Source organism: Pezoporus occidentalis, unplaced genomic scaffold, assembly GCF_034315485.1.
Source record: "Pezoporus occidentalis ecotype Australia unplaced genomic scaffold, CSIRO_AGI_Poc_V1 ctg34, whole genome shotgun sequence".
Classification (NCBI taxonomy): domain Eukaryota; kingdom Metazoa; phylum Chordata; class Aves; order Psittaciformes; family Psittacidae; genus Pezoporus; species Pezoporus occidentalis.
The window spans coordinates 3,001,129-3,073,217 of NW_026915376.1; the positions used below are offsets into that span (position 1 = coordinate 3,001,129).

At 39.9% G+C, this 72,089-nt stretch overlaps 1 protein-coding gene across 6 annotated transcripts; it reads left to right on the plus strand.

Annotated features, from left to right (window-relative positions):
- The first annotated feature begins 6,386 nt into the window (after positions 1-6,386).
- CDC42EP3 (CDC42 effector protein 3) lies at positions 6,387-34,656 on the plus strand. 6 transcript variants are annotated; one of them, XM_062629547.1, is made up of 3 exons: positions 6,788-6,990; positions 15,129-15,232; positions 32,530-34,656. In XM_062629547.1, the coding sequence occupies exon 3, from the start codon at positions 32,826-32,828 to the stop codon at positions 33,591-33,593; it is 768 nt and encodes a 255-aa protein (XP_062485531.1). In that variant the 5' UTR covers positions 6,788-6,990; positions 15,129-15,232; positions 32,530-32,825; the 3' UTR covers positions 33,594-34,656. The 6 variants fall into 6 exon arrangements, with proteins under 6 accessions (XP_062485533.1, XP_062485531.1, XP_062485532.1 ...); XM_062629549.1 differs by lacking the exons at positions 6,788-6,990; positions 15,129-15,232 and adding an exon at positions 6,387-6,511; XM_062629548.1 differs by lacking the exon at positions 15,129-15,232 and having other exon boundaries at positions 6,788-7,061.
- The last annotated feature ends 37,433 nt before the right edge of the window (positions 34,657-72,089 follow it).

Consider the following 72,089-nt stretch of genomic DNA (forward strand, 5'->3'; position numbering starts at 1 on the left):
GTGTAAAAAATAAGAATGTGACCAAATTTGGCTTGTCCTGCTGGATTCGCAAAGTGTTTACAAAAGCATTTCATGGAAGTGAAACTAAGGGAGCAATTCTTTAGCTTGGCAGCAAGGGGATGCGGAATGTGAGATGCGCATGTGATGTCAGGATTTGGGATTGAAATCTACACTGCTACCTTTGCCTTATCCTCTGTGAACTCCCATTTTCAGTAAGTGAAAGTCGGGTAAAACGACTCTCTACCAGGCCACATCCACACCCAGCCGATTTCAGCATTTCCTAATTAGGTTATATTCAATCTTTATAATGTACTTGTAATAGATGTGGTACTGTAGCGTAATCTCAACTGATATTATTCACTTCCCAGGAATGTACAGCTGAAGCTGCTCTGCAGGCTCCAACTGAAAACAATGGGTGTGCAGCTGACAAATAAAAGCAGCTATTTTACATGCCCTGGTCTATTTGGATGCCATTGTTTAAGATATGTCTGCTGAACAGGTATTCACATTAGAAAAACAAGCACAATTACAATTTTCTGATGTGGCAGCTATTTTTGAAACTCATTAAAGCTTGCTAGTGCTTTTCCCATGCAATGAAAAACTGGAATTGCCTGTTGTAATATTGGCTAGCAGTTACGAATGGTTTCAGTTCATATTTTATAATGAAAAAATGAGCTCATGCTATATAATTGCGGGCTATCCCCAAGAATATTTTTATTCAGCATTATTGTCAGCCCAAATTAAAACCGCCAAAGAGCCTGATTTCTCAAGATGCCAGGTGCTCTCACCTGCCACAGTAGTTAGTAGAAGGCAAGAGTACTCAGCGGTTTCAGAATTAGTCCCTAACTGCTGATAGGGATGCATGAATTTTCATATTAAGCAAGCCAAAATTTTGCAGAGCTCTCATTGTTCTTTCACTCGTCTTTGTCTTTGTAAAGTGAGCAATTATTGATAAAAGTAGTATTTATTCTATGCCAATATACATTTATTACATTTATATGAGCTACTGCAATATCTTTTCAAGTAACTTTTGGTTTGCTATTCCCCTTCTCAGATTAAAACAGCCAATAATGTCCTGTTACTGAAAACTAATTAGTGATGTATTTGAAGCTGTGGGTGCTCATAGATAATGGTATTCATCTGACACTAGAGACTTCTCTGCATCCCCTCCCACCAGACACTGTGGGACTTTTGTCCTCTTCTCCCTGGGGAGCTCTGCAGAGAAAAGTGCTCTGAGCTTAGCACATGCAGAGAGAGCAAATGACAAAAGAAAGAAGAAGCAGCTCTTTGGGGCAATGTGTGAACTACCATCTTCTTTCACCAGCTGAATCACCACTTCACCCATGCGCTTCCCCATGCACTACTGGGCAGTATGGGGAGGAAGGGGAAGGGAAGGTTGGTGCCCCCCCTGCACACATGCGTGCTCCCACTTGGCATTTCATAAAGAGGTGAGGAAAGGCAGGCTAGGAAAGCCAAATCTTTTTCAGTGTTTGAATACCAAAAAGTTGCAAGTCAAACATCCATCATTAATATGTACAAGGTCAAGTAAAAGACACGTTTGAACTGTAGGTCAATTAGTCCTTTTCTCCCCTGGGTCCAAAGTGTTATCACCATGGAGGATAATGAGCTAAAGCCAAGTAAGGTCTTCTGGAGCTCAGAGGTCATGGAACAAGAGTCGAAAAAGTGGATTCCAAATATTATAAGTCTTTCAACACTGTGTTCCAGGTATTCCGTTAAATATCCCAGTGGGAGGCTTCTTTTCGTCAAACCTAACCACATTTCTTTGGACTTTCTTCTCTGAGTGCTTTCAAATATAGAAAGAATTTAGATGAAAAACAGATCTTATTTTTTCATTGTTTAAAAAATGGTAGTAAAAATGCTCACTTCTCAGAAGAGTGATAGTGATTTTATTTATAGAAATTCCCAAAGTAACAGTTATAGAAATAATCTGTGACAAACAAGATGCAGAAGACTTTTTCCCTCGGTCAGATCATACTCTTTCTTTCCTATGCTGCATAGTAATTTCAATTAAAAGAAGCTTTATTAAGTACCCATGATCATTGTTTTGAGTTGGTAAGAGCAAACAGCTAGGCAAAATTGTAAGGTTGGGGAAAGTAAGAGACTCCAAATAAGATTGTTGTGAAAAAGATGGTGTCACTGTTCCTTGGGCTCAGTGAGAGAAGAAAGCAGACTAATTTGCAGCAAAGAAAGATGTAAGTTAAGTTGTGTGTCTGTTGGAAAAACAGAAAAAATATGGATAGTGAAAAGATGAGACTATGGAGCTACCTCAGGAGGTTGTGGAATTTTCATCAATGGATGATTTTAAGAACAGAGAATAAATGAACACATGTAGGAATGGCCTGGGTGTGTGGTAGCCCAACTTGCCCACACAGCCACAGGGATCTGGTATGGACTGTGAAAGGTGGCTGAGGAGATGAGTTTGTATGCATTACATAGCAGCACTGTTCAGGGAACAATAAGGGGCTGCTCTTCCCCTAGACAAGAACATGGCAAGGTCTAGAGACTCTGGAAGGCTTTAAAAGTGAAATGCTTGATCCTGCATCAGGGCACAACATGGAGGAGATGGCCCCAAAGTCCCTTCTAACCCTACACTGTTGTCACTCTATAAAGTAACATATCAGAAACACTGGATGTTTGGATATGTGTGCATTGGTAATCCATGGGAATTATTAAAAAGAAGATGAATATTTAGACTATTACTATGTAGTATTGCTAAACATTATTTAGCGATAATATTTCAGAATGCAGTCTTCAGGAACACTGGAAAACAGTATTAGACAGTTTGCGAAATAGGCTTTAGTAACATTTTCTTGGTTATGGTGGTAATATGAAGAGTGTTTACATTAAATAGTTTAACTTTTTAGCTTCCAGAGCTTATGCTAATCACATGTGCTTAAAGGATCATAAAACCTTTGTAAAAGTACAGCTTTTAAAGAGACACTTTCAAAGCATAACAAACTGCTTAACAATCCTCACTAAACTCATGATCTAGCTCCAGCTGAAAGAAATGCAAAAGCACCGCAGGCTTGAGTTGTGCATACATAAATAAAGCCACTATTATGACGCATAGAAGTTGCCCTGATTCAGCAAAGCACTTAAACAGATACTTACATTCTCTAGATATCACAGGGACATAAGTATTAAAGTATTTAAGTATTCAAGCATGCCTGCCATTTAGGAATCTTAAGACCACGGTTTAAAGTCCAGGTTTAGGTCCTAATGAAAGAGGCTTGAAGTGACCAGAGAGACCAGCATAAATCTGTGGTGGAAAGAGACCTAACAGCAGAGGATCCCATCAGTCCTTCCTGATGATCAGTTCAAAACCTGCCTGTTATTAATAATGCTAATACTTTAGCTTCTAAGAAGCTGAAGAAATTCAGAATTGAGGTTCTCCTAGGAAACTCAGCTCTGCCTCTGGCCCTTACACTTCTGTCTTCTGGGGTTTCCCATAGCATGATAAGCTGGGGGAGGGATCAGCATTTTTCTGCAGAGAAACTGAAAACTCACTCTAAACTGTTACTGCCTGAAAACACTAACTGTATTTATGTGTACAAACAACACTTTCCTAGTAATATGTCCTTTGACTCTTTGTAAGAGAACAAACCAGTATCATTACGGCCTATGATGGTACAGTTGAGTGCAGTGCAGCCTAAAGAACGTGCTCCTTGCACTGGGGAATGTGGCCTGCTTTTGATAACCTTGGGGTGACTAACATGGGACTGGAGAAGGTAAGAGCAATGAGAAAAGGACAGCAGAAACAGTGTGGCTGTGAGCCAGATAGGTTTTAGGGCTAAAGAGACACATGTCATTTCGCCACAGTGAAAACAAGCATGAAACTCAGAAGGGTCAAAGACAAGGGAAAACTGAAGAGGAAAAGCTGGAACAGGTGCTGCAGGTCAGAGGCACAGGAGGTCACAATGTGAAAGAGTACAAGAGAGAAACAACACAAGAGAGTTAACCCCACTGTGGCCCAGTATGGTGGCACACAGAGGCTTGAACCCCAGCTCTGAAAAAGAACTAGGGAAAGTACTCAGAAGAGGCAGAGATGTGACATGACTGGGGCAAGCTTTTGAGTGTGCTGCTGTAAAATGCTGCCAGTCTGTTCCTATGGCAAATGAATCTGTGTGCCTGTCTGGTTTGTCCTCAGAAACAGTTTTGTGGACTTCCTTCAGCTTCAGCACATGGAGTCACACATGCATGCCCACACACATGTCTTTTCTGAACTAAAAAGAAGTATGAGCAAGGTCATCCCTCGAGTGTCCCTTTTAAAAGGTTTTAAGCCACTTAAATTAGGTCCCTAAATGAGAAAGTAGTCTCCAAAGTAGACTTGGTAGATTAAAGGTAGCATGGAGTGCTTTCACGCCAGATAAATAATTGAATAATTGCAAAGCTGGAAATGTATCCAAAGAAGCCAGGATTTATTACAGAATTCTTTTTTTCTTTTGCTTACACAAACTTTATAATAGCTCTTTGCTCTGTTCTTTTGCATAAACTGGGCTGCTCTCAAATTTACTTTGGCTTCTGCAATAGCAATTAAGAATTACTGGAACTGTGCAGTCTGTGGCCATCATGTGTTCAGTGCTGTCAGAAGCCAGAGTAGAGCCACCCCACTCCCCTGGGCAGCACCCTCCAACCATCTGCTCAGGCAGTGCTTGCACGGAGCCAGGCGCCACGCACCGGGCACAGGGATGTACCGGTTGCATGGAGCTCTTCACCCTCAGCCGTTCAACTGATCTATGGAGGGCTTGGTTTGCTGTTGAGTTTGTTTTGTTTTGGGGTTTTTTAATCACGTTATGTAAATCAAATGGCTAAAAGGATTTTCATACAATTGAAATTACTTCAGCAGTGGGAAATTTTGCGTGAAAGGGCAGTATTTTCTGCATAAGTTTGATTTCAGACTACCTGAAAGGAAGATAGAGCAAGGAGGCAGCTGGTCTCTTCTCCCAAGTAACAGGTGATAGGACAAGATACAAGAACCTCAAGCTGCACCAGGGGAGGTTTAGACTGGATATTAGGAAAAATTTCTTCACCAAAAGGGTGATTGCATATTGGAACAGGCTGCCCAGGGAAGTGGTGGAATCACCATCCCCTGAAAGTGTTCAAAAACTATGTAGAGGCAGCCCTTAGAGGCATGGTTTAGTACTGGATTTGGCAGCCATAGAATCATAGAATAGTTAGGGTTAGAAGGGACCTTAAAGACCACCTAGTTCCAGCACCCCTGCTATGGGCATGGACACCTTCCACTAAACCAGGTTGTTTCAAGCCACTTCCAACCTTACCTTGAACACTGTCAGGGATCGAACAGCCACTGCTTTTCTGGGCAACCTGTTCCAGTGCCTCACCACTCTCACAATAAAGAATTTCTTCCTAGTGTCTAATCTAAGTCTCCCTTCTTTCAGTTGAAATCCATTACCCCTTGTCCTATAACTGTTCTTGGGGAACAGTTGGAGTTGATGAACTCAAAGGTCTTTTCCAACCTATGATGAGAATTCGATGATTCCATAAACTGCTGTGGATGGTCAGATGTTTCCTGCCCAGAGGAATTTTTATGTGGAAGAGCAAAGCAGTCTGCGGGCATGTTGAATATTACAGCCTCAATACCTCGAGATGAAAATGCTCTCTGAACTTGGGAACTGCATTTACAGAAAAGAAAATATAATTACCCTGGGGTAAAGTGCTTTGGCTTTAGAGTGCTCCAATGCTAACAATGCAAAGAAAGCAAAAGGGAAAATTCTCTCACCCAGATGTGGGTATGCAAACATACTTTAAGTCTACATCTACACTGCATCCACTGTTTACGCCGGTTTAAAAATACCATACGTAATGAAAATTATGCAAATATTTATAAAAATACTGTAGCCTGGGTAAAGTATGTACCACACTTACTATTTCAGTGCATATGCAGTGCCCGTATGGCAGTGCCAAATGTAACATTTTGAAAAATGACCCTTTCGTAAAACTGTCAGACAAGGAGTGTTGAGTTCAGATACCTGCCAACACAAACCTCTGGGAGGATGTCACTGGGAGAAGTGAAACAATATCGGTGTCTCCGTGGGGATTAACCAGGGAACTTGTAAAAAATTTAACATCAGCTCCGTATTTATGGGCTTCCTAATCAGTAACGTGATGGACTGCCCACAGCTAGTCTAACCCTTTCCGGTTCTGGGCAAGGCAGTTTCATTTGTGTAAAACAGATGGGCAGGTGCCCTTAAATCCGTCTTTAAAAGGCTCTTGGCCCCGGCAGGCGGTGCGGATGCTCCGCGCAGCTCCTCCAGCCCCGCCACGGGGCGGGAGGAGACGCCCCTGCGCCCCGTCGTCTCTCAGCGTTTGCCGATTACCTGCAGAGCGCAGAGTCGCGAAAGCCCGAGCGCTCCTTAAAATCGCGCCAAGACGAGAGGAAAGGCCGAGCGAGCGAGCGAGCGAGGGTGCCGGCGGTGCTGCGGCCAACGGGCTGAAAGCCGCACCCTTAGCCGACCGGGGTGTCGAAGAGGTGAGGGGCGAGAGAACTTGTGTGAAGAACCGTCAGCTTTTAAGCACCTTTCCGAGATGGCCGTGGTAGGGAGAAGGGGGGGGGGGACACGACTGCCCACCCGAGGGCTTTCAAGGCACCCTGCCGGGGTGGGTAAGCAATTGGCTCCTAAAAAAAAAAAGGGAAAGGAGAGGAAAGCCCCTTATTGTTACTGCGGCTGCTCCTCGCCTCCCGGGCGGCGCTCCGCGGAGCCAGGATTTCCCTGCAGCCGCCTCCCCGCCCGCAGCCCCGCCGCCGGCAGCACCGCCTCCCCGCGGCTCCCGCTCGCAGCCCCCGGCACACGGGGCGCTGCAGCGCACTGACAGGCTCTCGCAGGTGCCGCGCTCTACCCGGGACGCGGAGGGGCGGCCCCGCTGCCCTCCCGGCTCTGCACTGGCGGAGGGAGGCAGCGAGGGAAGGAGGTTGGGAAGGAGGAGCGCTGGGGAGCAGTCAGCAGCGCCGTAAGTCAGGGAGCGGCGTGTACGCGGAGCGGGGCAGGCTGGCTGCGCGGCCGCGGCCCGGCGAGAAGCCGGTACAGCCGGTCTTCCCCTGCGGAGGGGCAGCGGGGTCGCACCGTGTCCGCGCAGGGGACAAGGAGGCGGCCGGCAGGGAGAGAGGCGTTTCAGGGTGTCCAAGGAGAGTATCCCTTAATTCTCGTGTTTGGCTCCTTGGGGGGTGTTATGCCGGAGCCGCATTGCTAAGACTGTGTCAGGGTGTTTCTACATCGCTGAAATTCCGAGCTGAAATTCGCCTCTATAATCGGTTTAAATTTTCTTCCCAGTATTATTCTGACATAACCTCGTCTTGGAGGCGTGCCTGCAACGCCCCGAAACAGCACAGGCACGGTTTTTTTTTTTTTTTTGTGCGGGATGTCCCTTTTAGCCGACCCTTTCTGCGTGGGGTTGGATATAACCGTGCGGCGGGGCTGGGGCAAGCCCGCGGCGGGGAGAGTCAGGGACCCGGTGTGATGCTGGTGGTGGAACAAAGAGTTCAAGTCGGGAAGTGAAGCAAGAATTGGTATGGATGGGGTTGCTGATGAAGAAACGCGGGCGGTACTGTAATAAGGGACTTGATTCAGTTGAAATTGCAAAGAGACCGAAATAGAGGAAGTAATTAATTTAGGACTTGCGTCATTGGAGATTGTTGTTATGTTTTAAAAATAGGAAGAGGGCTTATTATGAAGTGTTTAATGTAACAAATATGATCCTGATCTCTTACTATTCCTTAAAAAAAAATGGGGGGGGGGGGAGGGAAGGAGAGCTCCTGGGAGTGAAATTACTCAGGCATCGATCATGATTTCTAGCTTCATATACGTTATAAGTGTATAACATTGTCCAGCAAAGTGTAGGGATTAAAACTCGGAGGGTTGAAGGTATAAAAATCTAAAGCTGAACAATTCTGAAGATGTACAGTACCAGAAATCTTGCAATCCATGTGCCGTGGCTCGGATGTTTAGAGGAATGACAGAGATACCAAAAAAGGCATCATGATACTCTGCGTATTTCCAGGAGCAGAATTTTCTCCTTCCCGACAGAAAAGGAAAGTGCATTTCTGGAAGCAAGAAGTGACAGATGTGGCATCTCAGCAGCTGGCTAAACATAAAAGCATGTATCAGCAGGTGATTAGTGGTGCAAGGATTTATTTTTAAAATGCCTTGTACTGAAAAGGGTCCAGCCATTTTTAGCGTTAGCATTAAGATTTACTTTAGCTCTATGGCATGTTAAGAATAGCCTTTCAGCAGAGGCTTTCAGAAAAGTAAGTGAAAGCTCCTATGGTCAAGGCACTCCTTGCTTTGAACGTTTGTTTTTTATTACAGCATGCAGAGGAGAGGAGCCGAGCAGGTTTTTTTGGTAGGATAGTACTGAAAGGAATTATTTTTCCTGGCCTCAGCATTAGCCAATGGGATCTGGGAAGGAAACAATGGAGCCTATCTCCTCCTTAGAGTGAAGATAATCACAGTGACTCTTCTCTCAGAAGCACCTTGTGCATCCATAGAAGTGAAATCAGGCTGCAGAAACTACTTCGGTGGTTCTGCCTCTCTTCTGTGTTCTGGAGAGCCAGCCAGGATCATCAGGAGGTGGCCTGGGTGCATTTTGGAAAGGAAAGAGATGGATATCGCCTAAGAGGCAGCCCAGAGGCACACTTTCCCTGCGGCAGCGTGGCTCTGCACCGTCCCGTTTGCTGTGGCTACATGTTACATTGACTTCAAAGAGACATCTAAATCTCTTTCAAAGCACTTATATCAGCTTTCCTGTAACCAAAGAAAGCCATGGTTCATGGCAAAACATGTTTTGCTCTCAGCTTTTTGTAATTAGGTATGCTGCTTTGGTTTATAGTCTTATAAGTACCATGACTTCTTATAGAAGAAATTCTGGTTCTTTGCCCAGGTCTTGAGAAATAGTTCAGGGTAGGAGGGAATTGGCATTTAAAAACAAATTTCCCTCTCCATGCAGAATTTGCATCAAATTCATCACCTCTTGCCAGTGAGGCTGTGGCCAAGGGGGCTCAGTGACGCTCTCTGACCAGCTCTTCCTCTTCTTGCTCACCCTCGTTGACAGAATGTGGATCATGTCACCTGGTGCCCATTTTGGCCTTTCATAATGATGTAAAACACTATAGGCTTTCACTTTCCTGCATGATTAAGGCAAAGTAAATATATTTCTCACAATCTGAACCATACTGGGGAGAACAGGCTGCCTCTCCCTCCCACAGCAGTAAAACTGAGCTAGTTGGGTGGTCAGTGCCTAACAGGCACCATGCCGTAAAGATACGGTATCCCTATGGGTACAACACTTACAGGGGCAGCAGTCAGTGAAGGCGTATCTCTGGGTGGGTGGTTTGTTTGGTTTTTGTGTGACAGCAAAGTGAATTTCCTAAATAAACTCAAGTCTAAACTTAAATGGGGATGTGGGGAGAATTGTATTCAGGTGTTGCATGGAGGGCTCTTTCTAAAAGATTTCCTCTCATTGCAAAGCAGACTAGTTGGTAGCCAATGGAAGCAGCTTAACTGGTGCTAATGGCTGTGTCTGGATAGAGCAGTGACAGCAGATTTGAAGCACCATTTATATAGGGGAGGGTTTTGTCTGAAGCAGGATGGCAGAATGAGTACAAGCTACAGAGTACAAGCTCAAGTGAAGTTCAGGCTGAAGAAGAGGTCTACTTCTAGTGCCATATTAAATAAGAAAGATTTTTTGGATGACAGTCATGAAGGTGAGCATTGCTTATGATATTTTATAATGTTCTGTATTTACATTCATAATGTTATCAATCAAAGTTATTGATCCAGCCTAATGACTGCTGGGGAGATGAGTAGAACAGGAACAGCTAGAGCTGACTGACAAGAAGACTAGGTTCCTCATTGTTTACGGGTTAAATTAAGATGCAGTAAAGCGTCAGAAAACACACTGCCAAGATAAAAATGAGATCACTACAAATAGAGACTTGACCAGGGTGGCAAGATATATTTATACCTTTACTTGGGTTTCATTTTCACGAGTCAGGTTTGTCTTACAGTTCTGCCACTAGTTAAGTCCACAAGAGCACAGTTGTTAATTTTTGTACACAACTGTGAGTTTTTATTTCTGAGAGGTTACTGAACTGTTAAATCTGTTTTACTCCTTTTTGGTTGTGTTTTGTTTTCTTGAAGGGGGGAGAGAAGCCATTTACAGGCTGAGCATATGCTGGTGTAGCACATTTTAATACCTAAAGCTCTGAAAATGAGTAAACAATAGTTGAATACTGAAATTGTATCTTCATGTCCGCAGTAGCTTTTTATGTGAGACTATTTTATTGAAATGTGTGTTTAGCAAAAGTAATTTGAAATACTGTTATCTTTGAAATTACGTGAGTTACGCAGTAATCTTAAAACTTGATGACTAGTATCTCCTGAATGCCAGGGAGCCACATGAAGAGTATCAACCCTCACTATGTGTGGGACAAGATGCATCTTAACTATGTAAATGTTGTGTTAATGTTGTTTACTTGTGCTGAATAATGGAAGAAGCTCACTGCCTCTGATACACTGCTTTGATTTCTGTCATAAAGGTCAACAGGGAACAAGCTAGATAAGAAAATAAATGGGCTGATATAGTGAGTTATTGTGCTGGGGCTCATTCTGAATGAGCTAAGTGAACTTTTCAGCGGTTATGTGTAAACAGCAGCTGACCTTCTGTAGAGATACAAGTGCTGATGACAAGCTGCGGTCACTGAAACTAGGTATGACCTGCTTGGTCAGGTCTGCAAACTTGTTTAGATCTATTTGATAGTTGTTTTTTTTTTAATCATCTGTAGAGAACATTCTAAAAATAAACAGCTGTTCAAGTCTTTGCTTTCCAATACCAGATGTTTCAAGCCTGGTTCTCACCAGTTTGCCCTAAAAATTTTATGTTTTTCTGAATATTCATGTTTTGCCTTAAACAAAGGAAATGGGTGTTAATTCTTCATTCTGAATGTTTTTTTCATATTGGAATATTAGAAACTACCATGAAAATAGTAACTAAAAGTAAACTGTTAATCTGAGAAGATAGATTTGGTGGGGTTTTCTTTTTAGTTGACTTTTTAAAAAGTCTGTACAATACAACAGTAAAGTCAAGCAAACCCAAAAACCTAAAGCCTGTTATGTTGGCAAAAGCAAGTATCCATAAGTTGGAAAATGCCTGTAGAAAATGGTGATGCATATATAGGTGCGTTAGGGTCACATTATTTCTCACAGCTCTCTTGCCTCAAACAGTGTGTGAGGTGAATGAAGTGAGAAGTAACAAAAAGAGTATCTGTTTGAAATCCTGGGCTAAAGCTGAAGATCCTGCTCTGTCATGGTCCTTCCGGTAGCACTGGGCAACACTCTAGTGCAGATGGTAAAGTGACCAAACAGTGGTTGCACAAGCGATATAATCATGGGATTTCCTAATTTTGCATTCTTGGACTCTGCAACCTGATTCTTCTGCATATGATATTTCTAATGATGGGGTTCAGAATTCTCAGTGATGCTCTGCAAGGAAGATCAAAGGTGCTTTTGCTGCCACCACAGTCAGCATCTATGAAACATTTCTCCAAAGAGGTTGTGAAACTAGCTTTCTAGTTGGCAAGAGTTCTCTGTCATGATCTTTGCAAGGAGAAACCCTGATACCTGTAAGAGTATGAGTAATATTGTTTCAAATCTTAAGCAGGAAACAAAGAAGAGGCAGGACTGAGATGGGTAGACACGACTTGAGGCTTAAGTCTTTAGTGAAGAAGACTGATGGATCTTGTTGCTTTGATAAGCAATTCCGTTGTTTCTCCTATTCCAGAAAAGCTCCTTACTGACCTCTCAGAAGATGGTTTTCTCCCACTATATGACTGGGTCAGCTCATGTCATAGAGAGTTTTTTTTGTTTGTTTGCTTTTTCTAGTGCTTGAGTAGTGCACTAGTACCAAGTGATGTACAGGAACAAGATGCCAATGTTGCTGGAGAACCTCCCCTCCCTCAATTTTCTTTCTTGCTTTTTTTTTTTATTCCTGTATTTTATTTCTATCATCATTAAGATTCTGACAGCACTAATGGATTCTTCTCATTAGAAAGCTGTTTAATTTTACCAAAATCAATACTTAGGTAATTTAGAACCGTAAAAAGAAAAAAAAAATCCTTGTGATACCAGAGCAATTTTTGCATGCTCCTCATTGTTCCAGAACTTACAAAATCTAACCTTCTAAATTGATCCTGCAATCAAAACCAAGTTAAATTCTTCCTTCCTTCTGTATATATCTCCAGTTCTAGTTAAGTAAAGCCTAAATTGTGTGTCTTTACATAAATTATTTCTATGAAGATTTAAGTATTTTCTAGAAACCTCTAACGTTACCTTTTTTTTTGCCTCAGTTAATATTATTCAATGTATACTTTGATTTTTACTTTAATTCTGTTTATTCATGAAATTAGTTAAATTAGATCTGAAACTCAGGCAAAGATTAGTTCAAGATGTGGTGGAGCATTAGGCGAGTGTTTTGGTTTGTTTTTTCTCTCCCCTTTTCGGTTCTTGAGATGCACTCCATAAATATCCTGTCTTTGATGTGACAGACCACCGCTAAGGAGCAGCATCTTCTTCAGGCAGTCTTGCCACTGCTTTTAATGATGATTTCTGCTGGGGAATGGTCATCCGTATTACTTTTCACTCTTCATTTTTTGGATTATTTGATAAACTGTCTTTTGAGAATTAAAGCACAGTTTAGGTTTGGTTAAAATTTTATCTCTGGGAAATGGCCAGTCTTCCTAATGTTCAGATTTCAAATGATAACTTCATCAATTTTAATTTTACAGGCTCCTTGTCATTTGAAGCATTTATTGGTGCTTTGAGGGTACACATTTCTGTAACCACAAAGAATAAAACCAAAAGCATCTCTGATACTAAAAGCTGTGCAGTCATTGGTGTTTCCCTTTTAAGGATACATGGCTCCTATGCATCTATGTTAGGGGTTAACTCAATTTAAGGAAGACATGAACAGTAAGAGAGCTACATGGTGAGTGAAAGACGGGTAAGGGAAGAATAGTGCCATTGATTGTCCTGCATGTCAGATGCAGCTCACATGTTCCTGCTCCAGATTGAAAAGATTACTGCTCTTCGTCAAGTCTAAGCTGGTTCTTTGCTTGCTCATGGTTCTCTAGGAGATAAGCTTGGAAGAGTAGCCACAGTTCATAAGAGGGTAAGGTGCAGTGTACCCAGGGTTCTTTTCTATTTGGATTTTAAAACCAGATGGGAATATGGAGGTAAAGAATGGAGCAGTGTCCACACATAGGCTGTATATATGGCATTTGGAATTGTATTTTGCTTCAGCCCAGACACTTGCAGTGGAAAGGTGAAATAGAAAGGAGGTGATGCTCACAGCAGTTACAATTCTGTTGCAAAGTTAACAGTATTCCCTGCTTCCAAAGATGCAAAAACTGGAGAACAGTCTTTAATGAGATTTTGTGGTTGGCATTTTATGTATGCATAATTCCTAATATATCAGATACCTGGCTTGTGATTAGGGCTTCTGATGCTACAATAATATAAATTTACAGTAACACATTGTACAGTTTGGTTATCTTGCCTAGAAATAAATTAGAAAATCTAGTCAGTTTGAAGAAAACCTTAAATGAAAAGACGGGATTGTTAATGTTATCATATCTGCTCTAACTTGTTCCTTATTAATGATATGCAAAGTAATTAATGGTACAGAGGAACTAACTGAATAGAAAATGCTATTGTTAGGAGCAAGATAATGGACTGAGCAAACCAGTAATTTGTATGGCAGCCGCTCTGTTGCTGTATGCTACTTCCCCACTTACACGATATTAGTAGGGAGGGAGGCTGTATAGTTCTGGTTTTGTCTGTATGCACCCTCAGGCATGATGAATACCCATCTCAGTCTCCAGAGTCTTTTAGATAAGATCTACTAAGGTCAACAGCAAAACCAGCAAAGCCATCCATTTTATGGCAGTGGGCTGTACAGCTTTCTTAAAAATACATATTTCTAGTCCCAAAGAAGAAAAGTTACAACAGCAAGAGCTCAAGTAGGTTAGGAATCTGTAGGAGTTCCTAAAGGAATTTGTGAGGGCAAAAATAAAACCTGCCTCTCCAAATGGAAGTGATGAACAATCAAGTAGCTTATGCTGCAGACAGGTTTTAGATTTTTGTCTTAAAATTAATTCCACTTTTAGCTGCAGTAGGTATTTTACCTTGAGACTATAAGGGTGTCTCTGCTTTGGCAGAGGAATATACATTATAAATAAGTTATTTTGTGTCATGGTGTAACAGTTGGATTGCTGGGATATGCGCTGACAGCCATGTAGAAGGAAAAGACAGGAGTAGCATCTAATGAAGCAACTACAGAGAAGTTGTAAACTTTGTGACACTGCCTTTGGCAAGAACAGTATATCCATTGAAATGTAAATCTTTAAATGCATTTAAGTGATCTCTGAAAATACAAACATATAATCTGCATAAACCCAAAGAATCTATAAGAAGCAGGCTTCAATGCCTAAATGAGCGATCTAAACATGATATTAACTTCTGTTGCTAAATTCCAGCTATTTTTCCTGCATCAAGCCTTTTTATGTGTCTTTCTCCCATGGATCCTCACATCAATCCCTTCTCCCATTGTCCTTCTCCTGGTTCCACTCAACTAGTTATTATGCAGAGGTTCTGTTCTTCCTCTGGATTTGGGTTGGTGGTTATTCCTTCCTGCTGAGTTGTTTGTGAGATAGAGCAATGTGAGCAGGAGGGGTGGTATTTTTAATAGACAGGGGATTTTGGAAGCCTTTCGGTGGCAGACGCTGAACTACTGAAGCTTGCAAAAATAATGTAATACCTTAAAATTGACTGTCCTGGTAATTCACAGTGACAGGAAAAGACACATTCCCAGATCCAAGTTTGAATGTCAGGACTAGCTTTAAAAGTACAACAGTGCCAGAATGTTTTAGCAAGGCTGTGGATTTTGATGGATGCTGTATGCATAGGAGTAAAGGACATTACATTAGAGCAAGAGAGCAAAAATACATATTTTTGTTTTGTCTCATTAAACAGTTTTAACAGCCTCAGTTAAAATTCTCCCACCTCTTTCTAATCCTCCCAATACACAAGCATTTACAGATTGCTGCAGATGAAGGGTAGAAAATGTTGGCTTGAATGCAGTCTGATGTTTATAAAACTCTGAAAATGAGCTTTAGAACAGAAGCTTCCAAGACATCTGAAGGGTAGGTGGACATGTTAAAAAGGCATTATTTAAGAAATGGTGTGTTTCCTCTCTATAAACAGTGTGGTATCTGTGGAAGTAGAAGCAGCTGTCTCTGTGTGTGTGCCTGTAAATTGGAGGTCCTTGTCTGAAATAGTACTTCTCCAGGTACTCTGATTCAGCGTGTTCTTTCAGTCCATTTGGTGAGGTAGCTGTCATTAGTCGCTGGGCTTTCTGAATTTCAAAGTTTGTAGTTCTTGGGTTAATATCCTCAAAGTACAAACGTAGTCCCAAAGTCAAGTTTTACAGCAGTAACAATGTATAGGAGATGTGGCTTGAAAAGAAATCGTAGAGTATTGTCAAATTAAAGAGCTATCTCCATTTCTTTTAAGTAAAAGTGAATGAAGCCACATATCCTGTTTTTTCAATGTGTTTTTCTTCAAAACTGAGTATCTGAAGTTGGACAGTGGATTCTGCTCAGTCATGGACTTCAGATACCCTTGTTGGAAAGTTGTACTTTAAAATGTTTAGTTTTTATTGTGAATAGGCTAGGTTGCTGTGAAATGTGTGCCCTTCTGCTTGCACAGCGTCAGATAAGAAACAGCTTGTAAAGCTTGCAGATCTCAAACTGCTCATGGCAACTTGACAGGAAAGAATTTATTCAGTTTTCCATGCAGGATTTGAAGTACTGTCAAACATAGATATCTACTTTTTTTTTTTCCTATTTTGCGCTGAAAGACAAGAACTTTCCAAACACAACAGTTTGGATGAGAGCTCTATTTTGATAACTTCCAGGAGATTTGCCCTTTCACCCTTCATGATCATCTTGACGGCCAAGAAAACATAATCTGTGGACAGAAAGGCTCTAGAAATTTAGACTCTGCCTAGATAAAAATGCTTTTCAAAATCTTTAATTCTTTGGAGAAATGTCACGTATTTAGGGGAAAATACTGTTCATTTATCTTGAATGATAAAAGCTAGAACAGACCATTGGGAACCTATCTGTGACAAGTTATAGGCCTTTCTTGAATCCTGCCCAGTTCTGTATTGGTATAATTCCTGGCTCTGCCTGAATTATTTGAATTGGCCAATGGACAGTTTTTAGTTTTTTTTTTTTATTATTGTTTAATAAAAATCCAAATAATAGAGAATCCACCACAAGCCTTGGTAAGTTGTTCTCCCTCGTGCATTTTCTTTCTTTCCCTTGCTTTGCCTACCTTCAGTCTAGCAAACATAAGTGATAGGATCAGTCTTATGGTTCTTCTGAAACCTTTTGTTTAGTAGCATCTTCCCAGAATTGTGGCTACCAGGGCTGGACATGGTGGTGGCCAAATACAAAATAACTGGTCCTTCGCTTTCCCTTATCAGTACCTTCTTATGCAGCAGGGAATTGCAGTTAACCCCTTGTGACTACAGCACAAGAGGATGAAGTTCAGCAGTTTCTGAGAACAGTCTTATGTTTTAGAAGTGAGGCCTATGTGATTTAGTCTCAAATTCTAATCTTGGATGCATTAATTGAATTTTAATAGTAGCCAGAGTAGTTTGTTGATATGCAGATATCTCCTTATTGTGGTTTAACCTGGCAGGGAGCTAAACACAACACACCCTGTAGGATGGGGGAGAGAATTGAAAAGAATAGGTGAAATTTTGTGGGTTGAGATAAAGATAGTTTAATAGGACAGGAAAGGAAGTGAAAATAACAGTAATAAAAGAATTAAAACATACAAAACAAGTGATTCATAATGCAATTTGCTCACCACCTGCTGACCAATTCCCAGTCAGTTCTGAGCAGTTGTGCCTGGCCAGCTCTCCCCTTAGTTTATATATTGAGCATGATGTTTTAGGGTATGGAATATCCCTTTGGCTGGGGACAGCTGTCCTGGCTGTGTCTCCTCCCAGCTTCTTGTACCCTCTGCCCTTCTCACTGGTGGGGTAGTGTGAAGCTGAAAGGTCTTTGACTTAGGGTAAACCCTGCTTAGCAACAACTGAAACATTGGTGTGTTATCCCTATTATTCTCCGACTAAGTCTAAAATACAGCACTGTACCAGCTACTAGAAAGAAAATTGACTTTATCCCAGCCAAATCCAGCACACAGGTAATCAAGATCACTCTCTTAATTTTTGTTATCTACCTGTTAAATTTCCACTCCTCCCCCTGATTCCCAGTCTTGTAATGAGGTCATGTTAGGGTAATTCTCCAACTGAAACTGATGAATTAAAGGCAGTTTAAAAGCACCCCACTGGCAATACAGGTTAAAAGTCCTTCTGTTGAGCACAAAGCTCACACAAGTCCTAGGCAGCCCATGGAAAAAGGTGCCACAACTTCTGTTTGTAACATCAGTATAACTTGGGAGTGATGCTGCCTTTTATGTCATGCAAACAGAAATATTAAACTGGTACATAAGAAGTCATAATTTATCTATTCTGATATCCCATGACAGGAAAAAGGAATATTCCTTTGGTTTTGAGTGGATGTACTGAGCAGAAGAGGAGCTGTGTATATTAGATGCTGTACAAACCTATCCCTCTATTGCAGATGTACCAGTTCTGTTATCTGTTTAGTAAAGCAAGAGTCCTGATCTGATTCTCCGTAGTTAGTGTCCAGTAATTACACTGATTTAACCACTGGAGGAAGAGAGAGATGGCCTACATGGCTCAAAAAGTGACTGACTCACAAACAGTTAATCTTGGTTGTTTTTTAATCTATGGGGAAAGCGTCATCAGGAGCTGTCAACTGCTAGGGTGTGTCAACATGTTAATTTTGTTTCATTCTTGCTTGACCAAGGAACAAATGGCTATTTCCAGGTACTTCAGTAACTGACAGCCTTTTAATGGAACGCCCTAAAAGAACATTTTGGTGTCTGGAAAAACATGTAAGAAAAAAAAACCTGTATCTTTTCCTGCATAAGAAAAATTACTAGCAAGAGATGTGAAGGGAGTTTCATTAGGCTTAATCAGGTTCTAAAGCAGCACTCCATTCGTCTTGCTGGATACTTAAGTCATGGGGAATGCGATGGTCACATGCAAGGCAGATGAAAGGTCACTCTGGATTTTTCAGGTATTCACAACATTTTTGGGTTTAAAATTGAGATTTCACTTTAAGATGTGATTCTCTTTAAGCCTATGTTGGCACCGTGGGTGAAACTTCCTGCCTTGTTTCAGGCAGGTCTGAAACACTCACTATGGGAGGTGTGAACTTTCTTCAGCAGCAGCTACTAACCTGGTGACTATTAAAAGTTAACTGTTCTACTGCAAGCTGCTAATGTGCTGTGTTTGGAGAGTTTTGGTTTACTGACCAGGTGCAAATTTTCTTTCTTTTCGTTGTTTTGGGAGCCTTTCTTCCCCTGCTAAATTGCCTCTGCCTTCCCACTTTCCTGCTGTAAAGTGAATGGATTATGGTCTTTTCAGGAATGGCAAGAGTTTAACAGCAGTGCCTGTGGTGGGATTTTTGTTTAAGAAAATGTATACCTTTAATTTTAATTATAGTAGGATAACTCGTATTTAGTGTTCTGTGTTTTGAGAGAAAAACGATAAAATCCCACTTTCCCCAAGAGATATGGTTTAATTTAAGAAGCATAAGACTACAGCAATAAGGGTGTTGATGAACTATTTCTAACATGGGTCTTTGTAGCTGTTTGTGGAAAATCTAATGATTTCCTCCAGTAAGGATTTCTTTGGGCTGCTTCCTTGGAGCCCAAGTATGCTGCTCTGCTGCTTCTGCAGCCAGGAGCATACATCTGCTGAACCCAGGTAGCACCCACATACACAGAAAAAGAAGGAATGTCAGTTTGGTAATATTCTTCTAGAAGTTACATACTTTTTAATGGGACTGTGTTTAAGACTATTTTGGTTATGATACTTTTATTCCTTTCCATGTGAGCCATATCCAGAGAGTTTGTGCAAGAGGCCTTACATTGTCCAACCATTTCGTCCTGTCCATCACTGAAGCAGCAACACTGAGATGTTGATGCAAGTTCCCTCTTAAATTTCTTGAGTGTACTGCCTCTTTGGCCATGTGCTCTTCAGTAACTTGTGGAACTGAAGTGTGTTGCTTGCCTGTGTTTCTACAGAGGTTATCTCCGTTAAAAGAAACATCATGGACTTTCACAAGAGAAGAGAGCACCGCACTGTGCCTTAAATTAATGAAATCATGTTGCATTGTTACAGTATTATATGGGGGATTTCTTTTTTTTTCCTGAATGTGGTTTGAATCTGCACTCAGAACAAAGAAACTGATCTCAGGTTCTGCTCTGCTTGCCCACATGAAGATCAAGAATACCTGGCCACTGAGTTGTGGCTTGGATTTTGACTATCCTTACATTAGTTTTGTTTGCTGGTTTGGTGGTTTGTTTGTGGGTTGGTTTTGTGTAGGTGGTGTTTTTTTTGTTGTTGTTGTTGCTGTTTGGTTGGCTTGTTTTTTCATAGCTGTTGTGTTTTTGTTGTTGGTGGTTTTTTTTGTTTGGTTTTGGGTGGGGTGGGTGGGTATTCGCTAGTGTTTGAGCAGTTTCTTGTCACACTACAGCTGTCTGTCCTGTACCATGCAATGGGTTACCTTTTCTTAAATTTCTGAAGGATGGTAAACCGCACTAACAACACATCAGTCTTCCCGTGACTTGAATTCTGACTCCCTGGAGCTTGCAAGAGCTATTAGAAATTTGCTTTAAATAGCCTTCTGTAGAGGCAGAAGTTCATCTTAACTTGCATAATCTTTATTAAAGGATTAAGTAAATAAATTCGCCCTTTACACAGGAAAACAGGTCCCCGAGTTCTGTTCTTTTATTTTTATACCTGCATGCCATTGTCTCCCATACCAGAACAATTTGCATTATGTGGCAAGAGCTTGTTCTTGGTCAAGATGGAGGTTCATCCATGCCCAAAGGAATTGTTGCATCTCATTTCTGTGCTGTTACAGCTGTATAAATAAGACTTGTGATGACCAAGCAGAGTTGTAACAGTCCAGCAGCAAGTGCGCAATGCAATGTAAGGCCTTGATATATGTGTGTTTTTTTTCAAAGCTAGCTTCTCTCAACTCTGACGTATTTAGTGCAACCTAGATAAAATACAGGGTCAGTATTTTTAGCTGGTGTTGGTTTAGTCAGACCTAAATGTAACTTTTGCCTTGTGCAGGTGGCTGCTTCTCTTACCTGTCTTCAAGTACTCTGTATCATGTGAGGGGCAAAATGTCTGAGATTTCTATGTAATAAGATGAGGCATTACTAAAAAGGCAGGCTGTCATTAAATTTGGGTTGAATTTGGCTTTCAGACACCTGGTGTAGGTGTCCACAACATCCTGGGGGTGGAGTGCCACTCCTGATCAGTCTTGGACAATGGATTTGGCAATGGATTATACATTTAATGGTCAACTTCAGGAGATCAAATGGAGAGAGATCCCTTGTCTGAAACAGCATAAGAGAAACAGTGACTGGTGCTGAGGAGCATGTTTAGCAGTTAGTTGGCATTTGTAAAGAGGGAGTAAAAGGGACCTGCAAGTGCAGGGCTGTGCTGTTGAGATAGGAGGGAAAAGAGTTGGCTGTGATGAGGTTTAATGGTCTTTCCAACCTAAGTCATTCTGTTTGGCCTGAGGCCTTCAGAGAGGTGTAGAAAGGTGTTGTCATGTGTTTCCTAACATGTAGCCTAGTTTCTGTTGAAATGTCTGATTAATTTTGGGGTTTTCCTTAATGTGTGTTTTGGAACAAATTAAATGTGACCAAGGTCCCAACAAAGATGTGAAATTTGTTTTCTGCTGAAGAACTCTTTATACAAATAAACACCAATTTGCCATCATTATGTGCACGCTTTACTTGGGCTGCCTGACGGGAATGAACACTGAGAAACTATCTCTTGCAGTGCCTTTCTTATAAGGTGACAGCTACTTAGACCTAGCTCAGGCTTTGGTTTGTGTTTCTTTTACAGTCTTTCTGGGAAGGCAGTAGTTGTTCTGTAGCAGCCTGAGTTTGCCCTGGTCCTCTTCCAAAGGGCCATGTAGCTTGAATTTCTTTAGATACTAACTAGCAATTGGGTAATGCCCTCCCTCTCCCAACATATGCCAAGGATTTAGTGTTTTAAGGTGTCTGGGAGGGTTTGTTCAGGTACAAGAACTTATCATAAAAAGTTGGAGCTTGTTTCTCACAACAAAGGCAAGTTGTTGTTTTGGTTGAGTATGGTATTACACCAGTGTGTTTGTCAGTGTCAATATATACCAGGTTTTAAATACCATACTCTGCAATGAGTTTGTTTTCTGGTAGTCTCTAATCCTTTCAGGCTAGCTGACGTTAATGAGCAGCAGAATTACTGTGGCTGGTTTTCTTTTGATCATGCACAGCCCCAGTCAGGAAATGGGTGAGGAGCATGAGTCATGATTACATTACCCTAATGAGACTGCCTACTGGAAGTTTTCTTTTTGCCGCCAATATGCTCTCCCTTGATGCTACTTCTGAAAACAGAATGTCCATTTTGGAGCACTTTGAAATATTGACCTTTAAACAGAGGGCTTTATGTTCTCTTGCAGTCTCAAGGCAAAGTTCTAAGCAGGAGCGCCTGCAGAGTGCAGAGAGAACGTGAATGTCTGCAGACTGCTTTTCCAGAAAGCTGCAAAGGACAGGACTTGACTTGCAGTACATTAGGTCTGTTTGGGTTCATTGGATAAAGCGTGTTTCCCCAACCCATTTAATTATTGTCATGTTGTCTGCACATGCAGGCTTGAGATCCAGTCTTCTCTATATACAGATGCTGTCATCTCATAATTTGGCTTAAGCTGTGTCTTAGAGCTGTATTTATCTTTTGAAATATGGCTGTAGTAATGTGAAGATAGGTGCTGAGCACTGGGTGAAGCAAAACCCTGAGTGTTGAGAAGGTAACTTTAGTGGGATTTGAGACAGCAGTATTCAGACAGTTTAATTAAATACATGGGGTTTAGAGATAGAAAGACACATCAGCTGCTAATCAGTAAACTAGCTTTAGTGCTGAATTGCAGCTGTGCCACTGAGTATTCAGACAGTACACCTCTGTACAAGTGTCGAGCATATTGTTTAAATTAAACTGATTAACTGTGCTTGGTTTTAAGGGCAATATGTGAATACAGCTGTTGGCACAAGAGTGAATGCACTCTGATGCTACTTGCTATAGTCCAGAAAAAGAAGTCTGATCTATTTAGTACAATCAACCCAAGTTAACAGAACCTCTGTCTGTGGCAGAGAGCTCTCAGGAGGAAGTGGGGAGCCCAGCACTGCTGTCCAGGCTGATGCGTCCCCTATCAGCTGGGGCATGTTGCAAGTGTTGCTGACATACTGCAGAACAGAGCCAGAATATGGCATGTCTGTCAATCATCACTTATTCCTCCAGATTCTTGCTTCTCCTCTGATGGTGCCTTCAAATAGTGGAGTTATTTTGTGAGGAGTATAGTATAAACTCACAGTGAAGGTGTAATTTCTATTTTTTCACTTTTGTTTCAGATAAGGGAGATAAACCAGTTACTTTAGTTTTATAGACAATCTGCTTTGAATTGCATATAGATAACAAAATTTGTTACCATACTGCATTTCATCCCCATTCCTTAAAGAGGGCATGAGTTGGGCCAAAAAAAAAAATAAATTAATTGAAGATTTTTGTAATCCACTGGAGAATTTCCCTTTTTCTATCTACGCCAACTCCATGCTCATTGATCTCATCTGGATGACCTGAAACTGAAAGTTCTGTGAAGGAGGCAGAACTGCTCTGCTGAGCAGAGGATTCATGCTTTTTTTCTTTTTTTTTTTTCTTTTAATGTAATAAAACAAATAAGTCCTCTGCAGCTTTCTGTTTTTCCTGTAGCTTTGTACCTCTACCTCGTTGTTAACCTTTGCATATAGAGGGTTCTCTGGCCTTCAGGTTTGTTTTAAAACTAGCTTATCTGGCACTTCAAGATGGTAAATATTTATTTCAAGTGAAACGCTGAGAATTGAATAATAGGAGAACTATGATTATCATGCCTATGACACTTGTGTGTTTCAAGGAGATGATAAAGAATATCTGACTTATAGATGAAGGATGTTTGAGAATTGGAGGTGGGGAGTTCAGGGTAGGATGGTTGGGTTTTTTTTTTAATTGTTATTTTTTGAAATTAGTATCTTGCAAGATGCTTTTATTTTAGATTGCCATTTCTCAGGAGCTGCCAGTTAAGGACATGTTAAGCAAGGGATCCTTGAAAAAAATAGCAATAATAACATCTTAACTGTAGTTTGAAAAACTTAATTTCAAATTGACAGCAGCCTTGGGAACCCTCAGGCTGGTGGAGCTACCAAGTCATTTTTACATCAGAAGTGAATAAAATCTGGATGTAATTTGATGGACAGCTTTTCCTTGTGCTAGAGTTCGTTAAGAATTGCCCACCCCTTCTGCCAGAACTTGCTCTAAGTGACGTTTCAGGAGGTGGCTGAGCTATTCAAATTACAAGCTGCACCTGCAAGTAGCAGTCTCACTCCTACCTAGCCTTGTGGTTTTACACTCCTTTCCCAGTTAGTTTTCACCCAGTCCTGGGTGGTGAGCTGGCTTATAAGGGGTCAAGTGTGTGCACACAGTTGGGGGGAAGGAGAGAATGCCTTTTTGACAGCAGTAGTTATATTGGGCTTGAACTCTATTGAATCATTGCCATCAGTCACATTGCAGCTGTTGGTAAGCCTTTACTGTAAACTGAGTCAGTGGGGAGAATTGCTGCTGTGACTGGTTTGCCATGTGGCTTGTAGATCTGCTGGCCAATGGATGGTACAAGGAACTGCAGTGCAGAGCTGGGAACCAGCAGTGAGAAGTGAGGAATCTAGGGTGGAACTTCTTAAACCAGCTTTGAGAGCAGAGCTGGCTTGGGGAGCTACACCCTCTGTGTCAAAAGAGAAAAACCATCTATGCTAACCTGCTCAGAATTACAAAGGGTGTGGATTTGTAATCCACTTAAATTGATATGAGCGCTGGCTGACATCAAAAGGGGAATTACTGCCTGCCTCAATCCACATCTTCCCAAGCTCTTCCACATGGCAATACCAGCACTTAGGTGAACATGCCTTGAACTTGGTCAGGCAGCTGCTTTGGCTAAAACCTATTCCCTTCTTCTCCTTCAGCAGGTGAGATTTCAAACAGAGCAGTTAGTTACCCAATCTTTTAGGTGGCATATAGGGTCAGGTTATAGGTTGGTTTGTTTAGTGCTTTCCTCCACCCCATTTTTTAATGGTTTTCCTTTCACCTAGGAGAATTGATGGATGTGTTTTTAAGCCTCTCCGTCTTGTGGCTCATGAGTTTATGGTCCCCAGCTATTTGCTCATCTGGTCTGCTGTCTTTGTAGGAGAAAATGTGTGACACTGCTTCACTGCACAGTCGGTCTGACACAGCATAACCTGACTTCCACTGCTGCATTTGTTAAGGTCCCAGACTTTGTACTGACATGTAGCTATGTCTTAATCTGCATGGTCTTGCATTTACCCGGTTTTTAAAAGCCTGTGATAAAACTATGCTGTATGGTATTAAATCCGTATGTATGAAGGTACCAGCCAACAAAGCTAAGGAGAAAATAATAAAGAGGAACCTGTTTCAGTCCATGGTGCCAAACAACACAATACTTGAGCTCGTTAAATTCCTGTGTCTGTAGAAGAAAACAAAAAGGGTTTTTATTGATCTAGTAAAGATGCTAACTTTTCTAAGCTGAAAGCAAGCTGTGACTGAAACCTGTTGGAAAGTGAAAAAAAAATTTGCTTGATGAAAGAAACGTGAATTATTTAAGTCATTCTAATGATGAATGGTCAAAAGCACAACTGCAAAAACAGGCTCTATAAGGCATTTGACTTTATTGCATCACAGCCAGATTTTTAAAACATTAGTCCTCTGCAGTGTCAAGAAAACATGTACTAAAAACATGTAGAATCTCAGAGTCAAAAGAAGTTGGCATCAGAGAGGGTTGTAGTTCTATTGAAATAATGCAGAGATCATTGTACACAGCATGGGGCTTCACAGTATTTTTATGAGCAATCTGCAAATAAGTGTAAAATTGCTGTGGTACAATTTGCAGGTGATGGAGGTTGGCAAGGAAGTATATTAATGAAAAACTCTCAACTGATTTATTGATTGACAGCTTGAGCACATTCAAGTAAAATGTTTCTCTTTCTGAAGTAGTATGGCCTTGCTTTTTATCCTAAAGAATATAAGAATATGAATCCAGCTTATTTGCTGGAGAATGCTAGCTTGAAAAGGCGCTTTTTTTTTTCTGCCGTGTAAGCAGTAGAGTCTTACTGGCCAAACAGTGTAATACAAGCACCAGCAATGGCTTTGCTGGCAAAATTTATTGAATAAATGAATATACGTATATATTCATCCTGAAAAATAGAATGGGGATGCCCACTCTGAACCAAGAAATGGCAGTGATAACAAATTTCTAATATATAGCCTATTCTGCTTGGAGAACTTCTTTTTGTTATACCTCCACAAGAACTCTTAAATGGTTTGCATTATATTGCAACTCTGTAAATCCAAGAAAATTCCTGTTGTAAGATGGGAAGGATAAGAGCAGAAATATGACCTTGTTTATGAACAAGGCAGCAATGATGGGAAGAAGTGATTTTTATCTTTGTATATGGTGTTAGGGAGAATGATATTGAAATGTTGTCACTAATTCTGATCTGCTCTGAAAAGGATGTTGGAAAATTGGAGAGGGTTCAAAGGAGATAGATAGGTATATTTGAAGGCTTAAAATTACTCCCCCACCATCACCACATGAGGAATTCCCCCTGTTCACTTCAATCAAAAAGGATGACTGAGAAACAACTTGGTTGGTTTTCAAGTACCTTTAACAGGGATAAAGGTTATTGGTTGATGAAGGGCTTTTGTAATCTTAGTCTGATACTGAGCAAAATAATAACTGGAGACTGGGGCCAATTGCTCAGACAGCAGATAACTTTAGCAGCTTCTTCCTGCTGTGCTTCAAACAACTGTTTGAAGGATACAATGAACTGTGAAAATGATTTTTTTTTTTGTTGTTGTTGATTTTCCAAACCTGGTTGGCTTTGCTTTATTTCTTTTTCTTAGAAGCTACAATGAAAACTCTTAAATAGGTGAAACACCTCAGTTATTTCAATATAACGTGCAAGTACTTTAATGGCTTAAAGTTGAAGGTGTTCCCTGGTTAACATGACTTACTCTGGCTTGATCCATTTGAAAGGGTACTATGCAGGGAAAGATGGCAAGACTTAAAGGGTCAATGGTTAAAAATCATTCTGGGAAACTTGTTTTTCTCTTTATTTATGAACTTGGGGGGGGGGGGGGGGGGGGGCAGGAATAGGAGGGTGCTGGAGAAATGGAAGATACCTGGAGAGAAAGGCACTCTAAGCACCTTTTACCTGTCTGTGGTTACACTTACTGACACAGCTAGTGCACTATTTATCTTTGAGAAAAAAACGTTTATACCAAGGGAGATGAATATGTAACCTTACATGATTTTTCTTATGTTTTCTCTTGCAAAGATGATTGATAATGAATTAATTCCTATGCTTAAAAAAAAAATCAATTTCTCCCTACCTACTATATAGCTGAAGTTTTACAAGCCTTCCTTGTAATTTATCAATGTATCTGTATTACAGAGCATATTCACTTTTCCTTACCCTTGAGCAGACAACTGTTTCAAGAATTCAAGTTGCTTCAAGTAGTACCTTGGAGTATTTAGCCACTATTAATCTGGAAAGATAGATCAGGTGGAATTCTGCAAGGCTATCTTCCATCTCTGTTACTACACAATATTTTTATGAATGATTTGCATGTATACTTATTACATCCACAGATGATGCTAAACCTGTATGCTGTAGAGGCCAAGATTAAAATTCCAAGCAATCCGTGATCATCTGAAGTGTTTGAAATAAATAGAATGCAGTGCAGTGAGTATGGAGACTTTGCTACAGGGGCCTAGTCAAGACCAAGATGTAGAATAACTGGCTAGACAACAGTTCCTCACTAAAGGAGCTAGGTTTTTAGCGGACCACATCTAAACATAAACCAACATTGTTGTGATGCTGTTAAAGTGCAGACACTATTAAGAGTTAAATTGAGATCTCCACTTGAATATTGTTTTTGCTTTTGGGTATGTTTAAATAAAGATTTGAGCTGAGGAAGACCAGAAAAGGAGGTTGGGGGGAAGCTGTCTCAGCTCCAGAAAACCCTACCTGTGTTGAAATATTTGTGTTGTTTAATCTGAAGCAGAAAAGGCTGAAAGGAAATATGGAATGCGTAAGATAATGTATGTATTTATCAAGGCCTAGATTGGAGCAGGGGAGACTTCAGGTGCATTTCTTCTGATGACTAACCTCTGTGGAGTAAATTAATGTGTGCAGTCTGCACCTGTAGGGGAATTTTAAGGGGAGGGTAGACTAACATCTTCCATTACTAGCAGAAGGCATCTAGATCTTTGCAGGGTGATGGAGAAATTAATGAACTGCATCATAGGGTCCACTCCTGACCTGTGTTTCTGTAGCAGTGGGAAGGACTGGGAATTTTTATTTCTTTTTTTTCCCTTCACTTTCTAAAAGGTGTATGTGACAGTGGTATAAAAGAGGTTAGATTTGATCTAGGAAAGTAGGTTGAGTGCAGTGTAAGAAAACTAGTTGAAATGAAGTGTGATTAGCCTGATTGTTTTTATGAAGTAATTAAATCTGTAGCTTTAATCAGAAAGGTGCAAATTCTTTGATGAAGGGAGAAACAAAGGGTTGAGGATTTCTAATCTGATCAGGGAAGTTGACATTAATACAGATGAATTCAAAGGCTGGTCCTCTTATAAACATGGTAAATTTAGATGAGCGATCTGGAGAAGTGTTACCACCTGATTTGGTTAAAACTACTAAGAAGGTGGTAGCTGTATAAGCAGAGGCTTGCTGATGGCCTGGTCTAGAAGCAGGTAAACTTGTGGCCTCTCATTTTCAGAGGCTGCCAGTTGATACAGACACCTAAGCCCACAGCAACATGAGAGGTAAGCTGTATGGCGCATCATCTGCTGCTTTTTGTGTACCTGAAGACTTGGTTATATTGGGAATTTATTTACCAGCATTCAGGAATTTTGATAGCATGAGTTCAGGCCTCTGTTGCAAAAACAATGGGAATGTGGTTTACACTGCTGCTGTTTCAGGCATAATGAAAGTAACAGCATTGACAAAGATGTTCTCAATAGTTTGATTGTGCTGCTGAAAGCTACTAGTAGCTGATATGTAAAATGAACCCCTAAAGCCTAATTCTGTGCTTGCAGGTATTTCATTGTGTAGAAAAGTTCCAGCAGCCTATTGCATAGTTTGTTTGTCTTTTGCTGTGTTAACTGTATTCTCATTTGGATATTTAAATGTACAGACTGTTTTCTCCTAGTGAATTGCTCCACAATCTAATTCCATGTTATTTTTAATGATGCTTTGGAAATGGGTTTCTCTGGAGTTTACATGCTTCTAGCCAGTGGTGTGTGAAGCAGAGCCCTTGCAAGGGATTGTCCAGTAGAAAGCCCATAGGCTTTCCACAGCATATGCTTGCTTCTGGTCCTGTCTTGTGGAAATAGACTTTCCTTTTGTTTCTTTGCCTAGGACACTGCTTAGGGATCCAGGTCTCTTTGGTATTCGAGCACAAATTAAATTTTGCACCTTGACCCTTTTTTGTCTTTGTAAGCTCAGTTGTTGGGATATTTGCTGGTAGTCTGTCCTTTTAAAACAGACTGTGGAATAAACTAAGGCATCCATGGAAAACTTTGAGCTGTGTGGTAGGTGATGATTGCTGAGTGGACAGAAGGGCCACAAGATGGGTTGAGAAATGCCTCTGAAAATATTAGTCTTTGTTACCAAGCAAAACACTTTTATATGAGGGTGTGAAGTGATAGGAATGAAAATGAACAAGTGTTACAACAACTGAATTTTTACTGGGCTGAAGTTTCTCTGGCTTGGCTCAGGCTTGGATCTTGTAAGGAGAGGAACATCTCTTCAACTGGAATAAGAATCCTTTCATGTTGTTTTTCCTCTTACATTAAAGTCTTCTACTCAGGCTGGCAGTCTAGGACTGTGGAACGTGAGTTCTACGTTTGGTTTTCTGATGTTTTCTCATTTAGCCTGCCAGTTTGGCTATGCATTTGCTGAGTTGAAATTAGTCAAAACAGACCTTTTTAGTGGCAAGATCAGAAAAAGGTCTCATTTTAAGACAAGGTGAACTTTAGTGTGTGGCCTGGTATCAGGATTGGAGTATGTTCTGTCCATTCTCTTAGCCAATGTGTACTGGTGATTTCACTAAATCTCCCTGAATTCAGGGAGTATGCAAGGTTTTTGTGAAAGTTTTGTGGATTAAATTTTTAGCTTTTCAGGAGTTGAGCTGGAGGCTTAGTCTCATTCAGCCTTTCTTCATTTGCCAAAGTTGGATTTATTGTTCTTTTTCCTTCTTACTAAAAGAACTTTTTTAAACCCCCATGTTACCTACTGGTATAGGTTCTTCCTTGATTGTAAATAAAACATGAGTAACAACAGTGTTTTAGGCTAAGTGAATATTTCCAGACTTGTGATACATTTCGGCTGCTCAAAGTAGCTTAAAATCTGTACTCTTTTGGGCAATAGTTGACAAGGAGGATAGGTATGCAGAAATGAAGTATAGCTGCTCTGAAGCCTGTATTATGCTGTACATGGAAAACCTGCTGATTGAGTAGGGTACACTTGTATTTTATTTACAAGGTGTAATTTGCAGATTCTCAGTAGATTGGCTAGTGAAATCTGCAGCAAGGGTAGCCTTTGTTTTCAGCAGAGAAAACCATGTTTGCAGTAAGCAAAAAGTAATTGTGAAAGTTCTCTTCAAATGTAAAGCCTCTTGCACTTGCCAAATGGAAGGCAAGGCCTTGCAATCACAAGGGACTGCTGTACAGGGAGGGATTATAATTCGTGACATCGGAGTCTCTTGCTGCATCCTCTGAAGTAGTGTGGTTTTACAGTGCCCCTTACTGGGGCTGTCTCGTAGTGCAAGAACTAAAGGAGGTCTGGATGCCCTAAGTTTGCTCTGTTTGGGGTTTTTGCATTCTTTTCACAAACCCCTAGCTTTGAGTTGAATACAGTGCTCTTCTTATGTCCTGAACCGTATTCTTTCTAACAAATGTTAATTTACACTTTAATGTTTTTTGATGTTCAGATGTTTCATTATGTCCTTCAGGTTTCTTTGAAATCTCCATGTGGAGTTTGGTGATAATGATTTTTGCTGCATAACCAAACTGGTGGAAGCTACAAAAGCCTTGAATAAACTAAGATTTTTTTCTTCTTTTTTTAAACTAGTGACCAACAAGCATGAGTTTGGACCACACTGACACTACATTGCCATTCGTTAGAGATTAAAAGATCTGAAAGAATGAGGAATTAGAAATGGAGGGAATTCAGCTTTATTCCTAGGAAGAAGGTAGGGCTGAGGTTACCAGATAAACATAAAACAACCTCATGGTTCAGCTTTGTTTGTTAACAATAGTCCTCTTTTAGAGCTGAGGATACTTTGTTTAGCTGAATGAGAGCTTGTGTAGAACGATAGGGAGAAAAAAACAATGCAATTAATTTCTCTGCTTAAAACTGAAAGGTAACTGAGTTTACTAATTAATTCTGTTCCTATGGCATGTGGCACAAGTAGAGATCTTATTTATGACTGACTTTTGTTTCTTACAGTACTGAGGTGAAGTTGGTTGAGTTTTGGTATGTAATGTGAATCTCCTAGTAGTCTGTAGATCCTAATGGTTTACTATTTTGATGTGTAGAAGGCAGCTTTAACGTGCTTTTTACTGATTGATGCAATCAACTATTTTCAAAATTGAGCTTAAAAGTATAAAATGTTCTTGTAACTTCTTGAATGTGGAGCTTATTTTGTATGATAGTTTTTGTCTCTTTATATCTGTTGTATTTTTGCTAGAAGGGCTTATCAATGATATCAGAAGTGCACTGGATATCTGATGGGAATCAAAAAACCCCAAAATACTTAACCTATTTAGATTGCCAGCTCCCCTTGTGATGCGCAGTTAAGTACCCTACTACAGGAACTAGTTACTCAGGTTAAAGGACTTGTGAAAATGCTTAAATGCTTCTTGACATTCTGGCTGTATGGCCATACAGTACAAATTGTTAAAGCTGGTCACCCTTCTGGGCTTAATTTGATGAAGGAAAGTATCTGCTGAGACATGGGTAAAAGGCAGCAAAAGTAGCCCTTGTTTTAGACAGTTTCCCTTCACTTAGTGCATACAGCAGTATTTCTTGTGCAAAAACTGCAAGCTCCTTTACAGAGTGAGGATGGCAATGAACAGTGTGAGGGATTTGCGGCTGAGTATTCAGATGAGGAGGAGTGACTTGTGATGCTCTAGTAGTCCATGGACTTAATAGGGGAAATTACAACAATGTCCAGGAGGGAAAAGCATTTATTCCAACATTGCTCAAGACTCAGGAACTGGTACTGTAAGGAAGAAATACACCATTAAAGCATCAATGAAGAGTGTTTTTCTGTAACTTGTTGACCCAGTAGCCTGTTAGTCCCTGTGGACTTCTGTATCAGGCTTTTCAGAGACCATGTTCTAATAGGACTGTTTGGTTTGCAAACCAAATAGTTTTGTTTCGTTCAGTTGCACAGAGCAAGTCTGAGTCACCATAGCCTCATCGCCTACATAATTCACGAGCTAGTCTGTAACTAATTGCTATGAATAGTTCTTGTAGTCTAAAGATTGTAGTCACAAGAATCAGCTTCTTCTAAGACGCCTACGTTTGGATGTTTCTAACTAGATGTAAAGACTTGGACTATCATTTTTCAAGTACCTAAGACTATCCTTTGAAATGTGCATAATTATCAGAAATATTATTTGTTACCATTTGTGAGAGTTACATCACTAAATGGAGGTATCTGAAGTTCTCTAATTCATGATGGTCTGCTCAGTTTCCAAAGCTGTTTCCAGAATGTCTTTATCAATCCTCCTGGGTCTGCCAAAAGCTTAATTTTATTGAATGTTATACATATGTTTCTGCATGTGCTCTCTTAAGGTCAGCATTTTGACTGCTAGATTAAGGAGAGAAAGATTTGAGATAGTGATGTTTATCAAATGAATTGTGTTCAGCAACCGTGTCTTAGAGACTGACTTCAAAACCAGCTATGAAGTCAGAGAAAGGTTAGGTAGCTCTTGTTAATCTAAACTCTTTTATCCTGCCTAATGAAGGGAAGCAACATCATAAAGCTAATCTACAGGCTGTAACTGTCACCACCATTACCAATTTTTTCTTTTTTCATAAAAATGAGACTGAACGCAACATGAAAAATAACTTAATGATAACTTGATTTTTGTATCCCATGCAGGTTTTGGAAGTTCTGGAAGTAGCAGGGCATTTGATTGCTAGCTGACCTGAAACTTGTGCTCTCCATTGAAAGATCTGCTGCGAGTGATACCCCATACTTCACATGCCCCACAGTTCTTTGCCACGAAAGAAAGGAGCTTCATGTGCACGAGTGGTTCAAGACAATGATGTAATGTTGATAATGCTGAAGGTCTCCCAAGAATAACTGACTTTGTAAGAAGCTTCTCCATCCCCTCTCCTTCAATTTTTTTGTTGTTTTTTTTTTAATAACTTCCTCTCACAGAAGCTACAAGCAAGATGCCAGCCAAGACTCCCATCTACTTGAAAGCTGCCAACAATAAGAAAGGGAAGAAATTCAAACTAAGGGATATCTTATCTCCTGATATGATCAGTCCACCACTTGGAGATTTTCGTCATACCATACATATTGGGAAAGAGGGACAACATGATGTTTTTGGAGATATCTCCTTTTTGCAGGGCAAGTATGAGCTATTGCCTGGAAATGAAGGAGAAACCAGACTTAGCCAGTCTGGTGGCCACAATGAATTCTTAAGGGCAAACAGCACTTCTGAATCCATGTTTACAGAAACACCATCACCAGTGCTCAAAAATGCTATTTCCCTTCCTGCCATTGGGGGTTCCCAAGCCCTTACGTTGCCTTTATTGTCACCAGTGACATTTAATTCAAAGCAAGAATCCATCAGGTCATCAAGAAATCCTAGGCTTAGCTGTGAGCCAGTAATAGAAGAAAAATTGCAGGAGAAAAGTAAACAGATGGAGGATGGAGAAACATACAAAGGTGACATATGGGAGCAAAACGGTGGTTCTTCGCATTTTACTAATGGTAGAGACAGTCACTCATCTGGCTGTTCTGAACGATGCACTGATTGGCAAACAGCTGATTTATTTGATGACAGCCAACTTTCATGTGAACTAACCAAGACAAAGACTAAGTCAGAAGAGTCCCTTTCAGATCTTGCAGGCTCTCTTCTCTCATTACAACTTGACTTGGGACCTTCACTTTTGGATGAGGTCCTCAATGTAATGGACAAGAATAAATCTTAGAGCTGGTACTCTCTTGCTTCTTTACAAGTGATTCACTTAAACAAAAGCAACCAAACGAAAAACATAGTTCAAAAGTAGACACTTAAAAAATCAGCTGTATTTGCAGTTGTTTGACAGGTTTTCTAAAAATATTCTTAAAATACTATTTTTTTACCTATTGTTTTTCATGATTTTTATTACACTAAATTCTCTTAGCAGGAAGGTAAATTTTAATAATGGTTTTCAGCAAATGTAAAATGTTTTTAAGTACCAGTATTAATTATCAGAAACTTAAGAAACAGAGTTTGAGGATGATACTGATCGTGACATTTGGTTAGTTCACTTCTACAGGCTTCTGAATAAATGAGATTCTCTTAATTGTCAGAAAGGAGACTGATATTGATTATTCACTTTATAAATTATTACAACATCACTTTACATGTAGGCCTCTTTCTAGAACCTTGCATTTGAGGGTTTGATAGTGTTTTTCTTCATTTTCCATAGTAACATTTCTGTTATACCTTCACTGTAGCTATTCTCTTGGTGTTATACTACCGCTCTGTATTCAGATGTGAGCAATTTGAAGGCTTTTTCAGCTTGAACACCTGGTCCAGAGTCTCAGCTGCTTAAATGAGTATGCACAAATTTACACAAGTTGAGGCTTGGGCCTGACATTGTATATGAAATGATATGTTGTAAACAGGTGACACATGCAAGATGATATGGTTAAATTATTTTGAAAGTTGGAATATATTTTCTGTGTGCATATTGGCTTTATACTGCAGAGCCTACACATACAGTATCTCATCAAAATAGTTGCTTGGCATTATTGGTGCTCTTCTGAAAATTGTGTATTTGTGTGTTTGGAAAGAAATATGTATGCTTTTTTTCTTCATTTATTGCCACAACATGCTTAAACTTGCAACTGATTATTTTAATTTCTGAAGAAGGCACTGGTTACTCACAATGCTTGTGATGTGTGCTGCAACAGCCAATGTTTTGGGAAATGTGGACCCCTTAATGCAGTATCTACATGGGTTGCATAGATATTTTGTGCAATACAATAAAAAAACCTTTAAATTGCTGTGTCTTTGTGATTCAGTACATAGCCTTGCCAAAGCACAAAGTTTTGTTTTCTGTTGTAATGAAACAGACTTCAGCACAGTTGCAGAAATACAGGACCGGGGGCAGATCAATTCTACTGTCTTAATTCAGTTGACTTCTCCAGTTTACATCCTGAGGTTTTAAGGGCAAAGTCCAAGCAGGTAGACCCTCTGGGGTGGGTATACATTAATTTTAAGTAATTGGAGGCAACAGGGTAATACTTTGGTCCTAGTGAAGTTAATGGCAAAGTTCCAGCAGCTTTCACTGAAATCTTTAGGTAAAATCCTGGCCCAGTTTGTAGACTGTTCTTCATTAGATAACCACGTTTATCTGTATCTTCTAACTAGAACATGTAAGTTATAGATGATTTAATAGTTATCTTTACCCTTAAAATTTCTAGGGAATTAATGCTAACTAACTCCATTCCTTCAATGTGTTTTGGAGCACAGTCATTACCCCTATTTCCAGTCAAGCACTTGTATTATTGTGCATTAATGAGAGACTGAGCTGCAGTCTCCCATATTATTCCTGCAAATGAGGAGCTGAGATGTAGAATGGCCAAGAACTCTGTTTATTTTAAAAATAATACTTAATTGCCTTTGACTTCTTGTTCTGTATGTGTAAGCCTGGAGCAAATTTCCAGGGCATTCATGATCCAAGAAGAATGGTAATTCTGCAGCTATAGAGATTTGCAGTCTAGAAAGCAAGTTCAAGGCTCTGCTTGGCCATGTTTCTTATGGGATTGAAGGAGAATTTAGGCTAAAACTTTCACTGGAAAAATCTGTTGGTCATTAGCACAGGGGAAGTTGAAGTGAAATGGGGAATTAGACATTTTCTGATTAGACTAGCTTCAAATACCGTGACCAGAACATGAAAAGTATTTTCCTGACTGAAAAGTCATCATCTTGCAGGACTTCTCAATTAAGTAATCTCTGGGAAGCAGGAACAGATTCTTAAAGCAGCTATTGCGCTTGTTATTTTTGCTTTGTCATGTTTTATAGTTGATTTACAGGGTTAGTCTTCTGAGAAATGTGTCAGTATTGTAGGAAGCTTTGTCTGTATCATCCTTCCTATGTGATTGCTCTTCTAAATTTGTAATTCCTTAGGTCTTGTGATGAGGGTAGGTGTTCTGAACTAAATAACCATCGCTTTAGGCAAAAAAAAGAACTACAATATTGTGAAAGAGAACCTTTGTTTTAGTCAAGAACAGGATTTTTACACTGGGAAAGTAGATTTTGTATTTCTTTTAAAGCCTTCTTGTTACTTCCCTCAGCGGCTGGATTCCTGAGTTGTTCAGATCTGCTCAGTCTTACTTGCAAAGACCTAGAAGATGCAAAGTTGAAATGTGCTCAGCTTCTGTTCTGATGTGGTTACACTGCTTTGTGTAATCTGAGCTGGCATCTCAGCTGTCACAATGAGCTTGTCAGATTAAACCCTTGAAATTCTGGCTTGTAAAAGTTCTGCTTTTGTGAAGCCTTGATAAAATTGTTAATGGATCTTAGACTTTCCAAGGGGGAGTTACTGGCAATTTCCTGAAAACCAAGATAACAGTGTAAATTGGCCTTCTGGCTGGAACTGGGGGGAGTTGCCTTCGATAATCTCATCGATTTTTGTGGTCACAGGGAAAAGTAAGCTAACTGTACAATTGCACAGGAAGTTCCACAGATGCTTCAGGAGCCTTCCATTATGCCATAAAATATTTCCCATCTCTTCTACTATCTGAAGTAGTATAGTATAGACCTAAAAATGTAATCTAAATGTGCCAGAGGAAGAAAGCAGAAGCCATAAAGCATATGCCTTATTCTTGCATGAGTATTTGCTAAATTGCTCATCTGTATAATCCTACAACATGGGTTATGCACAGCACAGTACAAAAACATATCGGAAACTCCAGTGATCACCCAGTTCAAGAACCCTTGAACTGCTTTCACAGTTCCCCTGCCAATTTAACTCAGTATTGCGCTGAGGATGTCTGGAAGGTAAAGAGCAGGTCAAACAATGGGAAATATATATATAATGCCACATTAATTGCCTTTTTCCTTTTTTTTTTTTTCTTCCTAACTAGGACCAAATTCAATGCCTTAGAAGAAACTGAAAAGCGACATGAACCTCTAATCTAGATCAGAATGGAAGGGCGAAAAACAGCTTGTCAAGGAGACTAGCAGAAACCCTGAGATGGGTTTGTGTAGGTACATCAACTAATTAATAACTTCCAAAGCTACCTTACTTTGCTTCCAATAGTAACAAAGCTGCGTTATGTTAATAAAAATTGCTCGTCATTGACACTTGCTTGAATTCACACTCTTGAAATGTTAATAAACCGAAGGTATCCATTTCATTTCACCTATTTACCTATGCTACTACAAAGTATACACAGGACAGAACCATCTGGATTTGTTGGCAAGTGGGTATGTGAACGTAACAGAAAATGGCAAAGTCTAAAATAACTCTGAAGTTACACACAATACATTGTTTAAGGATGATTTTACTTTATAGACCTTTCTCCTTTTTGCATTTATTGGTGTTAACAAGGGCTGAAGGATATTCTCTAATTTGTAACGTGTAGGAAATTCTCAACAAGCAACAAGAATAGACTGAGGCCAAGTTTCAGAAAAACATAGGAGGTATATTAATTCAAGTGGTTTTTATTCCTGCTAAAATCAGTGAGAGGAGAGACACCTTGGGTGGCTGTCTTTTGAAGCATGTTACTGATGACCATGGATCGGAAGCAGCTGTTTGACATGTCAGATATAAACAACTTGGATGGAAGCCTAGCTGGGAAGGTGTTGGACCTGATACAGTGAGGCCAAATAAAGTTTGAATGATGCAAGAAGCAACTAGGAGACACACTGGACTTTATTCCAGTGAAAGAAATGAATTATTATTGTAAGCAAATAAATTAAGTTAGCAGTGACCTAACTGTTCTGCTTGCATTTATTTGCTTTTCATATGATCACAAAGTACATTAGTACATCTCTTTCCTATAAACACTTTCATTTTATATGTTTTTTTTACAGGGTTTTTTGACTGTAAATGTAAGGCTGGATCCATCACTAACTGCTTCTCTCTACTGAGCGTTTTACAAGTGCTAGAGAATCAAGGAAGTACATAGTACTTTCTATATACTTTTAAATATTGTCAACTATTTTCTCTCTATAACAGTTATAAAAAGACTGATTTTCTCCTGGTATAAAATAACATTACTGCAATAAAATCACAGATTCTGATTTAAATATAAGTAAATTTCCTAGACTATTTGCACCAGGGAGAATATTCATTTTCATATGTACACTGCAGTATGAGCCTACACATTCTTTAAGCTATTTCTTTTCCTCTTTGCCTAAAACAACTCCTTTTTACCTAATGCTCAGAGAAACTAGGACTTTAGCTTTGTGAATGGGTGATTTTTAGCCTGTGCTATGTTCTCTTTCCTTCTTAAGATATCCATATACTTAGGAACCTTTCTTATATTGGGACCTCTCCTCAGGGTGCCACATGAGCCATGGCAGAGGTAGAGATTAACACTCACATGGCATAGCTAGGGCAGGGACTGAAGACCCTGGGCTGAGCTGACATAGGGCTCCTGAGCCCATGGATAGTGGTGGGGTCCCATTTGAGAATCCTGACACCTCTGGCAGATTTTTGTGGGTAATGCTTTTAACTTGAAAGATGAAACTTCATTTTATCTTCATGAAGTCATAAATAGTCACAGAAGCCATCTAATGGGTTATTAGATTTTGTTTCATAACAAATGAAGAAGTCTTGGGCCGTTCCCTATTTGCTACATAGGATGGGACCATCCACTAAAGTCAAACCCATTTTCTCACTTAGAGAGTTCCTAATGCCATTCCAGAGCACCCAAGTGACTTATTAAAAAATGCTGCAGTTTAACAAAACAAAGTGCTGATCAATAAAACTATTTCACAAGAAGGATGGTGCTCCCACATATTGTAGAGGTAGCTATACTTTGGTAAAATTCACACTAAGTTAGATACCACATATAAGCAGTTAGCCAAGTGGATTTTTTTGCCAGTCACTGCTTGCCTTCTTTCAGCTGTAAATGCATTGAGGTCATAGTCCCTGGATATTCCCCAGAGATGGTCATATTACACAGGATACTGTCTCAGGCACCTGTGAAAGATCAGTGGACAGGGGCCTTTCCTTGCTTATTGCTGGACTCCTCTATGTATATTAAGTCAGCTCAGTTGCACCTAACAAAAATGAGTTGGGCCTATCCACCCATGCTCACTGCAACTATGTTTAGACAATAGAAGAAAAAGCGCCTTAACTGAAAACATTTACACCAGGCTCCTTAGTCATATGTCTAAAGGCAGTATCAGAATCAAAAGAAAGTATTTTAAATGCTTGTAGTCCCAAACAGCTATAATTGCTGGCAAGTTTATAATGTAGTAAGTGAATGACTTATTTGTTATCTAGTATTTCTTTTTATAGGAAACTCTTCCAGGTATTGCTTTCTGTTTCTGATTGATACTATAGGATGTTAGCCCTGTCACTCAAGGCTTACACCTATTCCTTTTTGACAGAGCACTCCTCTGCAGTACAGAAAATTTTCTGGGAATATACTCTCTTTTCCTCCACCTTAATTTCTAGTGTATTTTATCTGGGGAGGTTTGGAAAAATTGTGAGAATAGACTTAATATCATTTTCCAGTTCCTGTCTCGGCAGATACATGGATCTGCAGTTTATGGTTCATGTATTTATGTTTAAACATCAAGTATTTTCTAAATTCAGAAAAGCTTCACATTATTTTATCCAGACTGCTCTCACTAGAAAAATGCAGATGGAGACAGCAACTTAACAAGGTCACTGTAAATGTTGGCCTTCTTCATTGACAGGGTTGCAAGAGCTTCACTGCATTTGGCTTATGAAATCACTTCTGAATGTAAACCACAAATATGCTAAATGTTATCTAGGATTCTACAGTAAGCCTATATCCTGTGGCAGTGTTGGGGAGATCCTGACCACACTAAGGATGTGCACATTGAGGAATGCCATTTCTCATATTGGAAGTAACATGCTTTATAGCACTGATACAATGAATGAAGTTTTCCTTAACATTGCCAGGACAGACAACCAAGCCAGTAGGAAGAACAAAGGTGAAGGGAAAAGGGAAGAGGAAGCGGAAGGACAGATTCCTCCAACTACAGCTCCTCCAACTACAGTTCATTAACCTGAACTTCCAGGTTCTCCTGGCCCTAACACAGACTTGAACTATGGGCATGAAATTGGGCAAATCATTTAATCTCTCCACATGTAAGAATCAGATCTCTAGAATAAGAAAGATAACACTGTGCATCTATCAATTTTTGTCTGTTCTGTCAAATTAGATGAAAAACTTTGCAGGTAAATTGTTTGGAGGGCAGTGCTTAACCTAGGGGTATTAGCTGGAGTATCTAAGGAGTGCTTTTACATGGAACTGCCTTGCTTTACTAGACTATACACAACATGATATTCTGAATATATATGTTCAACAGACTACATAAGGTTGCAATGATAGATGCCTTAAAGACATATTTTATATAAACTTCCATGTAAAATGATATCATTTGAAGAAAAAATCTAGGCTTTGTTCTCAGTTTGAACTATAATCAATCATAAGGCATTATGATTACTTGCCTTGGGAAAGAGGGCAAGATGGGATAGTGATGGCTTCAAGAAATCTAATATTCAGGGATTAGAAGCAAGGCATCTATTTGTTCTACTATTATTGTTTGTCTTTTAGGAACTGTGCTGGGAAGCAGTGACTGTCTCATCCTATGTGTGGAGAGCAGTTAGAATAACCTGTCTGTGACCACATTTCAAGAAACAATACAACACATGTCCAGCCACAGAGGGATATTCACTGTGCCATGACACATTGACAGAGGTCAGATTTGCGCAGAATCAGTTAAGTGTGAACAGGTGCACCGGGCCACCATGAAATAACTCTGGTTAAGTTGTTCTAAATGAGGCATGAGACACTACCCTAGCTGTATTTGTAACTTCAAACTATCCTGTAGCCACAGAGTATCTGACACTATTCCTAAAGCAAGTGAGAGAAATTATATCCCTAATTACTGCTGCATCATGAAAAATATCCTGTTAATATAGTGCAGTAATTAAGGGATATATCCTTTCCTACTGTTACTGAATGAAAGGAGGAAAACTGTAAGTAGTCCACATGTGGGATGTCATCCTTTCACCAGATCATTTCTGCAGGGTGGGAGAGTAGTATAGCAGGAGGATTACTTTCACTTCATGCAACAAAATAGTGGCTCTGAGAGCCCACACGTACCTGTCCCACAGTCTGCAGAAGGCTGTGCCATTGCTCGCTAAATCTCAGTGCCTTCACACCAAGTGAAAAACCCTCTAGGCTTTTCCGCTTAATTTAGAAATTATTTCATTATTTCATTCAGACTGTGTTGGCATTGAACAGCAGAGAGACAGTGCACACTGAGGCTAAGATCCTTCAGCAGAACAATCTCAAGGCATAGCTAAGGCACGCTGAGCTCACCTCTGCCCCGTATGTTCAGTTCCTTCTACTGAAAGCTGAGTATAGGAATGGCAAATGAATGATGGCTGCTTGGGTCTTGCTCTGATCTCAGACATCTCAGGATGCTGCCAGGCCATACCACACAACCATAAACCCAAGAGCACACAAATTATGCACAGTCCTAGAGCTTTTTCCTGCTGGAATTGTGGGCTTTGCCACTTCACCATGCACCTTGTGAAGCGTCACTTAGATGGAAGTGTGCCCACTGTGCCTTGCTTTCTGTGTATCATGTAGTATGACAATAAGCAAAACAGAAATTACACACTTACCCTATGTAAGGCTCCTCTTGCAGTTCTGAAAACTGAATATGGATAAAAAAAGTCCTACCCTCTCCCTCTCTCCACCATTAACTTGCATTTTCAAGATGTATTCTGAAAGCTTCCTTACTACATTAAATCTTAACTATTTAGCCCTTGGCATGTCGGAAGATACAAATGCCAGTGGGTAAATTTAAGAGTAGAATGTAGGTTAGTGGCTGACCCAGTAGGTAATGCAGCCTTTTCTGGTATAGAATAAAACTGAATCTATAACACTATATGCATATTAAGACATAAGTATGTATACTTATGCAAATAAATCAGCATTGCTAACGTGTCAAGATTTTTAAGAGATTTCACATCTTTGGAAGCAGGAGGAAATCCTGTTGTATGGATTCTCTCCTATCAGAAAAAGGCTCTTTTCATGATACAGCCTTTTCTGCATTGGAGGAGTATAGGCACACTAGAAAGGGTCTTTCTCTGCTGCTTAGCTGCTTATTCTCATCAAGTTTGTACCAAACAGAAGTGAGCCATTTACCTGTCCATCAACTCTGACTGAAACAGACCAAGGTATCCAAAAGTACTTTAGGATCTCACACACATACAAAACCCTAGTGAGATTTTCAGATGTCATTTCTTTAAAAAGCCAGGCCAATTGTGTTCTTGCGTACTTTTGTTGTATTCCACATTGAAGTCCAGGAAGTCAGGCAAAGTATAAATTGATGCTGAATTTGCCTTAGTGTTTTGATATTCAGATGTGTTCTAAGTGCAAATAAATTTAAATACTATGGAGTCCAATTTTAGATTGTTTGTTCATTATTTCTTAACACATCTTTTAATCTGCTGTGGACAATTCTATCGCTTCCTTTTTAGGAAATGTCTTAAGGATATAATTTAAACTATCTTGTAAAAAGTTCATGGCTGTCAAGCAGAGATATGTACAACTGGGCTTGTGCTTGGCTATTTTTTTTTTGATTCTGTGAATTGTTTCCTTTTAGGGGAAAATCTATTGACAGGGTAAACTTCCACCGGTCTTCATTCAAGGCAGGTAGATATATACTGGTTTTTGCAATCTACACCTGCTTGTTCTTATTAATTACACTTTCTACCAGCATTAAATTTATATTAAAATTATTATTTAATACATGCCAGCTCTTCAGATCAGCCAGGTCTTTTCATTTATGTCTGCAAATGTCTGTACACGATGGAGTTAAAGTAGGGAGGACACACAATCTGAAATATTGAACTTTGATATTTTCCATCTAAAACTCATGCAATAATCCATTCAACTGAATTTCTGAATTAAATCTACCTTTCTTTTGAACATGTTTTCCTGTGCAGATAAGTGCTTTTCTAGTTACAAATGTGTGTATGATATAGGAGAGTTCAAAAAGGTATGAAGCCTTTTTTTACATTTAGCTGTGCTACTGGTATATATCCTCAGATATTCTAACTAAATAAACCAAGAATTCATAACTTAAGATGAAAAATAATACCTTGAAAAGCAAAATATGATACAGTTATGGTGGTTTTCCTTCTTTCCACAATGTAAGATGTTGCTTTAGATAGGATTTCACACATATTCTGTAAAATTCAGCAATGTCCGGACTTGATAAAGAAAAGAAAGAAAAGAAACAAAGAGATACGCAAATCCATCCATAAAGCCAGAACAAGTCACACCTATGAGGGATTCTCACAGGACAAATTAGGTGCAAGGAAATTAGGATTTCTCTACTGTAAAAGTGTTTAACAAACCGAAAGCTGTAGTTCTGACCTAAGGATAAGTGGGGTCCATGGTGCTCTGTGAATTTTCTTGTTAGATATCCTACAGATCATTTTTACAGTGAAGCAGAGTTTAGCTCTTGTGGAATGAAGGAATAATTATCACTTTAAAACATATTATCTATAGATCTGAGTGGTTGCCTGAAAGCAGTCAGAAAATAGAGCTGTCTGTGGGCAGCTACATAAGTTTATAATGCTCTGGTGGTTCTGGATTTGCCCCCTTTCTCTTCCGCACAGTTCCTTGCAGCAAGGTCATAGTAAAATACTAAGCGTGTATCTCTTCTGGCCACCATCTCTTGATCACAGCACCAGAGCACAAGAAGTGTATGCAGAAATGAATACTGAGTTGGGAAATTCTTCACAGACTCCCAAGTTATATTTCCAGTAATAACATAGATGGCCTTGGAATTTTTCTATCCAGCCCTGTTTAGACCAGGGATCTGAAATGCAACCATGACAGGATCCTACTCTGGAATTAGATGATTCAGTATTCCTCAGAAAGAATCAGGTACCTCTTGATAACTCACAGATAATCTCCACTTGTTTCCTATGGTAATTTATTCCTGATGTTTATCTTGGAGGAATTTCGAGATGATGTCATGAATCGTCTTAATCTAATCCATTTATAGGACTGTTTTCCCCTTCTCTTATTTGCAGTACTAGATCCAGCTGGCCCAAACCCTCCCTACAGTAAGTGCTTTACACTAGAGATCATTTTTTTATTGTACTTTATAAATAAATAGTTTAGATCTTTGGGTAAGATTACCCAAAGCATTAGTTGAATATGCTGAAAAAGAATAACTGATACTTTTATATTCTGCCTGCAAGCACTTATTGTACTAGATGAACAGTTTCTTCCGATCAGATAAAACATAACAAGGAATTTAAAACCAGCAAATCTAAACCTGACCATAAAGAGATGTGGCTCTAATGCTTTGCTTCTAAGACTTGTGAAGAAGAGTCAGTCATTTTAAGACAAGCCACACACCCAAACAAGGGCTTGCCATGTTGTGTGGAAATGGGGAAGCCCAGTGCACACCTGAGTCTCTCTCCATCAATAGGACAGACAAAAGACAAATTGTCTTTATATTATTTATTCTGACTAGAGGGCTAGGGGACTTTCATTGATAGCTTGAGAATACAAAGCCATAATGAGAGTCTAAGAAGTTATGTAGAAGTTATATATCTCCAGATATAGTGGGAATAGAATTCTAGGAACAGTTATAAGCCTGCTCATATGTAAAGGTAAAGATTTTTTCCCCAAGTTATTTATTAATACAACACTGAAAAACTTAGAGTAGCTCTGAAATTCTTTCTCTAAGCTTGTTAGATCTCTAAGAACACATATCCTAGAAGAAACTGCTCTAAGGAAAGGCTGAAGAATCCTTCATTAGACACCTGGCTATGTTTCTCAAAGAAGTTTCAAAAATGAACGTTTGATAACAGTTACAAAAATTACAACCACACTTTCTCCTCACTTGCCCTCTCTCCCCAATTGTAGAAATAACAAAAAGATCATTAAAATCAGAACGTGACTATGTGCCTGTAGAGCTTACTGTAGAAAATCGAGTGAATTAGTTTTATATTTAGTTGTGAATGCAGTGAGATCTGAAGCGTGTCCTTAGTTCTACAAGTAACGCATTCCACATGTAGTAAAGCCAAGTCCTTGTCTCCCTTGCTCATGGGGGAGTCTGGACTCATTTCATTGTTCTTGTGGAATGCAGCTGCTGTGTGAAGGTCCTGCTCACAGCTGGAGAGGCAATGACTGGAGTTATTTCAGTACATGTTTGTTTGTAGACTAGGTCTTAAAAAGATAAAATTGCATGAAGTATCACAGTTATCAAGATCAATCTCCCCCATCATAGTAAGTCCCATGATAACAGACCCTTTCACAGCCAGGTCAAACTCCATTTAAACCTTTAGTTTCCACTGCTGTTGTCATAGCATCAGCATTTCACCCTTCCAGCAACCTTCTCTTTGTTTTTTCCTGTCTAAAATCATTAAGGGTCAGTTTGTACTCTTGTGCCAGTGCTGTCTTTTACCCTAAATAGCTTTCCCTCCTCGTGTTTACCCCTCTTCACAAGTATGTTTCTCGACAGCACCCATTTTCTCCCTCGATCTTCATTTTGCTAGTCTAAACAAGCTACTCTAAATCTCTTAAAAGGCCTTTCATTCCCTAATGATCCTTCCAGCTCTTTTCTGCTAACACTCCAGTTTAAGTTCATCCTTCCTGTACACAGATGATGATGCAGTTTCCCAAAAGTGATTTGACTAGTGTCCAAACTTCCCAATTTGTACTGGAAGAGTCTGCTAGAGTCCTGGGCCTCAATTAGTATTAGAGATTCCCTATAACATGCATGAAAAGAGAAGCCACTACAGAATGCAAACCAGTGAAGTGGGATGCTACTGCTGGCTTTTGTTGCTAAGTATAAGTCTTGCCATGTGGTGAACCAGTTAGAGGCCACATCACTGTGTGTGTTTTTATTTGTAGCTAAGTGTTATGGCAACATAATCCTGAATTCCTGTACTTATAGATCACTGCTGTCAGGCCTACTTCTGAAAGGGAAATCCAGCCTTAGACATAAGCAGACGTTATCTGGATGCCTAATAGCACTGAAATGCTTGAAAGAACTCAAAAGTTGAGGAGCACTTATGTGAATTAGATATGTTTCCACAATGCTTCCCTCTTCTTGTTACAAGGTCATCTTTGTGTCCCACTCACTTCCAGCTGGCTGTTTGCAAAGCAGTGGTTGATTTTTCTTTGATAGAAAGTGGGAGGGTTCTGCCATTGCATTTGAAAGGAAGACCCCATAGACCTGGATACGATCCACCCATGACTAGCACTGTATGCTGTCTTGCTGCCCACCAGTCTGCACCATGACCCAGACCGTAGCAGCAAAATAGTTGGTTCTCTGCAGGTCTGTTATGGAGCATAGAGCTGTTGTCACCAGTAAATCTTCCTGAAGTAAAAGGATGTACCTTAGCTACACCCCTCCTGCACATTTGTGGTGACAAGAAATCTCAGAGAGTTTTCATGCAGTTTCCATGTTATCCTTTTTTGGTAAGGTGTTGTGAGGTCCCACAGACCTGGGATGGCTGGAATCTGGTACAGCTGAACCACCACTGCAGGTCATCCTCAGAACTGTGGCAAATGGATGCATTCCACAGAGGTAGCTCTCAATCCTTCTAGAAACAGTAGCTATGAATGTGTTGTGTGGCTATAATTCTCCTTTTCTGAGAAAATGTCTAATTTTTTCATGCCATTGTGAAGGTGGAAAAATCTAGTTGCAGAATCTGGTAAAAACTTGGTGTCAACTGAAGTAATAGTAAAACTTTTGACTTTCCTGGGGCCTGGATGGCATGGATGTTAACAGTAAGATATTATAATATCACAGCTTCTATTCGTTATCCTCTTCGGTAAAGTCAGAAATCCTGCACATCAGTTAATTTTAACGGGTTTTAATAGCTGTAATGCAAATATTATTGCAGACAAGTTGAATTATAGCAATATATGACAACTGAGCAAGAGATCCTCAGTTACTGAGAACTGTCACAGCTTAGCTGAAGTCATACTGTGTTAGCAAAGAATGCTCTCCATGCACTTCAAATACAGGAATAGCGAAGGTGTTAGGAACTTTAAATGTGTGGGAAGCAACTTAATGACTCACTTTGATTTAGTGTTGGGAAGCCCCAGCTTCATGGATTGCTCAAGTTCTTCAGACTATGTTAGAGAAACTAAATAACATTCAGGATGTAAAACATACCAATTTTGAAAGAAATGAAGCCATATTGTATATTACTGGCTGCAAGCACAGTCCCAGAAGCTAAGAAATAATGTGGAAAAATAACTGGAAATTCATATTTAAAATACGATGCCTTCCAAAATAATTTCTACAAGCAGAAAGAGTTGATGCATTGTGAACAAAGCAGTGTTTTCACTATAAAACTTTAAAAGGAAAAAGGTTCAGTACAAAAAGTCTGCAGTTAGATCTCTGATGACTTAGGCTTTTTCAAGTGTTAATGATTTATCAAGAAGCTCAAAGGTTTTCAGAAGAATAATTCCATGCTCACTCATTTTGAAGTAACTTTGGGTTTTTCCTTTTATTTTCAATTTGTTCCAGTTGCATTCCTTCTGAGTGGGAAAAATAAAACAAGTATTTCTAAGATATAAATAGTTTAGGTTGAGATGAGTAATTAAGTGAGAAGAAACCAGAGTTGATAGGTGATAGATCTAAGTGACATGGCAATGAAATTTCATTCTTTCCTACCAGCTCAGCATTGAGGAGGTGATGATTTTATAAAAAAATACTCCATAAAAATACAATGTATTGCAGAATATTATTACACCTTCTTCCAAAATAAAAAAGTAATAAAAAAGTTAATATGAAAATTACCTTTTAGTTTACAGAAGACATGCAAACTGTGACACATTAGGTCATTTCAGGAGTTTTTCCAGGTCTTCTTGCTTCAATTCTGACCTTGGGAAACCAGCCACCCCCACCTTAAATAAGCCTTACTTTTCTCCACTTGTCACTAGCTCTCATTTACCTGCCTGTTTTGGAACCTGCTCCTTCTCAGCAGTAGGAATAGTAGCTGGTAAAAGAGGAGGAACATTTTTCAGAGTTTGGCACCTTTCATATTCCATCTTTAATATTTGGTTTTCTTCCCTCAAAGCATAAAAGTACAAAGCAAAAGATCATCAAGGAATCAATTAGTTTATGCCTCTTGTTTACTCAAAAGTTAATAATGTTCACACCCCTCTAAAAGAATTGGTAAATAATGTATGTAAAATGTAAACGTGAATACATGTATTTGCTTTATTGAATTAATTGAGTATTTAGAGAAGTTATTTTAATCTCTCTTTAAAGAATTATAAATAACAAATGATTGAAATTAAGCACATGGGCTCTACATAGTCTTGCCATACTCCATTTTTGCTTCCCTATAGACTGAGCATCAATTTGTCTAAATAAAAGAGCTTAAATGAACTGAAAAGAAATGACTAAGGCTTCCTGGATTCTTTTTGCCGTCCTCCTACTTAACATGAAGCTCATTGATAAAAACTTCCCTTTGCCCTTCCTCCATATTGTACAACAGTTTTGTAAAGTTAGGTTCAGGGAACAGGGGAATGGCTTATTGTTTATTATTCCTAGATGAGCCATAGATTGCTGGGGGAGCCTTATCTAGTTTTACTGCTACAAGGTTTTACAGAATTTCCTTAGTGCAGATGAAACAAGCTTATTTAAACACAGCTTATTCTGGAAGCTGTGTTTGCTATTTCAGTCAATACATTTACAAATGGGTGTTCACCCAACAGCCTTTCCTGCAAATAACTATTTTGGTAAAGCACTACACTTCTAATCAAAACAGCAATAACAGTAAAACTTTAAAAAGTATATCAGATTTAAATGACCTTTTCATTCTCAATAGTCCTCAGTGGAAACTTCTCTCTTCTCCTTTTTAGGAAACACTCGCCAAGATTAATTTATCTCATAGAAAGATCATCATGGGGAAACAATGGATTGGACAACAGAAATCTTGCGACCTCAGTCACACAACTGATGTGAATGTCAAATCTGTTGATGTTAAAGTCCATGTGAAAAAACATAAAATTATCAAAACTTGGAATGCTGAAAGGTTAGATGTAAAAATGGTTATTTTAAGCTCTAAACCAAGCCAAATTATTTGTGCTATTTAGAAGCACCACTGAAATTATTCAGTAATACAGGAGCACTATCCAGGGTAAAGCAAGCTCAGGTTCATGTGTACTACCTCCTGTTACTGTAAAAGAATACTGTTAGAAAAGATACAGATGGTGCTAAATTTAGAACAATTACCTGATGAACTTGCATTGGAAGGATTATGCCTAGCTGGGGACCTGTTCCAGGGAAACAGCTTGTGCTCTCCTTGGATTTCTGCTGGTAGTAAGGTATCATCTCCTTGCCATTCACAGCAGCATTTTCCTTCTCATCTGAAATGAAGATGACTGCAAAGGAAACAGGAAAAATGGTGAGGTTACCAACTTTGGTCAGTAGAAGCAATTATAGTAGCTGAAAATGGCCTTGTAAGGGGGCTTCTGTGACAAAAGCTCCACAGATTGTGCTTCACTTCTGTCTTAGTAGCAGAAATATTGCATATATGTCAACTAATCCATCCCACAGGCTTATTGAAGCAAAAGTTGTCTCCTTAGCAACAGCCATTGAGACACAAAGAGGAAATTCCCCAGTATCTGTGACCTGGAGACTTGAACCCTCCCTCTGGGGACCAGCTGTCATCATTTGTCTCTAGCTTCAATTTTAAATAATTTTAGGTTTAATCTGTATTTCCATTGACAAAAAATAATCTCTATAAAATAAATTAGGAAAGTTCAGCTGTATAAACCTGCAGGCTGCCTCAGCACGAGCTGGAAGGAACAGCAGTGAAGATAGAAATCTTCAGCATATTCCATTAATGTATAGAAACAAGTAAACTCACATTATTGCTGTATTCAGTAGTTCTTATAAACAAGATGAAGTATGTACATGGTCAGACAGCAAGGCCACTTATATTCCTTTTGCTATGCAGACCTATAGTTTTATTGGACCTGACTTAAACTACAGTCCCACCAATATTAACTTGAGTTTAATTTCATGTGTATGAGAAATCTATTGATGCTAGCTGACATTCGTAAAACACTGCAAGATCAGGGTAGCTATCATATCTGTCAGTTACATCCATGCCAGCCTACTGCAATAGGAGGAACTACATTAATACATCAGTTCTGCTGCTGCTGGCTTTTTATGTGGAAAAAGTTAGTAGGTCATTGAATTACCACTTTTCTACAGCTGCAGTGAGAAAAAAAGCCTGAGAAAACAAGTGTAAATAAAAAAATTCACACTGTCATGCTCTGAGAAAGTCTTTTAAGGAACAGGGCTGAGTCCCTCCTGTTTATATTCAGTTAGCTCCTATCTGGTAAAAAGAAGTGGCATTAAGAGCCATTGATGATGATGCTCATAGAGAAGATGTAGTCCAAGGAATGCTGACAGGGTTATGGTCCTGCCTGAGTGACCAAACAGGCTGAGGGTGCCTCCTAACAAAGTGGCAATAGAAATTTTGACACAGTGTCCTAGCTGTTGCTCTTTGCTAGGACTTCTCTCAAAGTTGAACTGTCTGCCACTAATAAATGGGTACTTCAGAAAAGTAATGATATGCTACCTCTAGTCAAAGTTTTGATGATGAATTGCACTGACTGGTTTACATGGCAATGCAGAAGCCTGATCAAATGCCAGGCTTGACAGAAAGCTCTTGTGCACATGCATGTTTATACTCTGGTTTGCTTTCTGCCCCAACAAGTGACCAAGTGAGTCAATGCCTAGGATCAAGTTTGTTTCCCTTGGTGGGAGCACAGCAGTAACATTCAATGTGCTTCTTGTCTCATGCTGCTATTGCTTCACTGCCTGAGAAGACCTACAGAACATACTAGTTTATGGACCTCCATTTCTTCCTAAACTGTTATTCATGTGGTGGGAACACAAGGTGGCTTACGCAAATGTTCCACTGTGTAAATCAGTCTGGCCCTAAAACTGCATCCTAACATTCAGCTTACAAATAAGCACATCTAAAACTGATACTGAAGTGGAATTAGTGCTCTGCTCTGAAATGGTTTTGTTAAGAATAATCACAAGTTATTGTTAGTTTGAGACATTTTTGTCTATTACTTTATTTGTAAGAAAAAGAAAATATGCTGGTAATGCTAGCAAATATCAGAGCTAAGCAATTTCATAGGGTGATTATATACAGAGTTCTGGAAACCTTCTGTCTACTGCAGCTCCTAGATATTAACACAAGCAGCAGACTAAACATTTGTACCCTGTTTGTACTGCCAGCTGAGAAATGAAGGTAATTAATGGGCAGCTGTAGGGTGGAAGAGTCTGGAAAATACCAGAACTTGTCATCCTGAAATGCATAGCACTGATGCCAGAATATTGATTTAACTGCATTACTGTTGCTAAGTAATCTTTTATAGTTTTACATTACTTACTGATGTTTGCAGCATATTTATTTTTTCTGTTTCTTTTCTATCAAATTTCCCTCTGAACACTTAGCTGGACATTAGGCAAAAAAATATCCCATAACAAATGCAGCTATTCAAGTCCGCTGGTTACAGGACTTGACACTTGTCAGGTTTTTTTGAAGGTAGGTTTCAATTCTTGTTTATGGTTTTGGTTTGGTTTGGTTGTTTGTTTTTTTTTTGTAACATAGAATTGTAGAATCATGGAATCATAGAATCGTTAGGGTTGGAAAGGACCTTAAGATCATCAAGTTCCAACCCCCCTGCCATAGGCAGGGACACCTCACACTAAACCATGTCACCCAAGGCTCTGCCTAACCTGGCCTTGAACACCGCCAAGGATGGAGCGTTCACAACTTCCCTGGGCAACCCATTCCAGTGCCTCACCACCCTTACAGTAAAGAACTTCTTCCTTATGTCCAATCTAAATTTCCCCTGTTTAAGTTTGAACCCGTTTTCCCTTGTCTGTCACTACAGTCCCTAATGAATAGTCCATCCCCAGCATCCATAAACCCCCCCTTCAGATACTGGAAGGCTGCTATGAGATCTCCATGCAGCCTTCTCCAGGCTGAACAGCTCCAACTTTCTCAGCCTGTCTTCATACGGGAGGTGCTCCAGCCCCTGATCATCCTCGTGGCCCTCCTCTGGGCTTGTTCCAACAGTTCCACGTCCTTTTTATGTTGAGGACACCAGAACTGGACACAATACTCCAGGTGAGGTCTCACAAGAGCAGAGTAGAGGGACAGGATCACCAGCTAGTGGATAATTACAGTGAATGCACTTAGTGAAATTAAAATCAATGACATCTGTCTCTTTGCTCTTTGGAGAAATTGCTAATATAGGAAAAAAGATTTTCCCAATGCTCTTTTGGAAGTGGCCAGTACTAAATGAAACTGGAAAGCCAAGATGCATGACTGTATACCACTTACATTACCCAGGCTGATTACTTTCTCTAAAATTCAGTCATGTAAGATGAACTGTATTTGGCCTTAACTGCAGAGTATCCTCCAAATTCACAGTTCTCTGCAGGCCATCAACTCATCAGTGGAATTAGGGAAGGAGCACTCCAGCTTCAGCTGTAAAGTCAACTTTGTTAGAAAACATACTGCTTGTCTGGAAGGCAATCAGCCTGTGGCTTGGTGGGTACAGAGGATGATAACCATGGTTTGTAGTAAAAAGGGGTGGTTATAGTGGTCTGGCCTGACCTAACCTCTTGCCTATCTTATCTGTCAATTTCCATGGTTACCCCAAAAACTTCACAAGAAAATATCTTTTTATAAAGAAAGACAGCCAATTCAAATTCGATTGCAAAACACGCCGAGTTTTCCATGCCTGTGGTAAACTGCTCTAGTAGCTCCATAACTCAACATTGAAGACATTTTTTATTTCCTGTTTAAAATTTGTCAGTTTAAACTTCAATCACTGCATTTTGTTATGCCTATGTCTTTATACTAGCAACTCTTCAATATACCTTCAGCACTGATGAAAACCATTTTGTCTGTGGGGTGGGAAGAGGGATAAGAGTGATAAAAAGTGAAAGATTAGCTCTCTCCAGTTTTCTAGAGAGGCATAAAAAGTTAGATTCCATTAGTTACTGAATTGTATCACACCCAAGAGAGCTTTCCAAGATTATGTCAATATGAACACATTATTAGATAATGCCACCAGATTCATCCATATGCAGATTATAATGCTTTTTTTTCTGCACATTTTTTCTCATGGTTTTATGATGTGATTTTTAAGAAAAATGTTCACATCCCATTTTTGAAAAGTTACATGCATTTGCATGAGTGTGTTAGCTTGCACAGGAGAAGCTAACATTACACTTTAGAAGGATGTTTCTCTGAACAAAACCTTGGGGATGTACACATTTAGGCACTGTGGCACTTTCATTTATGAAAGGGGCTCAGGCTGCATTTCAGTCATTGTATTTTAATGATCAAATCAGTTCCTAAATATCATAAAAGTAATTCGTGTCCTAGGAAATTTTTTTGTTTTAGAAAGGAGAAAACTCATTGCTGGTAGCTCTTTTGAGCAGTGAGAGGAGCAAAGATGGCTGCTTGAGCCAGTTTCCCAGAATGGTGTCCGCACTTGATTAGCACATAACAGTGACTGAGGGGAAAGGCCTGGCAATGCCAGGCTGGTATATGTGGGCTTCAGAGTTAAAATAAAACAAAGACTGAAATTCAATACACTGATCAAACATGGCAAGAGGAGACTTAATCCTCTTTTCCCTCCACTTCTCACTCTTCTTGCTACTGGTTGTGCATCTGCTTTCCTACGCCTGCTCTGTCACACTCTGGGCCCTGCTGTGATTGGCAGAGACATATTTAATTTTTCAATGATTGCTTTTGGGGGTGTTGTGTTTGGGTTTGGTTTTTTTTTTGCTATTTTAGCCAACAGGATTGGCACATAAGAAGGGCTCTCACAAGCCCCAGGCTGACAGTGTGGAGGGGAGAGGAGGTGGGTAAAGCGTTCATTCCCCTTTGGTGGCAGTGAGCTTTAGATCAGCCTGCTGTGCCTTCTGAAAACATACACTGAAGTTTGAATCAGAGTGTAATAAATACATGTCACACTTTGAAAAGAGGAGACCTGTTGCTGATCCTGAAGGCAGCAGAGGAGTGGGAGCCTGGAGAAGCTGGGGCTAACCGAAGCAAGGAGACGGAGGAGCAGAGGGTTTCTGTCAGGGCTCCCGCTCTGTGACGGCCCTGTGTGTATCACTCGCTCCTTCCTGCACACTTGAGGCGAAGTAGAGGCGGCTCCAGAGCAGCCCCATTCTTGGAGACAGCCCCACCATTGTGGAGGCCACAGAGGGGACAGCAGGGCCACTGCAGCCCAGCCATTAGTGGCCAACCCCGGCGGCCTGGGCACAGCTCCCTGTGGAGAGCCTCACCCTCTGCCCCAGCAGCTGAGACCTTGGGTTTAGCCCTAGACAGCGTGTGGTGGCTGAGGGAGAAAAGGCAGCCCCAAAGCCTGGCAACCTCAAAAGGAGAAGCAGGAGCCCCTGGAAGACAGCATGGTGGTAAGAATATTTAAAATATTTTTTTATTATTCCTTTGAATTTATGTTCTCCTTTCCTTCATTATCTTTTGAATGCTGTGGATGTTGTCGCTTCATCTCTGCCCTGTGCGACCCAGCTGAGGGCTCTCAAAGGAGCCTGCTGCCGCATCACATCCCTGGGCTGCTGGCCAGGGCATGGCTGAGGCATGCTAGCAGTGAGAGCTGCATTTTACCATACAGCAAAAACACCCCCATTTCTGCAGCTGGTGCACGTGCCCATTAGATCTGTGAATGGATGCTTGAAAGATTAAAGTTGTTCAGATCTCATGAGTGGTAAGCTGACAGCCTTGATATCACATAGGATTTGAAGTACTCTGTGCAGTCATGAGGGATATAAATGTAAGGGAAAGGAATGTGTCTGGATTTTAATGATAGACTCAGCCAAATGCAAAAAAAAAAAATTCAGAAATTGATTCAGACTTCGGGGGGTTATTTTTATTTTATGTTTATTACATTGACCTGTGAGTAAAAAAAATAGCAGTTATTACAAAAAACATATGGTTGTATAACTTACGACTCAAAAAACCATCCCCTGCTATGCACGTAGCTATTACAGAAAAACTGTCAGATTGGACTGTGAAAATAGAATTTACACACATTGCAGCGTGCTTTTCTGTGTGTCTTCTTGCTTCTGTTCTGTTGTTGCACACTTAAATTAAAGACCTACCTTCCTGGGTACTTTTTGTTTTCTCCCTACTCTGTTTTTGTGCTGCTACTTATTCTGTGTCATTCTGTTGCTTCCATTAACTTAATGTATTTGAGGTGAAAATACTATATTATCATCCACTATCCCTTGATATTTTCATAATTCTATGACTGGACATATTAAGGTTGATTAATAGTATCTGAAAGCATCTATAACCAAATTTTTGTGGTAGCAGAGAAAAATCTTAATTATAATATCCTACATATACACTTTGATACAATACAGTAGCTCTAAGTCATGTGTAAAATGGCTGCTACTCAGTTGTGTGGGTCTGGTGATGAAACTAACCACAAATATAAAGGTGACTAAAACCAGAAATGAGAGTTTCTAAGGTCAGTTTACATGGAGGTGACAAAAAGATACTGTTTTGCTTAGACTTCGCATTTGTTTGTGTCCTGATGTACTCAATGCCCTTTTCACCAGAGCACTGCTGCTCTCACAGTGCGTGTTTCACTAGTATTTGCAAACCACCTCCATATGGTTTGTAATGATGGAGCATTATGCTTGCAATCCAGATTTATCTCTGTTAAATAGAAAATTAATTTTATAAACCCAAGAGCTGATGATGAGCAGTCAGAGATTAGCAAACGTTCATTTTAAATGTTATTTTCAAAGCAATAGCAATTCTTTATTTTCTAAATTGAAGACTAAATACATGACTACTTTAGGATGTTTTCTGTTGTCAAAGTAAGGGCAGCATGCTTGGCTGGACAGACACTGAAGAAAAAGGCCAGGCTTATGCAGAGATGGAGCATTTTTAGCAGGTCAAGCAACTTTGTGAGATATTGGCAGGCCTGTCTGAACAAGGCTCACATGAACTGGGTTTGGCTTGATTACCATGGGAGCTGAAGATAGATAATTCTTTTCATTTGTTCTGTTATGTTCTTAGGCTTTAGCATTTGTGTTTTCAAGGTTTTCTGTGCAGTCAGGAGGGATATAAACTTAAGCAAAAGGAATGTAAAAGGGCAGAAATTACAACATAGCAAATTACTCCAGGACTTAGGACTTAAAGCACTGTTCTTATATGGAAGGACTTAGAATAAAGGTTATGAGAGCTGGCAGTGCTGGTGAATGGTTTGTTCAGCTCAAAATCTTTTGCAATGACAGGAAAGACTGTTCAGGTAACGCTCTTTACCTGCCTCTGTTGTTCTTAGCTACTATTGCTATCACCAGGGAGATAATGTAGTATATGGTAAGAAAAAGGATTCTACAGAGATGCACTTCCATACTTATTCTGTGGTTTAAAATTTTTCAATAAATTATTTGGACCTTTCAGGTAGTGTCTCATTCCCATCTCAGGTTTGTGCCTCGTTTTTCTTACATGTTCCATGAGTGCAGTGTGCAAACTAACAGACTATGATTTGTCCCTTGCCATTAGTGGAGTAAATAAAGGATACAATTATTTTCAATATAATCACTTTGTACGTGCCTACATTTAAAAACAGACAGCTCTTCCAGTCAAGAAAGTTCCTCAGCTGCAGCTTATAGGAACTCGGGAATGGAAGAAGGGGTAGGGTGTAGCAGGGCATTCGTCATGTCATGCCTGCCCTGCTTTTTTGTTCTGTAGGAAGCGCTACCCATGCTGGCAGAGATGTGCTATGACAGCAGATCTGGCCCAATATGGCTATTATTGCACTTAGAGATTGAGGGCATTCTGGGCCTCAGCAAGACATTTTTAATACCAGAATAAATAATGACTGCACAGTTAACCTGAAAGAGTTAAGTTTAATTTAGCTTCTTCTACAACTGCTTCTTAAAGGCTTTTCTGTTTGCTCATCTCTACTGGATCTTAAACAGAGACATTGTGTTGCTATGGAAAATAGTGAGCAAGCAATAACAAATGCTTCCTCACATAGAAGAAAAGCACACTGTTAACCATCAGCCATGCATATATGACTGAGTGCGGAAAAGAAAATACGGGGAAAAATATGAAACCAGTTCCAGCTTTCATTCTGTCGTTAAATGAAATAATACATTCTTATTTTCTTCTTTCAGCACAGCACAGTGGCATTCATGTGATCCAGGGGAAGAGGGTCTTTTGCTAATAGCAATTTCATTATTTGAGGATATCCTCCACAGTCATAAGTATCAGTCTGAAATAAGAGATTTTTAAAAGCCTTGCGTGAGTTGTATTTCACATATGCACATCTTATGCTTAGCCAGAAAGAATAAGGGATTATTTCTTTCATAATTTTCTTAGTCCCAAGAAATTTCTCCATGAGACATATGTGGGAATATAATACCCTCAATCCAGTCAGACTTCATCTTGCCTCCAAACTCTGAAAGCATTGGAGAAACATAAACTAGAAAAATTTGACATTGGCCTTGATCTTTCCATTGCCACCTAAGATGCTTTCCAGGGTCAGCAATGAAATTCAACACGACACCATTCTGCTGGAATAAAGGAAAAGTTGCACAGCAGAATTATTTTATTTAAAAAAATATAATTGTTACAGCTTATTTTTTAGAAAATGATCACATAGGACTCAATCTATTTTTAAACAGCTGAGTCTTTTCATTATAAAGTCTCTGCTTCTTTTCCTTCTATCTGCAGTTTTCTTTTTATAATGTTCTTGACTAAGCAAAGTTGAAGTCCATACTCTTACAGCATACCAAAGCTGACATTGTAGATCTTTGTTTCAAGAGGCCATTTGTGTTGTGACAGGCTAAGAACAAACCATAGTTACACTGTTGTTCTTACTGAAGACAGGCAAACTAATCCAAATCCTATGGGACTTACTTAAGCAAAACTCCAAAAGAAACTTCCTCAATTCATCTAAAACCAGTCAGAAATGGAGTTTAGCAGTTCCATAATTTTCCACAGTCTACTCTAAAAACTCAGATCATCCTTTTTGCAGCTAATGCTCATGCATGGTTCAAAAATGTCTAATTCAAATGCAATAAAAATGTAAAAACTCAGCTGAAAATACACATCTTTCGTTATAAATTTCCAATTACATATGAGGGAAAGCTAGTAAACGATTCCCCACTAGCTGAAATTAAGCCAATTTGTGTTAACAGTGAATGGTGAATAATATGGTCTGAAAAACACTCACTGCCTTGTGAACTTAATCTGCAGCAACAATTGCACCACATCAGTCTCCCTGAACCAGCAACATATCTATTTGTCAAAATAATTAAATCATAAAATCAGAGTCTTTTGGTACATGTGTTTCTGTAGTCTTTCTCAAGTTCTAGATGGTCATGTAAATTAAGAAGCTGAATTTACCGATTTATTTCTTCTGCCAGGAGGCAGCATTACTTTTTAAGGAGTGAGGTAACCCACCCATGCACATAAAGATTTTTAGTAGTACATCAACATTACATCTACATTTTTCAAGAACTTTAACTTATTCAAAGAACACTTAGGCTGTATATAGTGTGCAGCAACCACAATGCTTATTATTTTATCTAATTTCTAGCTGCATTGCCTGAAGCAGGTCTTGGGATATACACCTGATTGTGTTTTGAGTCAGTATATGAAATAGGATTAATAAGAGACTTTTACTAACATTTCATCACCACTCGGCCTGTGAACAGAAATGTTTTCCAATGAGTGATTTAGACTCAGTTCAAGTTTATAATCTTGACTCCTTCAATTTTATTTCCTGCACCATAAAAATAAATTAATGATCATTACTTACCGGGAAGGTAATACCTGCAACATAACAAGCCGATCCTGCAGAGAAAGTAACATAGACATCTCTGGACATCAAAAACATGCAATAATATTTTACTTCTCCCTTGGTAGGGAATCAAAGAGAACCTTGGGTACTCCAGTTCAAACCACATCACAGCTGAAGTGTCCAAAGAGAATCTAAAGTTTCAGATTCAACCACTGCTATGTAAAACAATGCCACAGAACATTCCCACGTCAAAACCACAATTTTTATAGCTGGCTGAATAGCTTTTTCAGGCAATGAGCAGTCAGTTCAAATATATACCTTATTCCAACTAAAACAGAGATCCACTGTATACTGTTCATGGAGAGTACTTAGTATAGACTCTAATCTCTAGAAATTGGCATAATTTTAAGGCACTTAAGAACAAACACTCAAATTACAGACTGTTAAAATAGGAAATGTGCTGGAGTTCTACTGGCACACTTTGTTGGACACTTCTCCAGTTATGCTCCTGTCCAAATATAGCTGCTTTGTGTATTGGTTTGAAAGGCATGAAGGGTCACATTTTCTATACATAAACTGAGATGAGGGCTGCAGATCTAACTTGTAAAAATAGAAAAGGTGGGAGGCCTCAAGAGTATGCCCCATTATCACGTGTATGGAAAGCTCTTCTATGGGTATATCATGATGACTATAGGGACAAAGCTGGCTTCACATGAAGGAGGAGTCTTCACATGGAAGACAGAGATTTGATCTCTGTCTTCTGTTGATGTCTTCAGCTGCTTCCTACTTCTACTCTTATTCTACAGCCTTGGGAGATTACCCTAGTTATCCCAATAAAACAGTTCAGCTCCAGATGGGGACTATACAGGCCAGAATTAATGGTAGTGGCTCCTTCAGTTCCTAGAAAAGCTGAGTACATGTGAAGACAGCTCACATCCGTAACTCATACAAGCTTGTTCTTCCATCCTGTCTTCTCCTATTGCAACTAGATTTTCCAGACTGTGCAAAGCAGGATGATTATCAAAGTATCCTGAGATTGATAGCTCTGCCTTCCAGTTTTCTGAGTTTTTCTCATAGCTGAATGGGAAAACATTCATTCTTAGGGTCCTTGCTCTGCAAAGAAATGGGAGTTCCTCTTTCTAACACTCTTCTGCATCACTAGAGCAGGCTCAAGCACTCTATGGAGCTGAGAGTATCAAGGTGAGGAGAAAAAGTAAGTTGTCTTTGAAGGTCTGTGTTTTCCCCAAGACAAACAAGAAGGGAGAAGCCCAGTTTCTCACTAATAAATGTGACCATATTCTTCAGTACTATACAGTTTTGTATTTTAAAAGATTCTTTCTAGCTGCCTCTTATGGTTTCTGAGGATTCATTTCACTAAGAATGAATTCACAACACGAGGAGTATCTTAGGAGCATACCCCTGTGTTTAGACATCCAAAGGCCTTGAAAAGAACATGTACTGCACAGAGAGAGCAAAAGATTTAACTTTATGTACTTTAGCAGAAACCTGAAGAATCGTCTCTCACCTGAAATTCCTGTATTTTCTCAAATATTCCCTAGCAGTGTCCTTGACCACTTTTGCCACAGAACATACAAGAATTCCCAGTTTTAACTTATTGTGCTATCCTTTGTGAGGCTGAAAACAAAGAACATTTGCTCTCAGTTACACCAGTCTAGTTGTGGACTTTTCTTACAACCATTAAATTTTAGAACAACTTTTCTGTCAGCTGTCCTCAAAATGAACAAACTAAATCAAATAACATGTTAAAAAATAAAACAAGTTATTTGCTTAGAAAGCAGAAGTTGTCTTTACATCAGTTTGAACTTTCATCTTAAGCTGTACAGAGGAAATAGCTTTCTTGTGTAGATAGCATCTGCAAATGTAAATATGCAGCAATGATAAAGTGCGTATTTTACTTTTAAACAGTTTGGGAAAGCCTCATTGAAAATGGTTACGGACCTTAAATTTCACTGTCCTGGGTTCAGCAGTAGCAGTCATTTTTTCTCCTTCTTGGTAGCTGGTGCAGAGCTGTGGTTTCGACTTTCGGCCTGGGAACAGCACTGATAACACCGATGTTTTTAGTTAGTGCTCAAATATTTAGTCTGACCAAGGACTTTGTGAGTCTCATGCTCTGCCAGGGAGGAGGAGAAGCTGGGAGGAAGCAGAGACAGGACACCTGACCCAAACTGACCAAAGAAGTATTCCATACCACAGCACGTCATGCCTGGGATGTAACAGAGTTACCGGAGGGACATTCACTGCTCGGTTGGGCTCGATCGGCAAGTGGTATTGTATTCTCTTCCCTTGTTACTTCCCTTATCATTATTATTACTGGTGGTAGCAGTAGTGGTTTGTGTTATACCTTACTTACTGGACTGTTCTTATCTCAACACGTGGGAGTTACATTCTTTCGATTCTCCTCCCCATCCCTCTGGGAGTGGGGGGCAAGGAAGAAGGGGGAGAGTGAGCGAGTGAGACTGTGTGGCTGACAGAGCTTGAACCATGACATTCACTAACTAGCACTCACTGCAGTTTCTGGTGGAAGTCCCATGGAAGGAAACAAATGTGTCCCTGTCCTTTGGGTACCAGGGGCAGAATTTATGGGCTGACTTTCCTTCATATAAAACTGCACTCCTAATCCTCACTCGAAAACAGCTACTGCTAGAAAAAGCTGTTTGAATGGTGTTTCAGTAATTTTGAATAATTTAGCTTGCACATTCACCTGGACTCCAGAGCAATTTGAGGCTTGGAACTGGGACATTAGAGTTAAACAACATAAATGGAATGGCACATGTGACCTTCCAGGATGTGGAAGCCTGCTGCCCTCCAGGACCCTAGCTTATTCAGGAAATTATCTTTTTTATAATGTTGACATTCACATACGCAAATGGAAATTCATACTGTTTCCTGGACCTGACACTGAAACCCACACAAAAGGGAGCAGGTTTAGAATGAAACGAAGTGCTAAAGAAAATAAGAATAATAATCTTGAATTTCATTTATTGTTCTTCTTTAAATCTTTGTTTGGCAATGTTTCTATGAAAAGATTGAAATTTAGTATTTCATGCATTTAACACCTGGTTAAACACCACATAAACCCATGGCAGTGGCCAAACACACCTTATTAAGAAAATCTTGTGACTACTGTCTTAATTAAGTCCCAAACTTTTCTATGTACTGTCATTAATTGATTCTCTAGAAGCTTTTGCAGTAAAGCATCTGTCCCAATTATGTGTGTCCAAATTAAGTGAAACGCATTTTACTGAAATAACCACCTCTGGCCGTGATTCTTTGTATCACACGAAAATGTGTTTCTAATAATACTGTTTGCAGAATAGCTGAGGGCAAGTATTTTTACAAAGTAAAACAAAAATATTGACATTGTAAAAGAGAATTCTTCTTGACACCTGTCAGTATTTGGTCTTGCTTTATGTACTAACTGACTCTGGCCAGCATCTTGGCAACATTCTAGCTTCATATCTTTGGCAGAATGCTACAGGCCAAGTGTCTTTAACCTCCCTTCTCTGACCCCCAGAGGTCGTAAGTTCATTTACATTGCTTTGGAGCAGACTGCTTCAGTAACAATTCATGAAACAAGATTATGTTAAGGAAAGCAATGTTGATTATGTTAGAAACTAGAGAGAAGAATTAAATGAAACAAAAGTTGAACAGAACAAACTTTCCTGTATCTGGCAACTGCACAAAGTCTAGCTCACCAGGTTACAATCTCATAGTTATTACTGTTATACTCAAGTACACTGAAAAACCTATCAGTGCTTATCTGACCTTTCTTCTCATAATATGGTCCACAGATCTGTTACAACAGGAACTTCAGCCAACAGCAGCTTCAGGGAAGAGTAATTCTGGCAGTCATGAACAGAAAAGAAATGCTTCACCTTTTAAAGCTCCCTTCAGCTGAGAGAACTCTCCCTTGTTAGGATAATTGAAATCCAATTTTTTTAAGTAAGTGACAGGTTGTGTAAAATATATTTTAAGGACACAGAAACCAATCAACTACTTTGTTGACTGTGGAACATGGCTAAATCTACCCAGTGATGACAACGCTTCCAAATTTTGTGAGGCAATTTCAGCTTTCTGCTAGATGTGTCAGAGTATGCTGTCCTTATGAACTGATGAAAGGAAATCTGTAGCTTAGCCCACACACACTTGTGCATCTTTTTATGGAAGATCCACTGATCTGTCACTGGGGAAATACTTTCCTCAAAGGAGAGGAACAGAATTAGTCTTTCAATACAGTAATTACAAATCAGGTATATTGTTTTTAAGTATGTGTTCAGCAGGCAAAGACTCCTGCCATAAGAAAGGAAACTGCATAGACTCAGGCTGGCTTATCAGTGTGCAGAACCTGATGTCCTTTTTGGCACGCTGTAGTCTTCAATACAAAAGGCAAGGATACACTGCTTTCAGATTGTCATTGCTTTAAATTTGGACTTAGATACTTCATCATGAGTTCAATACTCTTTAAATTTCTTTAGGTGATGACTGACAAAGTTTGAAAAAAAATTGCTTGTTAGAATTAAGCTTATAATAGTTGGTCTCATTATAGAAATCTGTCTACTTCAGATTCAAAAGGCTAGCACACTAAATGAGAAGCAGTAGCCCAGCAGCATAAATCATGGATGGGAAATGCAAGGGCACCCATTGCAGTGCTTCAGCCTGCACATGGCTCAGGATCTGTTTGACATTTTGCAGGACTGGAATAAGGTTGGAGTGAGGTTAGTGGCCTAGGAAATGCTTTAATACTGATACATGGACAAAATTGTACAGGACAGGGAAATCCACCTCTCACACAAGGATGTGTTCATGGGATGTGTTCATGTTCATCCTGATTATTGAATCAAAAGGTTATATCCAGCACCAGTCCTCAGAGGCAGCAGTCTCCTCAAAATGTCTTATTTCCAACATGTGCCCATTGTGAGAGCACACGATACATAACCAGAACTGACAGGAGACAACAGCCAGGCAGAAAAAAGTATGAGATACACAGTGTTTTGAAAGAGGAATGGAGGACCAGAAGTGACAGCAAGGAAGAGCAGGGAAGAATAGGCATGACAGCCTTAAGACAGCTTCAAAGAAGGGTGGAAAACCATGGAAACAATGTCAGACAAGGAATAGGAAACTGAAAACAAGGAATAGAAACTATTCACTATATTTAGGGTAGAAAGGAGGGATTCAAAGACAGTAGAACCAGGAAGAAAAAACATAGGAGAGTGAGAGGGTTATGAAAGTTTAGTTAGAAGTGGTCTAATACAACACTAGCATAAATGGTGCCATATTCAGGGGTTGGTGCCATAGTCAGGGGTTTAAGTATCTAGAACATGGGACTCAATTTAAGAGGCCAGGTCTACTGGGGGCTGGTGGAGCTGGTCTTTTGGTAGGAGGCTTGCCAGGCTGGTCAAGAATGCTTTAAACTAGATGTGTTGGGCGAGGGGGGCATCATTCCATCCCAACACACCCAGTCAGTTGCCAGCACCTATAATAAATGCTCGAAGTAATGTAGAGATATTCCAGATGCTCCAGCCAATGAGCCGGCTTAATTTGGATGCCTCTATACAAACGCCCGTAGCATGGGGAACAAACAAGAAGAATTAGAGGCGTGTTCATGTCTACGGGGGTATGATATAATAGGCATCACAGAAACATGGTGGGATGGCTCCTATGACTGGAGTGTTGGAATGGGAGGTTACAGGCTCTTTAGAAAAGACAGGCCCGGCAAATGGGGAGGGGGAGTTGCTCTTTATGTTAGGGATAGACTGGAGAGTATGGAACTCTGTCTGGGGACAGGTGAGCAGGCAGAGAATCTGTGGGTCAGGGCTAAAGGAAGAACAGCGATGGGAGACATTACTGTGGGGATCTGTTACAGACCACGTGATCAAGAGGAATCTGGATGAAGCACTCTACAGACAGATAGGAAAAGCCTCATGCTCGCAGGCCCTTGTTCTCATGGGGGACTTCAACCGTCCTGACATCTGTTGGATGTTGCACAAGCAATCCAGGAGGTTCCTCGATTGTGTGGAAGACAACTTCCTTCTTCAAGTAATAGAGGAGCCGATAAGGAGAGGTGCCATGCTTGACCTCGGGCTCACCAACAGGGAAGGGCTCGTTGGAAAAGAGACGTTCTAGGGCAGCCTTGGTTGCAGCGACCATGAGATGGTTGAATTTGAGATCCTCAGGACAGTAAGAAGAGCACGCAGCAAGCTCACTGCCCTGGACTTCAAAAGAGCAGACTTTGGCCTCTTCGGGAACCTGCTTATTAAGGCTCCATGGGATATAGCCTTAGAGGACAAGGGGGCTGAAGACTGTTGGTCGATATTCAAGGATCACCTACTATGAGTTCAGGAGTGCTGCATCCCAACTAGAAGGAAATGCAGCAGGAGGGCCAGGAGACCTCCTTGGATGGATAAGGAGCTGCTGAGGAAAATTCAAATGAAAAAAGAGGCTTACAAAAGGTGGAAGCAAGGACAGGTGGCATGGGAAGAGTACAGGGATGTTGTCTGGGAAGCTAGGAACCAGGTTAGGAAAGCTAAGGCCCAGTTAGAATTAAACTTGGCTAAGGATGTTAAAGATAACAGGAAGGGATTGTATAGGTACGCAGTGAATAAAAGACATATTAGGGACAACACAGGCCCCCTTCAGAAAGCTCTCAGGAGAACTGGCTACACAGGATTTGGAGAAGGCTGAGGTTCTGAATGACTTCTTTGCCTCAGTCTTCACTGGCAAATGCTCTGACCACACCACCCAAGGCTTGGAAGGCAGATGCAGGGACTGTGAGAATGAAGACCTTGGGCCCACTGTAGGAAAGAATATAGCTCGAGACCATCTTAAAAACCTGAACGTGCACAATTCCGTGGGTCCTGATGAGATCCATCCGCGGGTCCTGAAGGATCTGGCAAATGAAGTTGCTAAGCCGCTGGCCATCATATTTGAAAAATCATGGCAGTCAGGTGAAGTTCCTGATGACTGGAAAAAGGGAAATATAACCCCCATTTTCAAGGAATGAAAAATGGACAATGTGGGGAACTACAGAGCAGTCAGTCTCACCTCTGTGCCTGGCAAAATCTTGGAGCAGATTCTCCTGGAAGGCATGCTAAGGCACACGGGAAACAGCAAGGTGCTTGGTGACAGCCAGCATGGCTTCACTATGGGGAAATCCTGCCTGACCAATTTGGTGGCCTTCTGTGATGGGGCTACAGAACTGATGGACAGGGGTAGAGCAGTTGATGTCATCTCCCTGGACTTGTGCAAAGCGTTCGTCACTGTCCCACACGACACCCTTGTCTCTAAATTGGAGAGACATCAATTTGATGGATGGACCACTCGGTGGATAAAGAACTGGCTGGATGGCCGCACGCAAAGAGTTGTGGTCAATGGCTCAATGTGCAGCTGGAGACCAGTAACGAGTGGTGTCCCTCAGGGATCGGTGTTAGGACCAGTCTTGTTCAGCATCTTTGTTGGTGACATGGACAGTGGGATTGAGTGCGCCCTCAGCAAGTTTGCGGATGACACCAAGCTGTGTGGTTCGGTTGATACCCTGGAGGGAAGGAATGCCATCTAGAGGGACCTTGACACGCTTGTGAGGTGGGCTGATGCCAACCTCATGAAGTTTAACCATGCCAAGTGCAAGGTCCTGCACCTGGGTCAGAGGAATCCCAGGCACAGCTACAGGTTGGGCAGAGAAGAGATTCAGAGCAGCCCTGTGGAGAAGGTTTTGGGGGTGTTGGTTGATGAGAAAATGAACATGAGCCAGCTTCAATGTGGGCTCGCAGCCCAGAAAGCCAACTGTATCCTGGGCTGCATCAAAAGGAGCGTGAGCAGCAGGTCAAAGGAGGTGATCCTGCCCCTCTACTCTGCTCTTGTGAGACCTCACTTGGAGTTTTGTGTGCAATTCAGGTGTCTTCAACATAAAAAGGACATGGAACTGTTGGAACAAGTGCAGAGGAGGGCCATGAGGATGATCAGGGGACTGGAGCACCTCCTATATGAAGACAGGCTGAGAAAGTTGGGGCTGTTCATCCTGGAGAAGAGAAGGCTGTGTGGAGACCTCATAGCAGCCTTCCAGTATCTGAAGGGGGCCTATAGGGATGCTGGGGAGGCACTCTTTATTAGGGACTGTAGTGACAGACAAGGGAAAACGGGTTCAAACTTAAACAGGGGAAGTTTAGATTGGCTATAACGAGGAAATTCTTTCCTGTTAGGGTGGTGAGGCACTGGAATGGAATGGGTAGCCCAGGGAGGTTGTGAATGCTCCATCCTTGGTGTTCAAGGCCAGTTTGGACAGAGCCTTGGGTGACATGGTTTAGTGTGAGGTGCCCCTGCTGTTGGCAGAGGGGTTGGAACTAGATGATCTTAAGGTCCTTTCCAACCCTAACTATTCTATCATTCTATGGTTCTATGAAGTATAGACTGCTTGGGGAGTTTTAGAGATGAGGCAAACATCACTAAATAGTAGGGATGGGTAAGGAAGGGAGAATTTACTTGAGACTTCAATTAACTGTTGTTGAAAGCATAAATAAACAGAAATGGAGAATGTGGAGACCATTTGGGGAATGATAAGAAAAGGGAGGATGTCAAGACATCGGGACATAGGGAAGAACAGTAAAAAGAAAGGATACTCTAATGCAGATGAGGAGCATAGGCAAAAATAAAAAGCTAAAATAAAAATCCAAACACAAAATAAGACAAAACCCTGAACCCAATCCAACTTTCTTGTCTGAAGCCATTAAGGTGGAAGAAATAGATGAGTTGATCCATTGTTCACATGTTCACATCTGCTTTCTTTTTGCAAAAGTCTGTATACTGTTTGCACGTTGCAGAAACAGTATAGTAACTCTTGTTACCATAGTGCATGCTGCTGCAAAGCTAATCCTCTCCTAGATACCCATGTGAATGCATCCAGAGATGACCTTGTCATGCACAACTACAACGAAGGATCAATAGAAATGCATCCAAATGTATCAGAAATTTTCCTTCTATCCTCCTCATCAGCTTTAGATTTTAGTGACTGATACTTGCTTTATGTAAACATTTCCACAGTAAACTACTCCAGGAAACCATTCACCAAACTTACCTGAACACACACCATGTGTTCAGTATTATGCCAAGTATTAATTGGCATGCTCATGTGAAGTAACAGAGACATAAACACAACATAATCCTTGCTGTGTAATGTAATCCTCAGTGTTACAGATGAAGAAGCTGACTTAGAAAGGCATTTGGGGACAAAGGTGTTTTATTGTAGCCTAGAGATCTAGGCAGATGCCTGTACTGCTTCTGATTATGATTTGCCATCAATTGGTTTCATTGCCTTGGGGCAGTCTGCATTTCAGGTTAGGGGGTATATTTTGATTTCTATGTATTTTACAAGAGTACTTCAAATCTTTCCTTAATAGTGGCTTTATCCTGGAACAATATAAGAAAATACAGCTTTTAAGTTAAGTAAGAGTAATGTTAGAGGGAGTGTTTCTATACGGAGCTGTCTAATATTTCTGTGTATTTACTGTCTATTCAAGTGTCTCAAGCTCTCTCAATCAGTTTTAGCAGACACTGAATTAGATTGGAAGTTAAGATCTGACTGAAGCATTCAATTAGAAAAGTATGATGAAATCTGTGAACCAGTGCATTCTCAATATTGTCATCAGGCCACAAAAAAAAATGTAGCTTGAAACAAGTGCCAGACCTTTTTGGAGAAAATCAGTGCAATTTCAGGTCAGTTTAATGGAGCAGCCATTTCATGAAGCAGTTAACCAGCTGCTCACACATGCCTATTTCACCCATCTTAACAAAACTTTTCAAATAGTCATGGAGATTTTTACTACCCATACCAGGACTGCACTTTCAAATGGTCATGCTTTGTATTTAATCCATTCTTCCCTCAACTGTGCAAGCACGTGGTACTGATTGCAGGCTACTCACTATGTAGGAAGCCACAAAATGTGCAGCAAAGTTGCCTGGAACCTAATCTGACCAAACACAGCACTTTTATCTCTAAAAAGTAAGCTGTAAAATGACAAATGGAAGAAAATGATCATAAACTGGGTGGAAGTATATGACCTATAAACTGGGTTAGAGAGAAGACAAGATCAGATTTCTCCTTCCTCTCCTTTACCAAGCTGCACTGAACTCAATGAGGTAACTCAAGGTAGATTTAAATAATTTAATTCCTAACTGAGGAATCCTACCTTATTGTTATTCATTCTTTCTAGGCATGGGACACATTTTTTCCACTAGGCTGTTTAGTAAGCTACAGAGTTATCCAATTAGTGATCAAACCTTAACTGGATTACTTACATGTTAAAATAACCCCAGTCACTTTTGTGAACCACATTAAGTTCAAGTAATTTAGAAGAAAATCACAGGCACTGAAACCAGCTCCCTCTCTCATGGATGGGAGAGCAGCTGCCTGTAGTATCATGGTCATGTCAAGGATACTTTATGCACTGCAGATGGTTCCATTCCATCTCAAGTCTGAAGATAGAGATGTGCTGAACAAGCCTTTTGTAACATTCCAATTGAAAAGTTAACAGCCAACAACCAAATCTGAACAAAAAAGAGCAGCGGGATATTTCTCCTAAATGTAAAATCTAAAGATGGCCTTTTAGCAACAGCAACTAATTTGGTATTTCCTAAACAAGCACTTGATTGATGGTACTTGGAAAGGGTAATGTTTTTAAATGTTAGAACTGGAACGGAATTAATTCACTTTTGATTGCAGTGCATGCCTGCTCACACCAGTTATCATCCTTCGCCTGTCTGAAGATTAATACTCTGTATATATACTGTGAAGGAAGAAAGATGGAGCAAATTCTTCCAGCATTTTTTGAGTTCAGTCAGATTTTTTTTCCCCGGTAAGAAAATTCTATTCCCAGCATTTTATATGCAGCAACTGCGGGAAAATGAGTTGAAAAAACTGAGTCCACAACATGTAGCACCTTTAGTTACAGAGATGCAAAGATGTGAGCCATGAAAGCCTAATCACATGCAGCAGGAATTTTCACAGCTTCAGTCAGTGCCTGATGGGCAGGGCCACACACTCTCTTCTAGTCAGACTGCAGCAATTGTGGTGTACATCGCATGTAACAGGAACCTTTTAGGGAAAGCAGCGAAAAGGCCTGACAACAGGATGACCTTTCCCCAAGGAACTGAAAACAATCATCTGTTGAAGTCAGAAGGAGAATTTATACAGCTGTTCATACAGGTTAAATTTTATCTTCATTTCTTCTTTAGCTATGAGAAACACACCACAATTGTGAAATGCCATTGCAGATCTTGCCAGTAGAAACAGGGAAAGAAATATTCTTTAGTATTCTGTATCAACAGCTGTCTCTGTAAACCAATTTGTGCTTTGTTTAACATTAAAATCACAGTTGGTTTTAAACAAATAGGTGGCATGAATGAAAGGCACCACACAGTTGGTAGGGGGAGTGACAGAATGGAGTCTAATGAGACTCCCTGTTCTTAGAAGTTACTCCACATCATTCCCATTTGTCAGTCCACAGAGAAATTAATGAAGCCTGCTAACTGCAGGACTCCAAACCATAAAATCCTGTTGTTAGTAATTTATTTTACACATATTCAAGTGGTATCCTGATGAGTATTCTTACTAAGTTAAAATGTGATAATACTTATAATGTGAAAATAAACTCGGTTCTGCTCCTCTGCAAAATGTAGACCTAACTACTTTGGCACTGAATAGATTCAGAGATAGCAGGATTTCAATTCTTTGTTTTATTTCCTGGTCTTTCCCAGCATTTTGTGGATATACATTTCTTATCAATTATCCCTCCAGTGTTATTTCTGATGAGGGCATTGCCTCTTAACAGATCTGTCTGTGTACTGCAAGCTTTCATCAAATTGCCAAAATTATTTTACTATTCATTTGAGCCTTTCACCACTCAATCTAGGAAAGATAAAGGCATCTGTGTTCTTAACTGCATACATACATACTGATTGTTTTTCATGATTTCTAACTATAAGGGATACTTTTTGGACTAGGTTTCAAAAAAACTCCTTTCTATCAGACCTTAGGGTAACTACAGTTGTAGATATAAACTGACACTGATATGTTTTTTTCAAATTAAAACAAAATGAAATGCTAAAATTGCAATATATTTTTATTTCAGATTAGCCTCTTAGCATTTATATGCCTCATAACTTTAGTAAGCCTGTAAGACTTAGTAACGTACTGAGACTTCTGTCATTAATTTTACTCAGTAATTGTCACATATATTCCCTTCAGATAACATGTATCTTACCTTATCTCAGGTAAGAAAGCGGCTGTGCTTTTAAAATTTAGCAATATGCAAAGCAATGTCTTTTCATAGTAGCTAAGAAAGAGTATGGAAACTGCTCCCTTTCTCAGTACCATAACATAGCATCTCCTCTAATGTTTCAAAAATCATAAGAAGGGCTTGTGCTAATAGCCCCCCAAAGCAAAAGGGATATGAGAAACATCATCCCAATCTATGAATAAATACCTAACATATTTTGCATATCTTTTGCAGAGCAGACCTCTCAGATAAATTTTACATTTTCTTGTTTTCTGTGATCTAAGACTGCTGATGTCACTAGTGGTCAGACTCTTAATATCTGAGTACAATGTAGCATCCGTTTCTTTAATAGTCCCATTTTTTGAGCAAAAGTGAAATTTTGCTTCTGCTTCTTTTAATAACATTTTGGCTCTACACCTGTGGATGGCTTTATCAAGCAACTGCCTCATGAGATGTGGTCAGTGTATTCAGTGCTTTAATGAGCTTCATGCCCCAGGCTTTGTAAGCAGTTGTTCAACTATGCAAATATCTATGTTTCCCATTTCCAAAGTCATAGAGAAATACCTGGAGAAAGTAGCAATGGGAATTGCTCCAGTTTTACACCATTTAGATAAGGCAATACACTTCTGGCTTTATTCTAGACTAAGTTTCCCCATATGTAGGATAGCAGATGGTGGGGGGGCAGTTGTGCTCTTCAGAGGACAAGATATTTGCAATTTATGTTCATGTCTCATTGGCAAAATCCCATCTCTGTAATGTTACACAATGACATATTTCTACTGCTTATACTGCTGAATTCTGGGTAGAGCACTCACCAAATCAGTCATCTACAAAGATACTTGGCAATCACTAAAAATCAGAATAGAACCCCCAGAGGGTGAACATACTTCAATTTAGATTAACATTTCATACTAAGAAACACATTCTTGTTCTATTTTGGTTTTCAGGATGCCAAAGAACATGTTTTAGGCATGATTTGTACTGAAAACCAAGAAAATTCCACTTTTTCCTATTCCATAAATCCGCTAATCACCTAGAGATAAGATCACACGAGCAAGCTCAAGTTAAAGTGCAGGATCTAAATCTTTGTAT

Bases quoted from the DNA above. Each gene is read 5' to 3' on its own strand.
- CDC42EP3 (XM_062629549.1), top strand. From the start codon at position 32,826: ATGCCAGCCAAGACTCCCATCTACTTGAAAGCTGCCAACAATAAGAAA.